Source organism: Rana temporaria, chromosome 9, assembly GCF_905171775.1.
Source record: "Rana temporaria chromosome 9, aRanTem1.1, whole genome shotgun sequence".
NCBI classification, from domain to species: Eukaryota; Metazoa; Chordata; class Amphibia; order Anura; family Ranidae; genus Rana; species Rana temporaria.
Window position 1 is genome coordinate 182,441,484 of NC_053497.1, and position 61,849 is coordinate 182,503,332.

The window sequence follows — 61,849 nt, forward strand, 5'->3', positions numbered from 1 at the left end:
TAAATATGCAACTTAGATACGACGGCGTAAGAGACTTACGCCGGTCGGATCTAAGACAAATCTATGCGTAACTGATTCTAAGAATCAGGCGCATAGATACGATGCCTCAAACTCAGAGTTACGACTGCGTATCTGGAGATACGCCGGCGTAACTCCTACGAGAATCTGGGCCAGTATGTGTATGTTGGAAGTTACATTGTATTTTTATCAAGTAGCAGAAAGATGATAAGTGATGCGAGACTGCTGGGGCGCTCTCTGCTGCTGAGACAAGGTGAGGGGGTGCTGCAGCTGCAGAGAGATCATAGGCGTGCGCAGGGGGGGTGCCAGGTGTGCCTGGGCACACCCTAATCACCCCGTGCAGTAGCACCATCCAGTGCATCATCCAGTGTACAGGGCAAATGGGACCCAAGGGAAGGGGGGCCCACTGTGCCCTGTAAGGCACTACACACCCAGAGTAATCTATATCTGCAGGTAATCCATATTACTCCTACCCCCCTCTCTCCCTTACCCCCCTCTCTTACACCCTTTATCTCTCTCTCTCTCTCTCTCTCTCTCTCATCCCTTCTCTCTCCTCTCTCTTACACCCTTTCTCTCTCTCTCTCATCCCTTCTCTCTCTCTCTCTCTGGTTCGGGGTTCCCCTTAACATTCATACCAGACCCAAAGAGCCTGGTAATGGACTTGGGGGGGGGGGGGGGGGGGGAGACCCATGTCTTTTTTTTTTCTCGATGACTTTGATCTGTATTGCCGGGACCCAACAATTCATGAATAGCCGCGAGTAGTTTTAAATGACTTTTTTTCCTTTAGAAATGTCATTTTGTGCAGGGACTGTTCTAAACACGGGAAACATGCGCCACTTTACAGGCATACTATAGACACCCCCCAGGTACAAAATTTAAAGGAATATTTCACTTTTATTGTTTCACTTTAAGCATTATTAAATCACTGCTTCCGAAAAAATGGTGTTTTTAAAACTTTTTATTTTGCATTGATACATGTCCCCTGGTGCAGGACCCGGGTCCCCAAACACTCCCCTGGTGCAGGACCCGGTTCCCCAAAGACTCCCCTGGTGCAGGACCCGGTTCCCCAAACACTCCCCTGGAGCAGGACCCGGTTCCCCAAACACTCCCCTGGAGCAGGACCCGGTTCCCCAAACACTACCCTGGGGCAGGACCCAGGTCCCCAAACACTCCCCTGGAGCAGGACCCGGTTCCCCAAACACTCCCCTGGGGCAGGACCCGGCTCCCCAAACACTCCCCTGGGGCAGGACCCGGCTCCCCAAACACTCCCCTGGAGCAGGACCCAGTTCCCCAAACACTCCCCTGGGGCAGGACCCGGCTCCCCAAACACTCCCCTGGGGCAGGACCCGGCTCCCCAAACACTCCCCTGGGGCAGGACCCGGTTCCCCAAACACTCCCCTGGGGCAGGACCCGGCTCCCCAAACACTCCCCTGGGGCAGGACCCGACTCCCCAAACACTCCCCTGGGGCAGGACCCGGCTCCCCAAACACTCCCCTGGGGCAGGACCCGGCTCCCCAAACACTCCCCTGGGGCAGGACCCGGCTCCCCAAACACTCCCCTGGGGCAGGACCCGGCTCCCCAAACACTCCCCTGGGGCAGGACCCGGCTCCCCAAACACTCCCCTGGGCCAGGACCCGGCTCCCCAAACACTCCCCTGGGCCAGGACCCGGCTCCCCAAACACTCCCCTGGGCCAGGACCCGGGTCCCCAAACACTTTTTATGACAATAAAATTAACACTTTTTATTTCTCCCATAGAATTTTAAAGGGTGTTCCGTGGCTTTTCGAAATTATCCGCCAACACCCAAAATTGTTTGCCGAACAGGCAATGTTCGAGTGGAACTCCTGTTCGACTCGAACATAAAGCCCATCCCTACTTACAAGCAACATGCAGCATCTCTACAATGTTGCCAGTTTGCATACATGTCGTCAAGATACAAATGCAACAGTTTTAAAATGTATCAGTTCTTCAAAGGCAAATGAACATTTTGTATCGCTTATCAGTAAATATTTTTGGAAAAGAACAAAGAATTTCAGGAAAATTTTACCATAGGAAATAAAGGCCCAGATTCTCAGAGGAGATACGCCATCGTATCTCTGAGTCTGAGCTGTCGTATCTATGCGCCCAGGCCCGTCGGAACAGGAGAGGCAATGTAAGCAATTGCTTGGGGCCCCGAGCTGGCCTGGGGCCCCCAAGCAGGGCCCTTGCGGTCACAGGCGTTGGTAGGCGGGTGCGGTCCGCACCCGGGTGACACCCGCTGGAGGAGTGACACCATCATGAAGCTAACAAAAGCCCAGGCTCCCTTAGGCAGTCTTTTTCAGCCAGCCCAGAACACACCTCCAGCGCCGCAGCCTGTGTCCTCCTCCTCCTCTCTTCACTCCTGCGCTGATGAGCCTGTGTAACTATCTATTCTCTGCCCGGGCGGCGCGGCTGCAAGCTCTGTGTTCTCTACAGCTGCCGCCCGGGCATTCTGTGTACCTGGTGCAGTAACGGGCGGGGGTCAGCTTGCGATGGGTGGGGACCGTGGGGTGTCCTGTTTTTCGCCGTCCGAGCCAAGGTATTGTGATGGGTGGGTTGAGCCGCTCAGAGAACTTGGTCGGATAATAAGTGCAGTGTTTGTGTCAAACTCCGGTGCCCTGCTCTTGTTTTTTTGTGTGTGTGTGGGGGGGGGGATGGGGGGGGTGCTGGTGGCTTGATGATGAGATGTTAGTTTTTGATGCTGTACAGCTATTATTTTTATTTATGCATATATAATAATATATAGCAGTCACAGATTATTTATATTATATTTTTATAATATATATAACTGTATTATATAATTTATATATTCTATATAGCTAATATAGCTGTGACTGCTATATTTTTTTATGTGCTGTGAGAGTAGTGTACATTTCTGGCGCCCTGAGCTGGTCTGATAAGGGGAGGGGGGGGTGCTAGACACAGCTATATTATCTATGCAGTACACCCCCCCCTTATCAGACCAGCTCAGGGTGCCAGAAATAGGGATAGGGGTGTAAGTGGATTGCGAGGTGACAATTATTATCAGACACAGCTATATAGCTGGTCTGATGGGGAGGTTTCTCTGTGTCCACCACCCAGGCAATGGCAGTGCACCCATTAAGGCTGCCCCCTCTCTCCAGCCACCCCCTTAATGAATAATGGATACATTTATGCATTGCATGAATCTATCCATGGACACCGTCACCACCGCCACCCCCTATTCATGCATTCGGCCCCTTTTCTGAAGCCGGGTGGCTGAATTCATAGGCTTTAATAGGCTTCAAAAGCACATTGGTGGCATTTAGTGGGCACAATGGCTGCATTTGATGGGGCACAGTGGCTGCGTTTGATGGGGCACGGTGGCTGCGTTTGATGGGGCACGGTGGCTGCGTTTGATGGGGCACAGTGGCTGCGTTTGATGGGGCACGGTGGCTGCGTTTGATGGGGCACGGTGGCTGCGTTTGATGGGGCACGGTGGCTGCGTTTGATGGGGCACAGTGGCTGCATTTGATGGGGCACAGTGGCTGATTTGATGGTACAGTGATGTTTTTTTGCAAATGTTCAATTGTTTGTATTTGGATCGCTGTGCTGTGGTTCCTGTAGGCTTTGCGGGTGTGCGGGGGGGGGGGGGCGCGGGTTGGGGTTTCTCCATGTCCATTTTGCTTGGGGCCCCCAAATTCCTTCAAACGGCCCTGTATGCGCCCGATTCTTAGAATCAGTTACGCATAGATTTCTATTAGATCCGACCGGCGTAAGTCTCTTACGCCGTCGGATCTTAACTGCATATTTACGCTGGCCGCTAGGGGCGTGTACGCTGATTTACGCCTGGAAATATGTAAATCAGCTAGACACGCGAATTCACGAACGTACGCCCGGCCGACGCAGTACAGATACGCCGTTTACGTTAGGCTTTTCCCAGCGTAAAGTTACCCCTGCTATATGAGGCGTACATGCGGCGTACCAATGTTAAGTATGGGCGTCGTTCCCGCGTCAAATTTTAAAAATTTTACGTCGTTTGCGTAAGTCGTCCGTGAATGGGGCTGGACGTAATTTACGTTCACGTCGAAACCAATACGTCCTTGCGGCGTATTTGGAGCAATGCACACTGGGATATGTCCACGGACGGCGCATGCGCTGTTCGTTAAAAACGTCAATCACGTCGGGTCATGGTTAATTTACATAACACACGCCCACCTCTTCACAATTTGAATTAGGCGGGCTTACGCCGGCCTATTTACGCTACGCCGCCGCAACTTACGGAGCAAGTGCTTTGAGAATACAGCACTTGCACGTCTAAGTTGCGGCGGCGTAACGTAAATCGGATACGTTACGCCGCCGCAAAGATACGCCGCTGTACGTGAATCTGGGCCACAATGTGTACTTGCTGACAGTTCATTATACCATAAGACAGGGAGGGGGGAGGGGGGAAGGGGGGTTGGTTCTCATACATACATTTTTGGGGATCCCCCTCCCCCCGGCTATGAACAGGACGGAGCAGTAGATAGTTCCGGTAAAGGGAGACTTATTTTGCCACCTCCTGCGGTTCCTGAAGTGCTCCGTGACGGAAAGCGCGGTGATCTGTGGGGACCGGCTCAATCCGCTATTGATCTGTGGATATGTAATTGTCTTCAAAATTTAAATGTTTGGGATTAATTAGCGCCGGCAGGAGATGGATAAATTGCCCCCCCCCCCCCATTCAGAAAACAACAAAAAATAATAAAAAATACCCGTAATTGTCTCTCAAATAGAAACAAAAAAAAACTAGGCATGGAGGACAATGTAATCAGATTCTAGTTTAATGCTTTTAGGTATAGAGTGTGTTTAATTCCTTGGCAGCGATTGTTTACCGCGGTTAATGGCCGTTACCCGGGTGTAATGTGTTATCTGATGTCTTACCGTCCAGCTGGAAACCTGCATCTGGTAATTACGCGGCATCTTACGGGCAGAAGAGAGAACGCCCACAGACATCTTTAACCGCTTGAGTCCTCCTCTGTATATATCCCTTCATTACCTTCTTTACTGGTCAGTGCTGGGCTACCGGCACATGGACTTATTCCCTTTTGGGGGATTTAACCGATTGCCGATCAGCCGCCGTCATTATATTGCGGCAAGTCGGCTCTTTCCCACGAATCGCCGTAGCTGTATGGCGGCTCCTTTAACCACTTCCTGCCCGGCCTATAGCAGAATGACGGCTGGGAAGTGACGTCATATGACGTCCAGCAGGATAACTGCCGCCGCCATGCCCATGGCGGGCGCGCATCATGGCGATCGGTGGTGTAGTGTGTCAGTCTGACACCGATCTCGGTAAAGAGCCTCCGACATAGACCAGTGATGGAGAACCTCGGCACCCCAGATGTTTTGGAACTACATTTCCCATGATGCTTGTGCACTCTGCGGTGTAGTAGAGCATTATGGGAAATGTAGTTCCAAAACATCTGGGGTAGAGCATGGGGGCCTGCGCTGATTGTTTATCAGCACAGCCCCCCCGCGGATGCCCACACAGGACTACCAGGGAAGCCCCCAACATGTGGACGGCCAGGTACGTCCCCCATGGCCACCAGGGATGCCATGCACATGCCCAATATATGCCAATCAGTGCCCTTAATTGGGCACTGACTGGCACCATTCATACATAATGCCAGATCAGTGATGCCCAGCAATGCCACCTATCAGTGCCCACCTATGAGTGCCCATCAGTGCCACCTATTAGTGTCCATCAGTCCAGCCTATGAGTGCCAATAAGTGCCACCTATTAGTGCCAATCAGTGCCACCTATTAGTGCCCATCAGTCCAGCCTATGAGTGCCAATAAGTGCTACATATGAGTGCCAATCAGTGCCACCTATTAGTGCCCATCAGTCCAGCCTATGAGTGCCAATCAGTGCCACCTATTAGTGCCAATCAGTACAGCCTATGAGTGCCAATAAGTGCCACCTATTAGTGCCCATCAGTCCAGCCTATGAGTGCCAATCAGTGCCACATATGAGTGCCAATCAGTGCAACGTGTGAGTGTCCATTAGTGCAGCATACCAGTGCCACCTATTAGTACCCATAAGTGCTGCCTATGAGTGCCAATCATTTCCGCCTATGAGCGCCCATCAGTGCTGCATGCCAGTGTCACCTATCAGTGCCGCCTATCAGTGCCCATAAGTGCTGCCTTATCAGTGCCCGTCATTGAAGGAGAAAACCTGCTTATTTTCAAAATTGTATAACAGAAACAAAGAAAAACTTTTTTTTTTTTCAAAATTTTTTTTTTTTTTTGTTGGGCAGGAAGGGGGGTTAAGTGCCCCCCGGTATTGAAGTATTTAAGAGCCATAGCAGCCTCGCGTGCATTCCGCTGCACGGCGGGGACCCGATGCATGTGCCCGCGATGTCCACCAGCTACCCGTGATCGTGGGAAAGAGAGCCGAAATGGGGAGTTAGGAGGGGGGTATAATATGATATAGTACAGGGCTCGACAAACCCCGGGCACCAGGTCGCAATTGCGACTAGAATTAGCGACCTGTCGCCTGGGGCGGCACAGCTGGGGTACCCTGTCTCCGAGCACACCCCCCCCCCCTCGCGTTGGGCCACGGTGGTCGGTAATTGAGGCCGCGGTTTTGCGGCCTTCTGCAGTCCTATGGTTCCTTCTGGAATGTGGCACCCTCTTGTGGTGGCCGTTGGTATGACGCGACAACCAGCCATGCTAATGGAGCTTCCCTGCCTGTTTCCATCTCCTTCCCTTTACTTAAAAGTTAGAACCCCCAAACATATATATATATTTTTTATTCTAACACCATACAGAATAAAATGGCGGTCGTTGCAATACTTTCTGTCACGCCGTATTTGCCTAGCGGTCTTACAAGCGCACTTTTTGGGGGAAAAAATGCACCTTTTTTAATACAATAAATAAGACAACAGTAAAGTTAGCCCAATTTATTTTATATTGTGAAAGATAATGTTACGCCGATTAAATTGATACCCAACATGTCACGCTTCAAAATTGCGTCCGCTCGTGGAATGGCGACAAACTTTTACCCTTTAAAATCTTCATAGGCGACGTTTAAAAAAAATCTACAGGTTGCATGTTTTGAGTTACAGAGGAGGACTAGGGCTAGAATTATTGCTCTCACTCTAACCCCTCCCCTTAAACCCCTCAAGTGTTGCTTTAGCAGTGTATTTGGGGTGATTGTCCTGCTGGAAGGTGAACCTCCGTCCTCGCCTCAAGTCACACACAGAGGGGTACAGGTTTTGCTCCCGAATATCCCTGTATTTATCACCGTCCATCTTTCCCTCAATGCTGACCAGTTTCCCAGTCAAACATCCCCACAGCATGATGCTGCCACCACCATGTCTCACAGTGGGGATGGTGCTCTTTGGGTGATGTGTTTGGGTTTTTGCCAGACATAGCGTTTTCTTTGATGGCCAAAAAAGTAATGTTTTAGTCTCATCAGACCAGAGCCCCTTCCTCCATACATTTTGGGAGTCTCAGACCAGAGCCCCTTCCTCCATACATCTTGGGAGTTAGGGTTAGGGCGCTGCTGAAACTAGCGGCGCTTTACTGCCAATGCCCCAGCACTGTCAGTGGGAAAGGGCTCTTGGTACATCTCATTATACATCACATCTGTAGATGGACTAGGCGCAGGAATGGGCAAGGGACTGTGTATCCTATGCAATCTATCATGCCATAAAACATCTAGAGCAGGGGCAGCCCAGAGCACGTGTAAAGGGATACTGCCATCCCTAGCACACAGAACACTGAGACTCACCTCTGTTCTCTCTCTGTGCAGCCCGAGATAGAGATGGGAGGGGGAGGCATTCCAACTGGAGTTGGATGGAGACAGTGCGGGATCCAAGACTCCCAGTGTGAGGAATTGATTCCTACACATCGGCACTCAGCAGCCACTGAAAACTAGAACCATTGTGTCAGGAAGAGGAGAGGCCCCTCCCCCGAGCACTGCCAGGCTGGACGGGCTGCCCTATTGCTCACACATCAGTTCTGGACGGACACACACCTATACTCAGAACACTAGTTCTGGATGGACACACACCTATACTCAGAACACTAGTTCTGGATGGACACACACCTATACTCAGAACACTAGTTCTGGATGGACACACACCTATACTCAGAACACTAGTTCTGGATGGACACACACCTTTACTCAGAACACTAGTTCTGGGCGGACACACACCTATACTCAGAACACTAGTTCTGGATGGACACACACCTATACTCAGAACACTAGTTCTGGACGGACACACACCTATACTCAGAACACTGGTTCTGGATGGACACACACCTATGCTCAGAACACTAGTTCTGGACGGACACACACCTATGCTCAGAACACTAGTTCTGGACGGACACACACCTATGCTCAGAACACTAGATCTGGATGGACACACACCTATGCTCAGAACACTAGATCTGGATGGACACACACCTATGCTCAGAACACTAGTTCTGGACGGACACACACCTATACTCAGAACACTAGTTCTGGATGGACACACACCTATGCTCGGAACACTAGTTCTGGATGGACACACACCTATACTCAGAACACTAGTTCTGGATGGACACACACCTATACTCAGAACACTAGTTCTGGATGGACACACACCTTTACTCAGAACACTAGTTCTGGGCGGACACACACCTATACTCAGAACACTAGTTCTGGATGGACACACACCTATACTCAGAACACTAGTTCTGGACGGACACACACCTATACTCAGAACACTGGTTCTGGATGGACACACACCTATGCTCAGAACACTAGTTCTGGACGGACACACACCTATGCTCAGAACACTAGATCTGGATGGACACACACCTATGCTCAGAACACTAGATCTGGATGGACACACACCTATGCTCAGAACACTAGTTCTGGACGGACACACACCTATACTCAGAACACTAGTTCTGGATGGACACACACCTATGCTCGGAACACTAGTTCTGGATGGACACACACCTATACTCAGAACACTAGTTCTGGATGGACACACACCTATACTCAGAACACTAGTTCTGGATGGACACACACCTTTACTCAGAACACTAGTTCTGGGCGGACACACACCTATACTCAGAACACTAGTTCTGGACGGACACACACCTATACTCAGAACACTAGTTCTGGATGGACACACACCTATGCTCACACATCAGTTCTGGACGGACACACACCTATACTCAGAACACTAGTTCTGGATGGACACACACCTATACTCAGAACACGAGTTCTGGACGGACACACACCTATACTCAGAACACTAGTTCTGGACGGACACACAACCTATGCTCAGAACACTAGTTCTGGACGGACACACACCTATGCTCAGAACACTAGTTCTGGACGGACACACACCTATACTCAGAACACTAGTTCTGGATGGACACACACCTATACTCAGAACACTAGTTCTGGACGGACGGACACACACCTATGCTCGGAACACTAGTTCTGGACGGACACACACCTATACTCAGAACACTTGTTCTGGATGGAAACACACCTTTACTCAGAACACTAGTTCTGGATGGACACACACCTATACTCAGAACACTAGTTCTGGACGGACACACACCTATGCTCAGAACACTAGTTCTGGGCGGACACACACCTATACTCAGAACACTAGTTCTGGACGGACACACACCTATACTCAGAACACTAGTTCTGGATGGACACAAACAAGGAGAGAAGGAGGGAGGGGAGAACTCTGGCACTTTGCAGGCGCCTGGGTGCAATGCACCCTGCACACCCTGCCCAGGATCGGCCCTGCTTCTGAAGACGATTGGTGGCACCAGAGCTTTTTACGAGCCTTATAACAAAGGGGGTGAATACTTACGCACGTGACAATTATCATTTTTTTTTATTCCTGAAAAATAGTTTTATGTATTTATTTTTCTAAATTTACTTCACCAACTTAGGGCCAGATTCTCAGTGGAGATACGACGGCGTATCTCCAGATACGCCGTCGTAACTCTGAGTTCTGCCGGTCGTATCTATGCGCCTGATTCTTAGAATAAGTTAAGCAAAGATATCTATTAGATCCGACAGGCGTAAGTCTCTTACGCTGTCGGATCGTAACTGCATATTTACGCTGGCCGCTAGGGGCGTGTGCGCTGATTTACGCGTCGAAATATGTAAATCTGCTAGATACGCGAATTCACGAACGTACGCCCAGCCGACACAGTACAGTTACGCCGTTTACGTTAGGCTTTTCCCAGCGTATAGTTACCCCTGCTATATGGTGGCGTAAGTGCGGCGTACCAATGTTAAGCATGGCCGTCGTTCCCGCGTTGAAATTTGAAAAAGTTACGTCGTTTGCGTAAGTCGTCCGTGAATGGGGCTGGACGTCATTTACGTTCACGTCGAAACCAATGACGTCCTTGCGGCGTACTTTGGAGCAATGCACACTGGGAAATTCCACGGACGGCGCATGCGCCGTTCAGGGGAAAAACGTCAATCACGTCGGGTCAAGCCTGATTTACATAACGCACGCCCACCTCTTCACAATTTGAATTAGGCGGGCTTACGCCGGCCTATTTACGCTACGTCACCGCAACTTTTTTTTTTGAGAACACGGCACCTGCCTGTAAAAGTTGCGGAGGCGTAACGTAAATAGGATACGTTACGCCCGCACAAAGTTGCGCCATTCTACGTGAATCTACCCCTTAGATTATTGTGTTCTGATCATCACATATAATTCAGATAAAAAAAAAAAACATTGGCCCGGATTCAAAGAACAATTGCGCCTGCGTAACCATAGTTACGCAGCGCAATTGCTTACTTGCGCCGGCGTAACGAATGCTCCTGATTCAGGAACCTTGTTACGCCGACTGCAGCCTAAGATATGCGTGGCATAAGGCTCTTATGCCCGCATATCTTAGGCTGCATTCTTGCGATGGCCGCTAGGTGGCGTTCCCGTTGTGCTCTGCGTATAGTATGCAAATTGCATACTAACGCGGATTCACAACGTTACGCGAGCCCAGTTTACGTCGTTTGCGTACGGCGGTTTTCGTGTAAGGCTGCTCCTGCTATTAGCAGGGGCAGCCAATGTTACGTATACCCGTCGTTCCCGCGTCGCGAAATTAAAAATTTACGCCATTCACGTTCACTTTGAAGCAAATGACGTCCTTGCGACATCATTTGCCGCATTGCACGTCGGGAAAGTTTCCAGACGGAGCATGCGCACTACGCTCGGCGCGGGAACGCGCCTAATTTAAATGATTCCCGCCCCCTAAGGGATCATTTAAATTGCGCGCGCTTACGCCGGGCATTTTGCCGGAGCCCCCACGCAATTTACGGAGCTACTGCTCCGTGAATCGCGGGTAGCGCAGAAAATTTGCGGGGGCGCAGGGCAAAAACGTAAAAACGTAAATGTACCTGAATCTAGCCCACTGAACTAAAGGCTGTAATGTAACAAAATAGGTAAAAAGCCCAGGGGGGGTGAATACTTTTGCAAGGCACCGTCATTCCTAACATAGGAATAGTAATACAATGTAATAAATCATAATATAATAACAATAGTAATAATTACACCTAAGCACACGGTGATATTACCGCGTCGCATTATGAACAAGACAGGTGCTAAATAAAACCATAAACAGTACATTCCATGAACGGCTACATGGCATGATTAACACACAATAACATACATCATTAAACACGACCTCGCCATTCATGCCTCAACGTCTCCACGTAATTACTTCCAATGTTATGATTCGATGCGCGGCTCCGCTTACACCTAACGAGACATTTTCACCACGCCGCTTAACAAGTATACATGGCTCCTCCGTATTGATGTTTTACCATGAAGGATAAACTACTGAAGGGCAGCCGGAGCCAAAGACGTGTAGAGGGTTTGTTTTTTTACCTGACTATAAAGTAACGCACCTAATCCCCGCCCATGCTGGGCTATGAGCATGGGTGGGGATTAGGCCACTGCCCCGCCTCCTGCCTGCACTACTACTGTACTTTTTTTATTTTAAGCCTACAGCACCTGGTGGATTCCCAGGAGGTCAACAGCCGCGGTCCGTCCCCCATCCAAGTACTACCCCCGGCGACCATGCTTAGCTTCCGTGTACAGAGCGAGAACGGGCGTATTCAGGGTGTTTTGGCCGTAGGCTACTACTGTACTTCTACGATTTCTCCTCCCCCTTTTAAGCAAACCCAAGTAGTACCACCCACTTTAACCCTCTGCGGAGTGGGCACTCCCACTGCAAGTCCCATTTTAACTTTTCAATGGGGCGTGTTGCAATGCAGTACAGAGGATTAATCGTAGGGCCGCTGATAGGAGGGTACAGACACTCAGGGGAGGGCTGGCAGGAGGGGCAGGGTGGAAATCTCCCCCCGGGCTGGAGACACTGGCCCGGATTTAGAGAGCAATTGCGCCTGCGTAACCATAGTTACGCAGCACAATTTCTGACTTGCTCCGGCGTTACGAATGCTCCTGATTCAGGAACATCGTAACGCCGACTGCAGCCTAAAATTTGCGTGGCATATGGCTCTTATGCCACGCAGATTTTAGGCTGCATTCTTGCGATGACCGCTAGGGGGCGCTCCCATTGTGCTCAGTGTATAGTATGCAAATTGCATACTAACACCGATTCACAATGTTACGCGGGTCCTGCGTACGCAAGTTACGGTGTTTCCGTACGGCGTCTTTAGCGTAAGGCTGCCCCTTCTAATAGTAGGGGCAGCCAATGCTAAAGGATACCCGCCGTTCCCGCGTCGTGAAATTTGAATTTCACGTCGTTTGCGTAAGTGATTCGTGAATGGCGCTGGACGCCATTCACGTTTACTTTGAAGCAAATGACGTCTTTGCGACATCATTTGCCGCAATGCACGTCGGGAAAGTTTCCCGACGGCGCATGCGCTTTACGACCGGCGCAGGAACGCGCCTAATTTTAAATGATTCCCGCACCCTGCGGGATCATTTAAATTGCGCGCGTTTACGCCGGGCAATTTTGCCGGCGCGCCCTCGCAATTTACGTAGCTACTTCTCCGTGAATCGAGGGCAGCGGCGCAAATTTGCGGGGGTGCAGGGCAAAATCGTTGCCCTGTGCCTCCGTAATTTATGCGCAAATCTTACTGAATCCGGGCCACTATGCACAGACACTGGCCGCCACTACCAAATGCTGTTTTTGCAGAGCAGGAATATGCCTGCTGGAGCTCTGTTAACACAGGTCACGGCCGCTGCTCACCTCCCGCTGTGCAGCCGTGCCTGCGTCAGCTCCGAGGTAGATGGCTGCAGAGCTGAGCTATGTCTCGTCTCGCACATAGCTCAGCCTCAGCGCACACCAGCGCTGACATCCCCTTCCCTCTCTGCACAGACACGAGAAGAGATAGAGCTCATCTGCTCCTCCTCCTTCTGAGTCTGCCCTGCCCACACTCCCCGGGCATGTGTGGGCACTGGACAGGAAGTTTGAACCCAAAAAAGCATCAGACAGCCTGCCTGCTCCTCCATCCTGGAAAGCTCACCCTCTCTAGTCTCTCCTGCCTCCCAGTGTATAAAAAGGGGTGCTCTGTGGACTTTGTTAAATGGGAGGGGGGCAGGCTTTGGTGAGCAGAGACCCTCTTTACACAATAGTCCACAGCATGCACCCTTAAATCAAGTTTCCCAGAACACCCCTTACATCAGATCTGATGTATATGGGGTCTGTGCGGACTCTGATGTAAGACGGGGCCTCTGTGCGGACTCTGATGTAAGGGGGCCTCTGTGTGGACTCTGATGTAAGGGGGGCCTCTGTGTGGACTCTGATGTGAGGGGGGCCTCTGTGCGGACTCTAATGTGAGGGGGGCCTCTGTGCGGACTCTGATGTAAGGGGGGCCTCTATGCGGACTCTGATGTAAGGGGGGGCCTCTGTGCGGACTCTGATGTAAGGGGGGGCCTCTGTGTGGACTCTGTAAGGGGGGGCCTCTGTGCGGACTCTAATGTAAGGGGGGCCTCTGTGTGTACTCTGATGTAAGGGGGGGCCTCTGTGCGGACTTTGATGTAAGGGGGGCCTCTGTGCGGACTCTGATGTAAGGGGGGCCTCTGTGGGGACTCTGATGTAAGGGGGGCCTCTGTGCGGACTCTGATGTAAGAGGGGGCCTCTGTGCGGACTCTGATGTAAGGGGGGCCTCTGTGCAGACTCTGATGTAAGGGGGGCCTCTGTGCAGACTCTGATGTAAGGGGGGGCCTCTGTGCGGACTCTGATGTAAGGGGGGCCTCTGTGCAGACTCTAATGTAAGGGGGGCCTCTGTGCGTACTCTGATGTAAGGGGGGGGCCTCTGTGCGGACTTTGATGTAAGGGGGGCCTCTGTGCGGACTCTGATGTAAGGGGGGCCTCTGTGCGGACTCTGATGTAAGGGGGGCCTCTGTGCGGACTCTGATGTAAGGGGGGCCTCTGTGTGGACTCTTGTGATCATGAAAAATCTTAGACTGTTTTCCTCGATCCATCACTTTTTCACGCTCTTTGGGCCACTTGACTGGACTTTCCCCCCAGGCCTAAGGCTGCCAGCCCTCCCCTGATATCACCTGTGATGCATTTAGGTTATCTTGCAAACCTGGCCTGTTAGTGGGCCCCCCGAGGACAGGGTTGATGACCACTGGTCTAGGGGGATCATCAAGATTGGCATGGCCCTAGTCTATAGTCTGTTGGGTCTTTGGAAGACATGATTCCAGCCTGGTATCTGCAAGGTCAAGGGGAGCCCAAGGATTGATATGACCCTAGTCTATAGTCTGCAAGGTCTTTGGAAGACATGACTTGAGCCCTGTTCTTTTGAGAGTCTAGGGGATTACCAAGATTGGCATGGCCCTAGTCTATAGTCTGCTGGGTTTTTGGAGGACCTGGCTCCAGCCTGTTACCGGCAGGGTCTAGAGAAGCCCAAGGATTGGCATGACCCTAGTCTATAGTCTGTTGGGTTTTTGGATGACCTGGCTCCAGCCTGTTACCTGCAGGGTCTAGGGAAGCCCAAGGATTGGCATGGCCATAGTCTATAGTCTGCTGGGTTTTTGGAGGACCTGGCTCCAGCCTGTTACCTGCAGGGTCTAGAGATGCCCAAGGATTGGCATGACCCTAGTCTATAGTCTGCTGGGTTTTTGGAGGACCTGGCTCCAGCCTGTTACCTGCAGGGTCTAGGGAAGCCCAAGGATTGGCATGGCCCTAGTCTATAGTCTGCTGGGTTTTTAGGAGGACCTGGCTCCAGCCTGTTACCTGCAGGGTCTAGGGAAGCCCAAGGATTGGCATGGCCATAGTCTGCTGGGTTTTTGAAGGACCTGGCTCAAGCCTGTTACCTGTAGGGTCTAGGAAAGCCCAAGGATTGGCATGGCCATAGTCTATAGTCTGCTGGGTTTTTAGGAGGACCTGGCTCCAGCCTGTTACCTGCAGGGTCTAGGGATGCCCAAGGATTGGCATGGCCATAGTCTATAGTCTGCTGTTTTTTTTGGAGGACCTGGCTCCAGCCTGTTACCTGCAGGGTCTAGGAAAGCCCAAGGATTGGCATGACCCTAGTCTATAGTCTGCTGGGTTTTTGGAGGACCTGGCTCCAGCCTGTTACCTGCAGGGTCTAGGGAAGCCCAAGGATTGGCATGGCCATAGTCTATAGTCTGCTGGGTTTTTGGAGGACCTGGCTCCAGCCTGTTACCTGCAGGGTCTAGGGAAGCCCAAGGATTGGCATGGCCCTAGTCTATAGTCTGCTGGGTTTTTGGAGGACCTGGCTCCAGCCTGTTACCTGCAGGGTCTAGGGAAGACCAAGGATTGGCATGGCCATAGTCTATAGTCTGCTGGGTTTTTGGAGGACCTGGCTCCAGCCTGTTACCTGCAGGGTCTAGGGAAGCCCAAGGATTGGCATGACCCTAGTCTATAGTCTGTTGGGTTTTTGGATGACCTGGCTCCAGCCTGTTACCTGCAGGGTCTAGGGAAGCCCAAGGATTGGCATGGCCATAGTCTATAGTCTGCTGGGTTTTTGGAGGACCTGGCTCCAGCCTGTTACCTGCAGGGTCTAGAGATGCCCAAGGATTGGCATGACCCTAGTCTATAGTCTGCTGGGTTTTTGGAGGACCTGGCTCCAGCCTGTTACCTGCAGGGTCTAGGGAAGCCCAAGGATTGGCATGGCCCTAGTCTATAGTCTGCTGGGTTTTTAGGAGGACCTGGCTCCAGCCTGTTACCTGCAGGGTCTAGGGAAGCCCAAGGATTGGCATGGCCATAGTCTGCTGGGTTTTTGAAGGACCTGGCTCAAGCCTGTTACCTGTAGGGTCTAGGAAAGCCCAAGGATTGGCATGGCCATAGTCTATAGTCTGCTGGGTTTTTAGGAGGACCTGGCTCCAGCCTGTTACCTGCAGGGTCTAGGGATGCCCAAGGATTGGCATGGCCATAGTCTATAGTCTGCTGTTTTTTTTGGAGGACCTGGCTCCAGCCTGTTACCTGCAGGGTCTAGGAAAGCCCAAGGATTGGCATGACCCTAGTCTATAGTCTGCTGGGTTTTTGGAGGACCTGGCTCCAGCCTGTTACCTGCAGGGTCTAGGGAAGCCCAAGGATTGGCATGGCCATAGTCTATAGTCTGCTGGGTTTTTGGAGGACCTGGCTCCAGCCTGTTACCTGCAGGGTCTAGGTAAGCCCAATGATTGGCATGGCCCTAGTCTATAGTCTGCTGGGTTTTTGGAGGACCTGGCTCCAGCCTGTTACCTGCAGGGTCTAGGGAAGACCAAGGATTGGCATGGCCATAGTCTATAGTCTGCTGGGTTTTTGGAGGACCTGGCTCCAGCCTGTTACCTGCAGGGTCTAGGGAAGCCCAAGGATTGGCATGACCCTAGTCTATAGTCTGCTGGGTTTTTGGAGGACCTGGCTCCAGCCTGTTACCTGTAGGGTCTAGGGAAGCCCAAGGATTGGCATGGCCCTAGTCTATAGTCTGCTGGGTTTTTGAAGGACCTGGCTCCAGCCTGATACCTGCAGGGTCTAGGGAAGCCCAAGGATTGGCATGGCCCTAGTCTATAGTCTGCTGGGTTTTTGGAGGACCTGGCTCCAGCCTGTTACCTGCAGGGTCTAGGGAAGCCCAAGGATTGGCATGGCCCTAGTCTATAGTCTGCTGGGTTTTTGGAGGACTTGGCTCCAGCCTGTTACCTGCAGGGTCTAGGGAAGCCCAAGGATTGACATGACCCTATTCTATAGCATGCTGGGTCTTGGGAAGGCATGAACCCAACCTGGCTCACCAATAGGGGGGTACAGCCAGTACCCCTGTACTGAACCAAGGCCCCCCTGCTGACGCGAAGGAGCCCGGGCCCGGAGTAGGAGTGTCTGCAGGGGAGGGCTGGCAGACTTAGGCCTGGGGGGCAAGTCCAGTCAAGTGGCCCACTGAACCGCCGATCGGTGCAGCCAATTCCAGTGCCCATCAATGCAGTCTGATCACTGGGGCAGGCTACATGGGGTGTATGGGGGGTCAGCTAGGTGTGTCAGGGTCTCTCACCTCAATGATCTCAGCTCAGCAGGTCCTTGCACGACACGGCCTCCTGGGGGGGGGGGGGTAATGCTCCTGGTCCTGGGGTAAAGTTGCATCCAGCGCCCAGCCCTGCGTCCCGACTCCCTGGCACACACCGCCTCTGCCTGCTTCCAAGAATCCGGTCCCAGGGAGTTGTAGTTTCCTCTGCGCTTCTCTGTTTTCCATCCACCGGGAGCTTGAGCGTGGACTACAACTCCCAGGAATACAACAGCAAGTGGTCAGCCACATGCCCCCGGCCTGACTTCCTAGAGCAGAATAAAAAATAAAATGGTAGAGGGCAGCGACTGCTGGCCATTTTGCACATAAGCCTGGGAGGCAATTGCCACCCTGCCCCCCCGGCCCAGCCCTCCCCTGCTCACAACTGTTTTTTTTTAGGCCTGACCCCTCAAACCTCGGAGGACCAGCACAACCTGAAATCTCCCCTTTTATGTTCTCGGTGCCTCTGACCTTGTTTTGTGTCCTCTGAAGTATAGAATGTCGTAGATTGAAAGTACACAAAAGCGTAAACTTCCCGCTCCCTTGGATGTGCTCGCCGCTCGTCTTCAAGAACAAAAGCCCGACGCCAATTAACTTGGAGAAAAAAGTCCAACGAAGCGAATGTCAGAGCGATACGATTCCAATATGTATCTTTTTTTTTACTTTATTTGAAGCATATTTCCTGAGTGAATCATCGGCACAGAAACACGCGGCCTCCTCCAGGACGACTCGCGTGCAATTACGGCTCACCGGCGTTGGAGAGAGAGAGCAAAGCTTGCAGCAATGTCCTTGAGTTGCTTAATGGAATATGAAGAATGCTCGAGAGGTCTCCAAGCTAAAGACTCCGATAAATTCCGAGAAAGCTGGAAAGGGTTCTGTCGGGGTTCACAAACCTCAATGCCTCAATCGACCCGGGAAAGACAATGGCCCGGATTCAGCTAGATTTGCGCATTTATTACGGAGGCGCAGGGCAACGATTTTGCCCTGCGCCCCCGAAATGTTTTTGCGCTGCCCTCGATTCACGGAGCAGAAGCTTCGTAAATTGCGCGGGCGCGCCGGCAAAATGCCTGGCGCAAGCACGCGCAATTTAAATGATCCCGTAGGGGGCGAGAATCATTTAAATTAGGTGCGTTCCCGCGCCGATCGTAGAGCGCATGCTCCGTCGGGAAACTTTTCCCGACGTGCATTGCGGCAAATGACGTCGCAAGGACGTCATTTGCTTCAAAGTGAACGTGAATGGCGTCCAGCGCCATTCACGAATCACTTACGCAAACTACGTAAAGTCCAAATTTCGCGACGCGGGAACGACGGGAATACGTAACATTACGTAACGCTAAAACAGCATTACGCAAACGACGTAAACTGCGTACGCAGGGCTCGCGTAACGTTGTGAATCGGCATTAGTATGCAATTTGCATACTATACGCCAGGGATATGCAATTAGCGGACCTCCAGCTGTTGCAGAACTACAAGTCCCATGAGGCATAGCAAGACTCTGACAGCCACAAGCATGACACCAGAGTCAGAGGCATGATGGGACTTGTAGTTTTGCAACAGCTGGAGGTCCGCTAATTGCATATCCCTGCTATACGCTGACCACTACGGGAACGCCACCTAGCGGCCTGCGTAAGAATGCAGCCTAAGATATGCGGGCATAAGAGCCTTATGCCGCGCATATCTTAGGCTGCAGTCGGCGTAACGAGGTTCCTGAATCAGGAGCATTCGTTACGCCGGCGCAAGTAAGCAATTGCGCTGCGTAACTATGGTTACGCAGGCACAATTGCTCTCTGAATCCAGGCCACTGTAATTGGCTTTCTTCCGCATTACTCTGCGCTGTGTATGGACGGTGCTCACCTCCGCACTTGGCCTCGGTTCACACTGTGAACTGCATGGGAATCGCACAGGAACATCCACCGCGTTCCTGCTTCGATTCACATGCGATTCAGTGCGGCGCAAAATCACACCGAGTCGCACCGAAGTCGTAAATGCAGCAATTTTGGAGATCGCTCTGCAACCGGATCACATGGTCGTGGTTTTGTACCGTGCAATCCGAAATGGGCTTGGGGCGTCGTTAAGAATGCATAGACACTCCCCCACTGCAGGTCGCAAGGGCTCACTCACGGCTCGCACAATCTATACATAGAAAGGTTTTCTGATTTTGTTTAATTTGCCCAACAACCCTTTTTGGAAGTAGACAGTCCAAGGTGTTTAGTAGGAGGCCCGCGAAGTTTTATGAAGTTGTAAATTTTCTGTCACAAATATTTGGAGAATGAAGAAATGAAAAGGAAAACATTTCTGATTATTTTTTTTTCTTTTATTTTTTTATGATTTCTTTTTTTTAACCGGGGGGGGGATGGGGGGGGCAAAGGGCCAGATTCACGTAGAAGTGCGGCGGCGTAACGTATCATAGATACGTTACACCGCAGCAAGTTTTAATCGCAAGTGCCTGATTCACAAAGCACTTGCGATGAAAACCACGCCGGCGGCCTCTGGCGCAAGGCGGGCCAATTTAAATCGGTGTGTGCCATTTAAATTAGGCGCGCTCCTGCGCCGGACCTACTGCGCATGCTCCGTTTCTTAACTCCCGCCGTGCTTTGCGCGCCGTGACGTCATTTTTTCGAATGACGACGCGCGTAGCGTAATCCCGGATGGCTTACGCAAACGACGTTATTTTTTAAATTTCAACGCGGGAACGACGGCCATACTTTATACAGCAATACGATTGCTGACTAAAGTTAGGGCACCAAAAAAACCGACTAACTTTGCGACGGGAAACTAGACTAGCTGCGACGTAGCGAACGCGAAAATCCGTCGTAACTCCTAATTTGCATACCCGACGCTGGTTTACGACGCAAACTCCCCCCAGCGGCGGCCGCGGTACTGCATCCTAAGATCCGACAGTGTAAAACAATTACACCTGTCGGATCTTCTGGATATCTATGCGTAACTGATTCTATGAATCAGTCGCATAGATAGAAACAGAGATACGACGGCGTATCAGAAGGGTCATTTTCACAAACGCAGTTGCGTGGCTGTGACGTGGTGCGTCGTCTCTATGCGTGCGCCGACGCGTTGCGTCCTTCGTTGCACGCTTCCCCAGAACCCTGCGTTTGATTGGCGCACGTCGCAGCGATTTTTTTTTTTTGCGGGGGGAGCCATTATTTAGCATTCCTCTGTACGCAGGCAGTAATGACTTTAGCGCTGATCTGTGAGGCTAAAAAGGCGATGGAGGGGGCCGCGCCTGTCGGACAGCTAAAGGTCCCTCTGAAGCCTCAGAGAAACGATCGTTCCTTTCTTCTGGTCGGGACAATTAAGAGAAGCGGCTTTTTCAGACAGGATGCAGAATTATGGGCATTTTTATAACCACAGTTTCCTTTCATTATTCCGGTCACCTCCTCTGCTGGAGCGTCGCTAAGAATCACCAGCGGGCCGCCACCGGCTCAAGGGAAAGAGCAACACCGCCATCTACAGGCAGCTGTCTGCTACTGCTGGAGAAAGCCGAATGCAGAAGATTCATCCGGAATTCTTACCGTTATCACAGGGGGGATCATTAATAATAAAGACAAAAAAACGGGCAATAGCGCGCCCAACCGCTGCCGCTAATCAGTTTAACCACTTCAGCCCCTGAAGGGTTTACCCCTCCCCCTCTTCCTGACCGGAGCACTTTTAGCGATTCGGCGCTGCGTCGATTTAACTGACAATTGCGCGGTCGTGCGACGTGGCTCCCAAACAAAATTGCGTCCTTTTTTTCCCCAAAAATAGAGATTTCTTTTGGCGGTATTTGAAAACCTCTGCGGTTTTTATTTTTTGCGCTATAAACAAAAAAAGCGACAATTTTGAAAGAAAAAAAAAACCAATATTTTAAACTTTTTGCTATAATAAATATCCCCCAAAAATGTAAAAAATATATGTTTTTCCTCGGTTTAGGCCGATAAGTATTCTTCTACCTATTTTTGGTAAAAAAAAAAAAATCGCAATAAGCGTTTATTGATTGGTTTAAGTCTACAAACTAAGATTTATGGCATTCTTATTATTTATTTATTTGTTACTAGTAATGGCGGCGATCTGCAAAATAGGGGATAGATTTATGGCTTTTTTATTATTATTTTTATATTTTTTTAATCAAAAACAACTTTTATTGAGCATAAAAAATTAATGAACAGTCGGGTGATTATTATTTTTATATTTTATTATTATTTTATTTTTTTACTAGTAATGGCGGCGATCTGCAAAATAGGATTTAGATTTATGGCATTTTTATTATTATTTTTATATTTTATTATTATTTTATTTTTTTACTAGCTATGGCGGAGATCTGCAAAATAGGGGATAGATGTATGACATTTTTATTATTATTTTTATATTGAATTATTATTTTATTTTTTTACTAATAATTGCGGCGATCTGCAAAATAGGGGATAGATTTTATGTCTTTTTTATTATTATTTTTATATTTTATTATTTTATTTTTTTACTAGTAATGGCGGCGATCTGCAAAATAGGGGATAGATTTATGCATTTTTATTATTATTTTTATATTTTATTATTTTATTTTTTTTACTAGTAATGGCGGCGATCTGCAAAATAGGGGATAGATTTATGCATTTTTATTATTATTTTTATATTGTATTATTATTTTTATTTTTTACTAGTAATGGCGGCGATCTGCAAAATAGGGCATAGATTTATGGCATTTTTATTATTATTTTTATATTTTTTTAATCAAAAACAACTTTTATTGAGCATAAAAAATAAATGAACAGTCGGGTGATATTATTTTTATTATTATTATTATTATTTTATTTTTTTACTAGTAATGGCGGCGATCTGCAAAATAGGGGATAGATTTATGGCATTTTTATTATTATTTTTATATTTTATTATTATTATTTTTTTTACTAGTAATGGCGGCGATCTGCAAAATAGGGGATAGATTTATGGCATTTTTATTATTATTTTTATATTTTATTATTATTTTATTTTTTTACTAGCTATGGCGGCGATCTGCAAAATAGGGGATAGATTTATGGCATTTTTATTATTATTTTTATATTTTATTATTATTATTTTTTTTACTAGTAATGGCGGCGATCTGCAAAATAGGGGATAGATTTATGGCATTTTTAATATTATTTTTATATTTTACTATTATTTTATTTTTTACTAGTAATGGCGGCGATCTGCAAAATAGGGGATAGATTTATGGCATTTTTATTATTATTTTTATATTTTATTATTATTTTATTTTTTTACTAGTAATGGCGGCGATCTGCAAAATAGGGGATAGATTTATGGCATTTTTATATTTTATTATTTTTAAATTTTTTTTAATAGTAATGGCGGCGATCTGCAAAATAGGGGATAGATTTATGGCATTTTTATTATTATTTTTATATTTTATTATTATTTTATTTTTTACTAGTAATGGCGGCGATCTGCAAAATAGGGAATAGATTTATGGTATTTTTATTATTATTTTTTTTTTTTTTTTTTAATCAAAAACAACTTTTATTGAGAATAAAAAATAAATGAACAGTCGAGTGATTGAACAGGCGGGTGATATTATTTTTATATTTTATTATTATTTTATTTTTTACTAGTAATGGCGGTGATCTGCAAAATAGGGGATAGATTTATGGCATTTTTATTATTTTCATATTTTTATTATTATTTTATTTTTTACTAGTAATGGCGGCGATCTGCAAAATAGGGGATAGATTTATGGCATTTTTATTATTATTTTTATATTTTATTATTATTACATTAGATTTATGGCATTTTTATTATTATTTTTATATTTTATTATTATTACATTAGATTTATGGCATTTTTATATTTTATTTTTTTACTAGTAATGGCAGCGATCTGCGATCTGATTTTTATCAGGACTGCGACATTGCGGCGGACAGATCGGAGACTTTTGACACCTCTTTTGGGACCATTGGCATTTATACAGCGATCAGAGCTGTAAAAATGCCCTGATTACTGTGTAAATGTCACTGGCAGGGAAGGGGGGTTAACCACTAGGGGGCGATCAAGGGGTTAAATGTGTGTTCCCTCATGTGTGTTCTAACTGTGGGGGGGGGGGGGGGAATAGGATTGATTAGGAGAGGAGACAGACCGTTTTTCCTACTTAGGAATGCGCGATATGGCTCCTCTTCCCTGACAGCACAGGGATTCCCATACCATGCTGGCGCTCGTGCACGGGATCGCGCCCGCCGGCCACGGGCTTCCCACTGGGCACGCACCCTCTTGTGGCCGCTAAAGAGAAGGACGTACCCATACAGGATTTGGCGGCATTTGATGGGGGCAAACTGGCGGCTATTGATGGGGGCAAACTGGCGGCATTTGATGGGGGCAAACTGGCGGCTATTGATGGGGCAAACTGGAGGCTATTGATGGGGCAAACTGGCGGCTATTGATGGGCCAAACTGGCAGCATTTGATGGGGCAAACTGGCGGCATTTGATGGGGGCAAACTGGCGGCTATTGATGGGGCAAACTGGAGGCTATTGATGGGGCAAACTGGCGGCTATTGATGGGCCAAACTGGCAGCATTTGATGGGGCAAACTGGCGGCATTTGATGGGGGCAAACTGGCGGCATTTGATGGGGCAAACTGGCGGCTATTGATGGGGCAAACTGGCGGCTACTGATGGGGAAAACTGTCATTTTTTGATGGGGCAAACTAGCGGCTATTGATGGGGCAAACTGGCGGCTATTGATGGGGCAAACTAGCGGCTATTGATGGGGCAAACTGGCGGCTACTGATGGGGCAAACTGGCGGCTACTGATGGGGCAAACTGGCGGCTACTGATGGGGCAAACTGGCGGCTACTGATGGGGCAAACTGGCATTTTTTGATGGGGCAAACTGGCATTTTTTGATGGGGCAAACTGGCATTTTTTGATGGGGCAAACTGGCGGCTATTGAGGGGGCAAACTGGCGGCTATTGAGGGGCAAACTGGTGGCTATTTGAGGGGGCAAACTGCGGCTACTGATGGGGCAAACTGGCATTATTTGATGGGGCAAACTGGCGGCATTTGATGGGGCAAACTGGCATTATTTGATGGGGGAAACTGGCAGCATTTGGGCAAACTGGTGGCATTTGAGGGGGCAAACCTGAAGGCTATTGATGGGGCAAACTGGCATTATTTGGGGCAAACTGGCGGCTATTGATGGGGCCAACTGGCAGCTATTGATGGGGCGAACTGGCAGCATTTGAGGGGGCGAATTGGCGGCTATTGATGGGGGCAAACTGGCGGCATTTGAGGGGGCAAACTGGCTGCTACTGATGGGGGCAAACTGGCGGCTATTGATGGGGCAAACTGGCATTATTTGATGGGGGCAAACTGGCGGCATTTGATGGGGCAAACTGGCGGCATTTGATGGAGGCAAACTGGCAGCATTTGATGGGGGCAAACTGGCAGCATTTGATGGGGGCAAACTGGCGGCTTTTGATGGGGGCAAACTGGCGGCATTTGATGGGGGCAAACTGGCGGCATTTGATGGAGCAAACTGGCATTATTTAGGGCAAACTGGCGGCTATTGATGGGGAAAACTGGCGGCTATTGATGGGGCAAACTGGCGGCATTTGATGGGGGCAAACTGGTGGCTACTGATGGGGCAAACTGGCGGCTACTGATGGGGCAAACTGGCATTATTTGATGGGCCAAACTGGCGGCTATTGATGGGCCAAACTGGCGGCTACTGATGGGGCAAACTGGCATTATTTAATGGGGCAAACTGGCGGCTATTGATGGGGCAAACTGGCATTATTTAATGGGGCAAACTGGCATTATTTGATGGGGGCAAACTGGCATTATTTGATGGGGAAAACTGGCGGCTATTGATGGGGGCAAACGCTATTGATGGGGGAAAACTGGCGGCTATTGATGGGGCAAACTGGCGGCTATTGATGGGGCAAACTGGCGGCTATTGATGGGGCAAACTGGCGGCTATTGATGGGGCAAACTGGCGGCATTTGATGGGGGCAAACTGGCGGCTACTGATGGGGCAAACTGGCATTATTTGATGGGCCAAACTGGCGGCTATTGATGGGCCAAACTGGCGGCTACTGATGGGGCAAACTGGCATTATTTGATGGGGGCAAACTGGCATTATTTGATGGGGGCAAACTGGCGGCTATTGATGGGGGCAAACGCTATTGATGGGGGCAAACTGGCGGCTATTGATGGGGCAAACTGGCATTATTTAATGGGGCAAACTGGCGGCTATCGAGGGGGCAAACTGGCATTATTTGATGGGGGCAAACTGGCGGCATTTGATGGGGCAAACTGGCGGCATTTGATGGGGGCAAACTGGCAGCATTTGATGGGGGCAAACTGGCAGCATTTGATGGGGGCAAACTGGCGGCTTTTGATGGGGGCAAACTGGCGGCTACTGATGGGGCAAACTGGCATTATTTGATGGGCCAAACTGGCGGCTATTGATGGGCCAAACTGGCGGCTACTGATGGGGCAAACTGGCATTATTTGATGGGGGCAAACTGGCGGCTATTGATGGGGGCAAACGCTATTGATGGGGGCAAACTGGCGGCTATTGATGGGGCAAACTGGCATTATTTAATGGGGCAAACTGGCGGCTATTGATGGGGCAAACTGGCATTATTTAATGGGGCAAACTGGCGGCTATCGAGGGGGCAAACTGGCATTATTTGATGGGGGCAAACTGGCGGCATTTGATGGGGCAAACTGGCGGCATTTGATGGGGGCAAACTGGCGGCATTTGATGGAGCAAACTGGCATTATTTAGGGCAAACTGGCGGCTATTGATGGGGAAAACTGGTATATATATATTCCAAATACCTTATATTTAGTTTGTTAGGATCCATTACATTGTAATCCGCAGTCTCTAGAGCGCCACCTATAGACATATCTGAAATATTCATATTTATGTTTTCTCAATAAGACAGCTAAAAAAAGGAAATAAATGAATTTTTTAAACTTTAGCTATGAACATAATAAAGACATAAAACATGTGCCAACGCTTTACCCTCCCTTTTAGGTTGATGAGTCCGCCGCCTTTTTATCGTAATCCAATACGCGGGCATTCTTCATCTCCCGGCCCTCGGAAATGTATAATAATGCAGAACAGCCTAAATAATGATACAATGGAAGGCAATCAAACACAGCCCTACGTAATGCAACCATTGTTAGAACGGCGCAATAAAAAAAAAAGAGCGTGCAAGCCATTGCCACGCGGTAGAACCCGCGTATCGAATATGATCTCGGCATAATAAATGGCGCGTATTATGTATTTATCACGCCGTGCCGACTGGAGCGCCAGCCATTAGCCTGAAGAATGATTTCTCACTGATTTTTTTTGTTTTTTCGGTTTAAGTCCCGCGCCCGAGCGTAGCGAACGCCCCAGCGATAGCATCATCTCGCCCGGCGTTTAGGAGTCGGCGCTTGCGGCTGACATCCGGAGCTTTGTAATACAGAAAAAAAAAAAGCGCAGATCCGCCGTAATAAATGCCTGCAATAAACTACCCCCGTCGCTTATCGTTACGACCCTTTTAAAATCGGAAACATTTACATAAACGCGTTCCTCCATCGCGGCGCGCTTTATTCCCGGGAGACGGCGAGCCGTGGGAGGTGAATGATGAGACTACGGAACTTTGCATGACAACTCTTCAATTGGATGAAAGGGGGGGGAGGGGGGGGAATAAATCAGGAAATTTTCAATATTGATGATAACGGATGATCTGGAAAAAAAAAAAAGCGGCGGCGTGCGTTTACCGTAACCGCCGAAACATGAAACTGGATTGTAGGAGGTTTCCGCACAACGGCATGGAAAATTATTTGTTAGGACTCACGTTGAGGCGTCTTTATTTGATTTTTTTAGTTTATTATTATTTTGTGTTTACAGTGATGGAGAAAAGTACAGCAAAACCTTGGATTGAGAGTAACATGCCTTGATATACAAGCGATGCCTTGATATACAAGCGATGCCTTGATATACAAGCGATGCCTTGATATACAAGCGATGCCTTGATATACAAGCGATGCCTTGATATACAAGCGATGCCTTGATATACAAGCGATGCCTTGATATACAAGCGATGCCTTGATATACAAGCGATGTCTTGGTATACAAGCGATGTCTTGATATACAAGCGATGCCTTGATATACAAGCGATGTCTTGATATACAAGCGATGTCTCGATATACAAGCGATGTCTCGATATACAAGCGATGCCTTGATATACAAGCGATGCCTTGATATACAAGCGATGTCTTGGTATACAAGCGATGCCTTGATATACAAGCGATGCCTTGATATACAAGCGATGCCTTGATATACAAGCGATGCCTTGATATACAAGCGATGCCTTGATATACAAGCGATGTCTTGGTATACAAGCGATGTCTTGATATACAAGCGATGCCTTGATATACAAGCGATGCCTTGATATACAAGCGATGTCTTGGTATACAAGCGATGTCTTGATATACAAGCGATGCCTTGATATACAAGCGATGCCTTGATATACAAGCCATGTCTTGATATACAAGCGATGTCTTGATATACAAGGGATGTCTTGATATACAAGCGATGCCTTGATATACAAGCGATGTCTTGGTATACAAGCGATGCCTCGATATACAAGCGATGCCTTGATATACAAGCGATGTCTTGATATACAAGCGATGCCTTGATATACAAGCGATGTCTTGATATACAAGCGATGCCTTGATATACAAGCGATGCCTTGATATACAAGCGATGCCTCGATATACAAGCGATGCCTCGATATACAAGCGATGTCTTGATATACAAGCGATGTCTTGATATACAAGCGATGCCTTGATATACAAGCGATGCCTTGATATACAAGCGATGTCTTCATATACAAGCGATGCCTTGATATACAAGCGATGTCTTGATATACAAGCGATGCCTTGATATAGAAGCGATGTCTTGATATACAAGCGATGCCTTGATATACAAGCGATGCCTTGATATACAAGCGATGTCTTGATATACAAGCGATGCCTTGATATACAAGCGATGCCTTGATATACAAGCGATGTCTTTATATACAAGCGATGCCTTGATATACAAGCGATGCCTTGATATACAAGCGATGTCTTGATATACAAGCGATGTCTTCATATACAAGCGATGCCTTGATATACAAGCGATGTCTTGATATACAAGCGATGTCTTGATATACAAGCGATGTCTTGATATACAAGCGATGCCTTGATATACAAGCGATGCCTTGATATACAAGCGATGTCTTGATATACAAGCGATGCCTTGATATACAAGCGATGCCTTGATATACAAGCGATGTCTTTATATACAAGCGATGCCTTGATATACAAGCGATGCCTTGATATACAAGCGATGCCTTGATATACAAGCGATGTCTTCATATACAAGCGATGCCTTGATATACAAGCGATGTCTTGATATACAAGCGATGTCTTGATATACAAGCGATGCCTTGATATACAAGCGATGTCTTGATATACAAGCGATGCCTTGATATACAAGCAATGCCTTGATATACAAGCGATGTCTTGATATACAAGCGATGCCTTGATATACAAGCGATGCCTTGATATACAAGCGATGTCTTGATATACAAGCGATGTCTTGATATACAAGCGATGCCTTGATATACAAGCGATGCCTTGATATACAAGCGATGCCTTGATATACAAGCGATGTCTTGATATACAAGCGATGTCTTGATATACAAGCGATGTCTTGATATACAAGCGATGTCTTGATATACAAGCGATGCCTTGATATACAAGCGATGCCTTGATATACAAGCGATGTCTTGATATACAAGCGATGCCTTGATATACAAGCGATGTCTTGATATACAAGTGATGCCTTGATATACAAGCGATGTCTTGATATACAAGCGATGCCTTGATATACAAGCGATGTCTTGATATACAAGCGATGTCTTGATATACAAGCGATGCCTTGATATACAAGCGATGTCTTCATATACAAGCGATGCCTTGATATACAAGCGATGTCTTGATATACAAGCGATGTCTTGATATACAAGCGATGCCTTGATATACAAGCGATGCCTTGATATACAAGCGATGTCTTTATATACAAGCGATGCCTTGATATACAAGCGATGTCTTGATATACAAGCGATGCCTTGATATACAAGCGATGCCTTGATATACAAGCGATGTCTTGATATACAAGCGATGTCTTTATATACAAGCGATGCCTTGATATACAAGCGATGTCTTGATATACAAGCGATGCCTTGATATACAAGCGATGTCTTGATATACAAGCGATGTCTTGATATACAAGCGATGCCTTGATATACAAGCGATGTCTTGATATACAAGCGATGCCTTGATATACAAGCGATGTCTTGATATAAGAGCAGTGTCATGTCACACCTGAGTAATAAAAAAAAAAAAGGAGAGAGGAGCCTCTAAGTGTAGCAATCTGGTTACATTTAACCACTTAAGACCCGGACCTTTTAGGCAGCTAAAGGACCCGGCCAGTTTTTGCGATTCGGCGCTGCGTCGCTTTAACTGACAATTGCGCGGTCGTGCGACGTGGCTCCCAAACAAAATTGGCGTCCTTTTTTCCCCACAAATAGAGCTTTCTTTTGGTGGTATTTGATCACCTCCGCGTTTTTTATTTTTTGCGCTATAAACAAAAATAGAGTGACAATTTTGAAAAAAAAAAAGCAATATTTTTTCCTTTTTGCTATAATAAATATCCTCAAAAATATAAAAAAAAAAATATTTTTTTCCTCAGTTTAGGCCGATACGTATTCTTCTACCTATTTTTGGTAAAAAAATAAAAATCGCAATGAGCGTTTATCGATTGGTTTGCGCAAAATGTATAGCGTTTACAAAATAGGGGATAGTTTTATTGCATTTTAATAAATTTTTTTTTTTTTTTACTACTAATGGCGGCGATCGGCGATCTTTTTTTTTTTTTTGTGACTGCGTCATTGCGGCGGACACTTCGGACAATTTTGACACATTTTTGGGACCGTTGTCATTTTCACAGCAAAAAATGCTATAAAAATGCACTGATTACTGTGAAAATGACAATTGCAGTTTAGGAGTTAACCACTAGGGGGCGCTGAAGGGGTTAAGTGTGACCTCATCTGTGTTTCTAACTGTAGGGGGGCGGGGCTGGACGTGTGACATCATTGATCGTGTTTCCCTATATCAGGGAACAGACGATCGATGACGGCGCCACAGTGAAGAACGGGGAAGCCGTGTTTACACTCACCTCTCCCCGTTCTCCAGCTCCGGGGACCGATCGCGGGACTCCAGCGGCGATCGGGTCTGCGGGTCCCGCGGAGCTTCGGACCCACGGCTGGGCACTTAAAGAGGACCTACCTGTACGTGCTTGTGCCCAGCCGTGCCATTCTGCCGACGTATATGTGCAGGAGGCGGTCCTTAAGCGGTTAATGAAGGGACAACTTATTGCTACACTTGGAGGCGGAGCCTCTCTTCTCTTTTATACTATGTAAAAAAAAATGCTTTGATATACAAGCGCTTTGGATTACAAGCGTGTTTCTGGAACGAATTATCCTCGCAATCCGAGGTTTTACTGTATTTGATCGGCTGCTGATTTTGTACGTTTGCCCCACTGACAAGAAACGATCGGTCTGTAATTTTAATTGGTCGGTTTATTATAACGGCGAGAGACGGAATAACGAAAATATCCAGAAAACTCGTTTCAAAAAAAGTTATACATGGATTTGCATCTTGATGAGTGGAATAAGTATTCGACCCCCCCCCCCCTCCCGATCAATCAGCGAGATTTCTGGCTCCCGGGTGTCTTCTCTATAGGTAACAAGCTGAGATTAGGAGCACTCTTCTTAACCACTAGCTGACGGCCGTACGACCGCAGCGCGGCTCTCAATCTCTAACAGGCCGTCTTTTTTACGGCCGCCCCTTTGCTCGTCTCCCGAGCGCGCAGCGGGGAACTGCTGTGCTGGCCGTGTCCCTTGGACACAGCCAAACGCAGATCGCGGTAAATAGCCAATCGCAGCGGCTATTTACAGCGCGATCTGTGCGGCCAATGAGAGATGATCTCATATGTAAACATATGAGATCATCTCTCATTGCCGGCTCTCCCCTCCTCACACAGACACCGCGTGTGAGGAGGGGAGAGAAATCAAGCAAGTTACCAGCGATAAAAAAAAAAAGACTAACCAGTGCCACCACCTGTGCCCCCCACAGTACTACAGTGCCCCCCACAGTACTACAGTGCCCCCCACAGTACTACAGTGCCCCCCACAGTACTACAGTGCCCCCCACAGTACTACAGTGCCCCCCAGTACCACCGTGTGCCCACCTGTGCCACCAGTACCACCTGTGTCCAGTGCCCACCTGCCACCTCAGTGCACATCTGCAATCAGTGCCCACCTGTGCCACCTCATCAGTACCCATCTCAGTGCCATCTGTGCCGCCTCATTAGTGCCATCTGTACCGCCTCATTAGTGCCATCTGTGCTGCCTCATCAGTGCCCACCTGTGTCCACCAGTACACAGGCCTCATCAGTGCACATCAGTACCCATCTCATCAGTGCCCATCTCAGTGCCATCTGTGCCGCCTCAGTGCCATCTGTGCCACCTCATCAGTGCCATCTGTGCCGCCTCATCAGTGCCCACCAGTACACAGGCCTCATCGGTGCACATCAGTACCCATCTCATCAGTACCTATCTCAGTGCCATCTGTGGGCATTCCTGGCTTGTTGGGGTCCCAAGAAATGAGATAGGCCTTCAGTACATCAGGTGTGATCATATGTGATAATTTATTATGATTTGCACTATAGCTTGTAGACTCTAAAACTTTCACACAGACCAAATAATTTCCAAAAAATTGGGGTTATTTTTTATCAAAGACATGTAGCAGTATAAATTGTGGCCAAAATTTATGAAGAAAAATTAATAATTTGCAAAATTTTATCACAGACACTAAGAAAAAATCATTTTTTCCCCCAAAATTTTCGGTCTTTTTTCATTAATAGCGCAAAAAATCAAAACCGCAGAGGTGATCAAATACCACCAAAAGAAAGCTCTATTTGTGGGGAAAAAAAGGACACAAAAATAATTTGGGTACAGTGTTGCATGACTGAGTAATTGTCATTCAAAGTGTGAGAGCGCCGAAAGCTGAAAATTGGTCTGGTCAGGAGGGTGCTTCAGTGCCCGGTATGGAAGTGGTTAAAGGGAGTTCTCCTGATCTCAGCTTGTTACCTGTATAAAAGAGCCAAACACAAACCATGAGTGGAAGAAAAGGTTTTTTTTTGTTTTATCATTCATATTCTCTTAACCACTTGCTTACCGGGCACTTAACCCTCCCCCTCCCCCCTTTTTAAAAAGTCCAAATTTTAAAATAAATAAATACAAAACAGTTTTATATTTTGTTATAAAATTTTGCAAAAAAAACAAAAGGTAATTTTTCTCCTTCAATGATGTACGCTGATGAGGTGGCACTGATAGATGGCATTGTGGGCACAGATTAGGCGGCACTGAAGGGGACAGATAAGGTGGCACTGATAGGTGACAATGATGGGCGGCACTGTTTTAGGCTTGTTTAGATGTTGCATTGTGGGCAATGATAGGTGGCACTGATTAGATGTTGCATTGTGGGCACTGATAGATGGCATTAGGCGGCACTGAAGGGGACAGATAAGGTGGCACTGATAGGCTTTACTGGTAGGTGACAATGGTGGGCAGCACTGTTTTAGGCTTGTTTAGATGATGCATTGTGGGCAATGATAGGTGGCACTGATTAGATGTTGCATTGTGGGCACTGATGGCATTAGGCGGCACTGAAGGGGACAGATTAGGCAGCACTGAAGGGGACAGATAAGGTGGCACCGATAGGTGACAATGATGGGCAGCACTGTTTTAGGCTTGTTTAGATGATGCATTGTGGGTACTGATAGATGGCATTAGGCGGCACTGAAGGGGACAGATTAGGCGGCACTGGTAGGCGACAATGACAGGCACAGATAAGGCAGCACTGATGGGGACAATGACGGGCACTGGTAGGTGACAATGTTGGGCAGCACTGTTTGAGACACTGATAGATGTGGCATTGTGGGCACTGATAGTGCCTCAAACAGTGCTGCCCATCATTGTCACCTATCAGTGCCCACAGTGCAACATCTAAATAGTGCCTCAAACAGTGCTGCCCAACATTGTCACCTATTTAGATGTTGCACTGATAGGCGGCGCTGGTGGGCAATATTAGGTGACAATGACGGGCAGCACTGTTTGAGGCACTGGTAGGTGGCACACATTATCACAGATGAGCTGTCTGCAGCTCTCCCTGATCGATGTCCTGCTGTCTTCCGCCGGTGATCGGCTTTCTTTCCCCTCCTCACGCTATCAGTGGCCGATCACTGGCTCTTTTTACATCACATGATCATCTATCATTTATTAACCACTTGTCTACCGGGCACTTTCACCCCCTTCCCTCCCTGGCCAATTTTCAGCGCTGTCACCCTTTGAGTGACAATTGTGCGGTCGTACTACGCTGTACACATGTGACATTTTTATAATAAGTAAATCTTTCTTTTGGTGGTATTTACACACCACTGTTTTTTTATTTTTTGGTAAACGAAAAAAAAAATGACGGGGAATATATAAAAATTCAGTTCGTTATAAAATTTTGCAAACGGGTAATTTTTCCTCCTTCACTGATGTGCGTTGATCAGGGCAACATGGGCACTTGCCTTACGGTGCCAGCACCGCTCCCTGCTCGGAAAAAATGCCAACCCGGGCTGTCCTCTTACGGCTGCGGTCCGCCTCCCGCACTATAGCCCCGGCACAGCACGGCACTTGGGCTCCTGCGCCGTTATCCGTTTTTTTTTCAGCCCTTCCGCCTGGTTGGCTGGTGGAACTGTCTGTCTCCCTCGATGTGGGGGTGGCGGGGAACACCAGCCAACCAGACGGAAGGGCTGAAAAAAAACAGATAACGGCGCAGGAGCCCAAGTGAAGTGGGACATTTTTTTTTCCTAGGCTCGTTTGCGCGATTGGCGGGCGGCGGAGTGGGAGGCGCTGTGCCGCGCTAATTGGCCGTATGGGATATGATGCCCATGATGTGTACACAACGTGTTTACAGCGCGGTGCCAAGTTTGGTTTTCTCCATCTGGAGAATCCTGTGTAATGTAAAGGGGTCCAGAGGTGCTGGGGGCTGTGTAATGTAAAGGGGTCCAGAGGTGCTGGGGGCTGTGTAATGTAAAGGGGTCCAGAGGTGCTGGGGGCTGTGTAATGTAAAGGGGCCCAGAGGTGCAGGGGACTGTGTAATGTAAAGGGGCCCAGAGGTGCAGGGGGCTGTGTAATGTAAAGGGGCCCAGAGGTGCAGGGGACTGTGTAATGTAAAGGGGTCCAGAGGTGCTGGGGGCTGTGTAATGTAAAGGGGTCCAGAGGTGCTGGGGGCTGTTTAATGTAAAGGGGTCCAGAGGTGCTGTGTAATGTAAAGGGGTCCAGAGGGCTGTGTAGTGTAAAGGGGCTCAGAGGTGCAGGGTGCTGTGTAGTGTAAAGGGGCCCAGAGGTGCAGGGTGCTGTGTAATGTAAAGGGGTCCAGAGGTGCTGTGTAGTGTAAAGGGGCTCAGAGGTGCAGGGTGCTGTGTAATGTAAAGGGGCCCAGAGGTGCAGGGTGCTGTGTAATGTAAAGGGGTCCAGAGATGCTGTGTAGTGTAAAGGGGCTCAGAGGTGCAGGGTGCTGTGTAATGTAAAGGGGTCCAGAGATGCTGTGTAGTGTAAAGGGGCTCAGAGGTGCAGGGTGCTGTGTAATGTAAAGGGGTGCAGGGTGCTGTGTAATGTAAAAGGATGCATCTGTTTGGTCATGTGCCTGGCTACTTTCACACTGGGGTGTTGCGCCTGTCGGCAGTAAAACGCTGCTAATTTAGCAGCACTTTACTGTCGTTTTTGCGGCACTATGCGTGCGTGCTGTGGGGGGGGCGGCCGCGGCAAAATGCACCGTCGCCTGAGTTGGCAAAAAATCCTTGCACCGGCGTTGATTAGACAGCACTGATGGGCACTGGTAGACAATAGGCCTCGGGGACCACCCCCCAGAGACAAGCCCAGCCCTGGGGAGCCCTCGGGGGTGACCCCCAGCCCTAGGAGGCCTCAGGGACTACACCCAGCCAGTGTGCCCTCTTGTTTTTTATAGAGGCCTCAGGGACAAGCCCAGTCCTGGGGAGCCCTCGGGGGTGAACCCGAGCCCTAGGAGGCCTTATGGGACCACCCCCCCAGCCCTAGGAGGCCTCACGGACCACCCCCCCCCCAGCCCTAAGAGGCCTCACGGACCACCCCCCCCCAGCCCTAAGAGGCCTCACGGACCACCCCCCCCAGCCCTCAGGGACCACCCCCCAGCTCTAGGAGGCCTCAGGGACTACACCCAGCCAGTGTGCCCTTTTGTTTTTTTTTATAGAGGCCTCAGGGACAAGCCCAGCCCTCGGGGGTGACCCCCCAGCCCTAGGAGGCAGCAAGGCTTGAAGCGATTACCCCTGTGACACAAAGTACCATTCTATACCTTACAGGGCTATCTCACACTCATGCAAACACCGTAAATAAAGAAGCAGCCGACGGATGAGCTTATTTCTCTCACTCTGCACTCTCCTCCTATTAGCAGACTCCTGGGACTGCAGCACAGCCGAATGGCTCTTTTTGCTGCTTCTCCCTTCCCCCAGACTGAGCTCTGCCGTACAGGGACTGCACAAGAGCATTTCCAATTCAAGTTCAGGTACTTACACTGCATATTAATCTATAAAAACTCATTTTAAAAAGGAAGCAATACAAAAGGTTCAGCAATTTTATGTATTTTATATCATTCTGGGGTTGGGCTGTAAATACTCGAGATCATCCCAAGTTCTAAATCTGTATTGACTGTCCGACTTGAAGGATTAACACCAGGCGGGATCCCGATGGACTGTTTAGGACAACAGGACTGCCAGTCCAAGTTCAAGAAAACCCCCGTTGGCCACCATAGACAGTCTGGGAGATATTCCTCAGTCTGCAGAGATGCCGGCGCTCCCTGACTTTGCATTCAGTTCTGGCGCGGCACCATCCTTGGCCTTCGCTTTACGAGGAGGAGGAGCACGGCTTTGGGACCTCAGACCTTCCTCAGTTTCACGGGGGGCCGGGACTTCCTCTTCCTGGAACCTTTCGGTTCCGGTCTCTGGTTGGGTTTGTTGAGTTCCAGGTCCGTCTTTTTGGTCTGGGCGTGCTTCTGGAAGACGTCTTCTGTGATCGGCTCGATGATGTGCCCCTTCTTGGTGATCACCTTCGGGCTGGTCATTTTATGAACGGCCTGCTCCGTGTTCCACGTTTTCCCCACCGGAGTGCGAATGCTGCTCTCGAAATGTTTCCGGTTGTTGAACGGATAAGGAAGTTCGTTTATCTGCAAGAGATTAAAAAAAATTAAATAAATAATGATGATAAACGCCCGGCCTTTACAGAGCCACCTTCTTCACTCTATGGATTGTTTTGGCTGCCCAGGGGGTTCTCACATGGGCCTCCTGGGGGGTCACCCCCGAGAGCTCCCCAGGGCTGGGCTTGTCCCTGAGGCCTCGATAAAAAAACAAGAGGGCACACTGGCTGGGGGGTGGTCCCTGAGGCCTCCTAGGGCTGGGGTGTGGTCCCTGAGGCCTCCTAGGGCTTGGGGGTGGTCCCTGAGGCCTCCTAGGGCTGGGGGTCACCCCATGAGGCCTCCTAGGGCTGGGGGTCACCCCCGAGGGCTCCCCAAGGCTGGGCTTGTCCCTGAGGCCTCTATAAAAAAACAAGAGGGCACACTGGCTGGGTGTAGACCCTGAGGCCTCTTAAGGCTGGGGGGTGGTCCCTGAGGGGTTCTCACATGGGATCTTGCAGGTTGCTTTGGAGCTCTTCCTTACACCCAACCATCACATCTCTGACGACGCCATAAGGCGAAACATGTCCATAATAAATCCCCCTTGGGGTGGGAATGAATAGGAGCCTCAGCAACTGCTGCCCCCCATACCCCCACTCTCTTTAGTTTTCCTCTATCAATTTGGATGACGGTACTCTTATAGTTGATTATACTGAGGCTATACTCAAATTTTGCCTCTCGTAGTCATTGGTTGATTCGTAAATCCCCCTGATGAAGCCATAAAGGCGAAACATGTTGGACTAGCATACGAATATCAAATCTCTGGTCAACTAGAACCCTTCTTAGACCCTATTGTAGGTTTTATAGGCACTAAACACTATTTTTTATTATACTACGTTTGTTTGTGTATCAGTACCAAGATAGTCCATAATAAATCCCCCTTGGGGTGGGAATATGTGCATGGTCAGCCTCGGCAACTGCCCCTCTACCCCCACTATTTTTAGTTTTCCTATATCAATTTGGATGACAGTACTCTCATAGTATTGTATAATCAACTATAAAACTATCTGAGGCTATACACAAATTTTTGCCTCTCGTAGTCATTGGTCGATTTGTAAATCCCCCTGATGAAGCCACGAAGGCGGAACAGAGGAAGCCTTCCCGTGGTCCACTAGCGACCATGTGACCAAACCTCACACCCACCTGATGTGCGGCGGCCATAATGTTCCTCTTCTCGTTAAGAATGACGTTGGGCAGACGTTGGTCCTTCCTTGGAGGAGCGGGGGGAGCTTTAATAATGAATCTACAAGGTGAATAAAAAATAAAATAAAATAAAAATAAATACGATTTACTCTTCCCAAACCCCCCTGGATCAAAAAATAAATAAAAATTCAACATGTTATTGTTCGGTTCCCGGCGGGCCCCACCATGTATGCACAGTTCCCGGCGGGCCCCCACCATGTATGCACAGTTCCCCGGCGGGCCCCACCATGTATGCACAGTTCCCCGGCGGGCCCCCACCATGTATGCACAGTCCCCGGCGGGCCCCCACCATGTATGCACAGTTCCCGGCGGGCCCTTACCATGTATGCACAGTTCCCCGGCGAGCCCCACCACGTGTGCACAGTTCCCGGCGGGCCCCCACCACGTATGCACAGTTCCCGGCGGGCCCCCACCACGTATGCACAGTTCCCGGCGGGCCCCCACCACGTATGCACAGTTCCCGGCGGGCCCCCACCACGTATGCACAGTTCCCCCGGCGGGCCCCCACCACGTATGCACAGTTCCCGGCGGGCCCCCACCACGTATGCACAGTTCCCCCGGCGGGCCCCCACCATGTATGCACAGTTCCCCCGGCGGGCTCACACCATGTATGCACAGTTCCCCGGCGGGCCCCCACCACGTGTGCACAGTTCCCCGGCGGATTGTGTCACCATGAACTCACCTCGACTCAATTAATAAATAGAAAAAATAAATACAATTTTTACCGGCAGGATCTCCCCAGCCGCCGCGGGACGCGCGTCTCTCCCCCTCCGCTGGGCGCCGCATTGCTAACTGGAGCACAGAAAGCGCCCAGCTAAGCGATCCGCACCGGGGGACTCTCTGTCTCAATTACACTGAAGTTTCAATTTTCAAAGCAAAAAAAAAACAAAAAACACGAACGTTCCGCAGCTTTGATGGTCCCAGAAGTCTTCCCAAGAACAAGCAATATTCATAGGAATGTCTTCTCCCCACCCCCGCAGCTAGATGCACTTCGGAGACGGAAAACAAACCTTTAACAAAAAAGGTAAAAAATGTTCCCGTCTGTTACACCGAGAGACTCCTCCAGAGAGAAGAGAAAACAGATAAACGGTTTCCTGTATTCCGCTTCAATAAGATGTCTGACCAATCAGGAACAGCGACTTCTCTCCATGAGACAAAGCCAAAGTATCTATTGAATTGAATAAATTTCCCGTCACTTCCTGTCTTATTTTCTGCCAATTGCGTCCTGTTGGGTAAATTTCCTCTCACTTCCTGTCTCCTCTTGGATACATTTTCCCTTCACTTCCTGTCTTCTGTTTTGCAGCCTGCATCATGCGGAAGTAAATTTCTCACTTCCTGTCTTCTCTTCTGCTGCTTATGTCCCGTTTGATACATTTCCCCTCACTTCCATTCCTCTCTTCTGCCGCTTGTATCCTGTTGGCTAAAATTTCCCCTCACTTTCTGTCCTATTGGGTACGTTTCCCCCCCCCACTTCCCGTCTTCTCTTCTGCTGCTTTCAACCTTTTGGGTATGTTTCTCACTTCCTGTCTTCTCTTTTGCCCCTAGCATCCTGTTGGGTAAATTTCCCCCGACATCCTGCCTTTTCTTCTGCCACTTGTACCCTATTGGGCAAGTTTCCCTCACTTCCTGTCTTTTTTCTACCTGCATCCTGTTGGGTAAATTTCCCCTCACTTCCTGTTTTCTCTCCTGTGGTCTGCATCCTGTCGTGTAAATTTCCCTTCACTTCCTGTCTTTTCTTCGGCCACTTGTGTTCTATTGGCAAGTTTCCCCTCACTTCCTGTCTTCTCTTCTGCTGCTTGCATCCTGTTGGCTAAGTTTCCCCTCACTTCCTGTCTTCTCTTCTGCTGCTTGCATCCTGTTGGCTAAGTTTCTCCTCACTTCCTGTCTTCTCTTCTGCTGCTTGCATCCTGTTGGCTAAGTTTCCCCTCACTTCCTGTCTTCTCTTCTGCTGCTTGCATCCTGTTGGCTAAGTTTCCCCTCACTTCCTGTCTTCTCTTCTGCTGCTTGCATCCTGTTGGCTAAGTTTCCCCTCACTTCCTGTCTTCTCTTCTGCTGCTTGCATCCTGTTGGCCAAGTCTCCCCTCACTTCCTGTCTCTTTTGCCATTTGCATCCTTTTGGTTAAAATTTCTTCTTGCTTCCCGTCTTCTCTTCTGCCAATTGCGTCCTGTCGGCGAAATTTCCCCTTGCTTCCTGTCTCTTCTTTTGCCACCTGTCTCCTCTTGGGTAAGTTTTCTTCTCATTTCCTGTCTTCTCTTTTGCAGACAACAACAACAACAACAACCGACAACAACAACAGACGACAACAACAGACGACAACAACAACAACCACCGACAACAACAACAACAACCGACACCAACAACCGACACCAACAACAACAACCGACAACAACCGACACCAACAACCACCGACAACCACAACAACAACCGACAACAACAACCACCGACAACAACAACAAGAATCATGCGGAGTAAATTTCTCACTTCCTGTCTTCTCTTCTGCTGCTTTCATCCTGTTGGGTAAGTTCCTCCTCACTTCCTGTCTCCCCCCCCCCCCCCCACCACCAACAGGGCTGATTGAAAATAAATATTTAAAAAGGTAAAAATAAAATAAAAAGATAAACACGGACACCATCCACTGCTTGTAAAAGCAATCCAGTGGCTAGTTAGTCGCTAGGATTGCTTTTGCTAGAGAGCCGACCACCAGGCAAGGCGATGCCTGCAGCTGTGGGCATCATCCCAGTATAACTGTTTGGAGTCCGGCGACATGCTGGTACGTCGCTGATCAGAACGTGGCTATACAAAGCGTAGGAAAGGAAGTGTTGGATGGACGTACACTTTAAGTGTCTCGGCTCCGCCCACCGCGGGGTTTCTTACCGTCTGCGTTTTTTATGGCTGACTTTGAGGTTGGTGCCACCCCATTCCCCCCATCCGGGCAACACCAAGTTGATGTCTTTGGGTTTCCCGGCCTGCTCAGCCTTCTTCTTCTCATTGAGGAAGTCCTTGATGACATCATCACCCGCGAACGCCTCTTGAATGATCATTTTCTGTGCGGTCTCCACGTCTTCCTCCTCCTCCTCCTAGGCAAGAAAAGATTTTATTTTTTTAATTAGGGCCAAATTCACTCAGGTTTATTGCAAAGATTTTAACGCCTTCAATACCGGACACTTGCACCCCCCCCCCCCTCCTGCCCAGGCCAATTTTCAGCGCCGTCACACTTTGAATGACAGTTACGCGGTCATGTAACACTGTAACCATAAAAGGCATTTTTATCATTTTGTTCACACAAATAGAGCTTTATTTTGGTGTTATTTAATCACCGCCGGGGTTTTAATTTTTTTCTAAACAAAAATTGAAAAAAAAAAAGCAAACGCAGCATATAAATAAAACACACACACACACACACACACACACACACACAAGAAAAACAAACAAGAACCACCAACAACCAACCAAAACCAACCACCAACAACAACCAACCACAACCCAACAACCAACCACAACCAAACAACCAACAAAAAATAACAACCAACCACAACCAACCACAACAACAACAACAACCAAAACCAACAACAACCAACCACAACAACAACAACCAAAACCAACCACAACCAAACAACCAACAAAAAACAACAACCAACCACAACAACCAACCAACCACAACAACCAACCAACCACAACAAAAAACAACAACCAACAAAAAACAACAACCAACCACAACAAGGGTCAAAGGGTCACTGTGATTGGCCCTTTACCTTGATCACAGAGCGGGCACGTGGTCCAGGGAAGGACGTCAATAGACACCCTCCCAGAATTACTGTGCCTTCAAAAAGTATTCATACCCCTTAAAATTCCCCACTTTTTCTCATGTTACACCCAAAAAACAAATATATTTTATTGGGATTTTATGTGAGAGACACAAAGTGTCACATAATTGTGAAGTGGAAGGAAAATGATACAAATAAATCTGTGAAAAGTGTGGGGGGGAGGGGCATTTGTATGGCGCCCCCCGGAGTCAATACTTTGTAGAACCCCCTTTCTCTACAAGTCTTTTTGGGGGTGTCTCTACCAGCTTTGCACATCTAGAGAGGAACATTTCTGCCCATTCTTCTTCTCTGTAAAATATCTCTGTCTCTGTCAGATTGGATGGAGAGCGTCTGTGATCAGCAATTTTCATGTCTCACCACAGATTCTCAATGGGATTTAGGTCTGGACTGTGACTGGGCCATTCTAACACATGAATAGGCTTTGATCTAAACCATCCCATTGTAGCTCTGGCTGTACTTTAGGGTCGTTGTCCTGCTGGAAGGTGAACCCCCCCCCCGGTCTCAAGTCTTTTGCAGACTTTAACAGGTTTTCTTCTAAGATTGCCCTGTATTTGTTTCCATCCATCTTCCCATCAACTCTGACCAGCTTCCCTGTCCCTGCTGAAGAAAAGCATCCCCACCACATGATGCTGCCACCACCATGTTTCACAGTGGGGATGGTGTGTTCAGGGTGATGTGCAGTGTTAGTTTTCCCCCACACATAGCGGCCAAAAAGTTGAATTTTGGTGTCATGTGACCAGAGCACCTTCTCCCACATGTTTGCTGTGTCCCCTCCCCCACATGTTTGCTGTGTCCCCTCCCCCACGTGGCTTCCCACAAACTACAAACAGGACGTCTTCTGTCTTTCTTTCTCCAATGTCTTTCTTCTTGTCACTCTTCCATAAAGGGCAGATTTGTGGAGAGACCACTAATAGTTGTCCTGTGGACAGATTCTCCCCCCTGAGCTGTGCAGCTCCTCCAGAGTTACCATGGGACCTCTTGGCTGCTCCTCTGATGAATGCTCTCCTTGCCCGGCCCGGTCAGTTTAGGTGGACGGCCATGTCTTGGTAGGTTTGCGGTTGTGCCATACTCTTTCCATTTTCCGATGATGGATTGAACAGAAGCTCCGTGAGATCTTCAAAGCTTGGGAGATTTTTTTTATAACCTAACCCTGCTTTATACTTCTCCACAACTTTATCCCTGACCTGTCTGGTGTGTTCCTCGGCCTTCGTGATGCTGTTTTGTTCACTAAGGTTCTCCAACAAAACTCTGAGGGCTTCACAGAACAGCTGTATTTATACTGAGATGAAATGACACACAGGTGGGACTCCATTTACTAAATTAGGCGACTTCTGGAGGCAAATGGATCCTCTAGATTTTAGTTATCAGAGTAAAGGGGGCTGAATACAAATGCCCCTCCCCCCACACTTTTCACATATTTATTTGTATCATTTTCCTTCCACTTCACAATTATGTGACACTTTGTGTCTCTCACATAAAATCCCAATAAAATACATTTACGTTTTTGGGTGTAACATGAGAAGATGTGGGGGAATTTCAAAGGGTGTGAACACTTTTTCAAGGCACTGTAAACGACCGCGCTGTACCCGTCATTTGGCTACGGCGCGGTTAGCAAGTGGTTACTTTACCGATTGGTTGCACACACACACACTAAAGGTAAAAATCTATTGCAGATCCTCACCTCGTCCTCCACGGTGGTGGGCAGCAGAGGGGTCTGGACCTTCGGCGCCTTCACAGGAAGGATGTCATTGCGGTCGATCAGCTTCGATTTTTTCGCCCGTTTGTCGCCAGTTCGATGGACCGTCTGCTCTCCCGATTCGTTCTTTCGAGGAGCCTTCAGCTGGATCGTCGGCTCATCGACCTCCTCCTCCTGCGCCAGAGCCTCTACAGACTCCAGACTCTGCTTCCTCTCGGTGCTCTCCATCAGTAGTGGGCCCTCCTCCGCTGCCTTCTCCAGCACCTCCTCGCCGTCCTCTTCCAATGGCTCCTCGGGTTCAGCCACTGGATGGCGCTTTTGCCGCCGTCGTTCTTCTCCGCGGTTCTGTTCTATCAACTTCTGGAAGAGCGTGTTGAATTGGGACACTTGCTTCTCCTCGGCTTCGTTCATCGCGTCGGTTGGCGGCTCCTGTGCTTTACCTGGAGACGGGACAGAAGAAGACATTGGGGGTCAATGGGGATACACTAAGAAATGTAGGGGGCAAAATCGCAGCATCGATGCGTCGCAATTCGAACAATCGAGTCAGCCGAACCGATTATTGACGTCATCCGACGCACCGCGCAAGTGCAGTGCTCTGCCTCTCAGGGAGAAACACAGAGGGAGAGCCTGCATGGTGGATAAAGCCCCTCCCCTTCACTGAAAAAGAAAGTCAGCTGATGAGCCAGTACGGTGCAGGGGGAGGAGTTTGAGGAGACCCGACATGAGGCAAGGCTTCACTGGAGGCACCGGAAGGGGGAAAACACACCGAGCAGCATGGAGGAGGGGAAATCGACTAACACTGAGGGCAGGTAAGTGCCAAAGTCACTGATCACACCCGTCCCTCTGTCTCCGATCCCACCCGTCCCTCTGACTCCAATCCCCCACCCGACACTCTGCCTCCGATCCCCCCCACTCGACACTCTGCCTCCGATCCCCCCCACTCGACACTCTGCCTCCGATCCCCCCCACTCGACACGCTGCCTCCGATTCCCCCCCACCCGACACGCTGCCTCCGATTCACCCCCACCCGACACTCTGCCTCCGATTCCCCCCCACCCGACACTCTGCCTCCGATTCCCCCCCCACCCGACACTCTGCCTCCGATTCCCCCCCACCCGACACTCTGCCTCCGATTCCCCCCCACCCGACACTCTGCCTCCGATTCCCCCCCACCCGACACTCTGCCTCCGATTCCCCCCCCACCCGACACTCTGCCTCCGATTCCCCCCCCACCCGACACCCTGCCTCCGATTTCCCCCCACCCGACACTCTGCCTCCGATTCCCCCCCCACCCGACACTCTGCCTCCGATTCCCCCCCCACCCGACACCCTGCCTCCGATTTCCCCCCACCCGACACCCTGCCTCCGATTCCCCCCACCCGACACCCTGCCTCCGATTCCCCCCCACCCGACACTCTGCCTCCGATCCCCCCCCACCCGACACGCTGCCTCCGATCCCCCCCCCACCCGACACTCTGCCTCCGATTCACCCCCACCCGACACTCTGCCTCCGATCCCCCCCACCCGACACTCTGCCTCCGATCCCCCCCACCCGACACTCTGCCTCCGAGAGAGAAAAAGATGGGGGTATGGAGAGACATATGTGTGTTATTTTAGAGGTGGCAATCAAAGTTCAGGTTCATCAATACAGAAGAAAGGAGGGAGAGAAAATGGCAGGGGAGGAGAGGAGAGCAGACAAGAAAGGGAAAGAGAGGAGAGCCGACAAGAAACGGGAGGGAGGAGAGCCGACAAGAAACGGGAGGGAGGAGAGCCGTCAAGAAAGGGGAGGGAGGAGAGCCGACAAGAAAGGGGAGGGTGGAGAGCCGACAAGAAAGGGGAGGGAGGAGAGCCGACAAGAAAGGGGAGGGAGGAGAGCCGACAAGAAAGGGGAGGGAGGAGAGCCGACAAGAAAGGGGAGGGAGGAGAGCCGACAAGAAACGGGAGGGAGGAGAGCCGACAAGAAACGGGAGGGAGGAGAGCCGACAAGAAACGGGAGGGAGGAGAGCCGACAAGAAACGGGAGGGAGGAGAGCCGACAAGAAACGGGAGGGAGGAGAGCCGACAAGAAACGGGAGGGAGGAGAGCCGACAAGAAAGGGGAGGGAGGAGAGCCGACAAGAAAGGGGAGGGAGGAGAGCCGACAAGAAAGGGGAGGGAGGAGAGCCGACAAGAAAGGGGAGGGAGGAGAGCCGACAAGAAAGGGAAGGGAGGAGAGCCGACAAGAAAGGGAAGGGAGGAGAGCCGACAAGAAAGGGGAGAGAGGAGAGCCTCCTCAATCTCCAGATCATCACACATTAGTGTCCCCCCCGGACCAGCACCACTCACCAGGTTCTCCGCCAGAAGACTCCTCCTCTCCTTGCTGCTTCCTCAAGAGCCGCCTTTCCTCAAATTCTTTAAGTAGAACCTCTTCTTCAGAGTCCCGATCTTCCTCCTCCTCGTCATCTCGATCCTCACCCTTCGTGTTCAATTCTGCTTCTACCTGCATCGTTCCCTCCTCCTCCTCCTGACTCCCAGAATCCTTCGCATCTCTGCGCAGTTTTCCCGTCATCCAGGGGTTGGGGCCCTCAGGGGTCATCTGAGCGTCATTGACAAAGTCCGGGACGATCTCCTCCTCCTCCTCTTCCTCGCTCTCTTCGCTCTCAGACCCAGCTTTGACTTTCTGGGTTAATTCTTTATTCTTCTGGAGCTGCTCCTGCATGGCCTTCCGGGCCTAAAGAGGAGGAAAAGTCCCATAAGAAGAGCCAAATACTCTGCTGGAGGACTCTGCTCCTTCCTCCAGAACTCTCCTGATATACTCTGCTGGAGGACTCTGCTCCTTCCTCTATAACCCTCCTCTCCTGATATACTCTGCTGGAGGAATCTGCTCCTTCCTCCAGAACTCTCCTCCCCTGATATACTCTGCTGGAGGACTCTGCTCCTTCCTCCAGAACTCTCCTCTCCTGAAATACTCTGCTGGAGGACTCTGCTCCTTCCTCCAGAACTCTCTACTCCTGATATACTCTGCTGGAGGACTCTGCTCCTTCCTCCAGAACTCTCCTCTCCTGAAATACTCTGCTGGAGGACTCTGCTCCTTCCTCCGGAACTCTCTACTCCTGATATACTCTGCACTGCTGGGGAACTCTGCTCCTTCCTCTATGACTCTCCTCTCCTGATATACTCTGCTCCTTCCTCTATAACTCTCCTCTCCTGATATACTCTGCTGGAGGACTCTGCTCCTTCCTCTATAACTCTCCTCTCCTGATATACTCTGCTGGAGGACTCTGCTCCTTCCTCTATAACTCTCCTCTCCTGATATACTCTGCTCCTTCCTCTATAACTCTCCTCTCCTGATATACTCTGCTGGAGGACTCTGCTCCTTCCTCTATAACTCTCCTCTCCTGATATACTCTGCCCCGTTGGACAATACTTACCTCCTCATCATATTTTGCCATAAAGAGTTTAGATTTTGCCCATTTTCCGCTGTTTTGATGCTTCAGTGACATTCGCTCCTGTGGAGAGAAAACAGAGACGTTTTGTGATACAATTAGGAGATAAGAGATTACTTTTTTTTTTTTCTTAATACAAACAAAGCTTTATTGCCAGCAGGGCATCCTCCTCACATCCCCCCCCCCCCATCCTCCTCGCATACCTCTATCCTGGCTCTCTGGAGTTTCTCCAGTTCCTCCAAAGCTGCCTCTGGATTGGTCTTTCGGAGTTCCTCAAACTCTTTTAATTCCTGCTTTTGCCTTCCCTTCTTCAGCAGCTTGTGATACCTGAAAAGAGATAAAAAGATCAATAATTATTCCAATATGTGCGACCTCTCCCTCCCCCAATAATCCTCCACCCTCCTCCTCCTGACCTCGTCCCCATCAACCCTCCATCCTTCTCCTCCCGACCTAGTCCCCATCAACCCTCCATCCTCCTCCTCCCGACCTCGTCCCCATCAACCCTCCATCCTCCTCCTCCCGACCTCGTCCCCATCAACCCTCCATCCTCCTCCTCCCGACCTCGTCCCCATCAACCCTCCTCCTCCCGACCTCGTCCCCATCAACCCTCCATCCTTCTCCTCCCGACCTCGTCCCCATCAACCCTCCATCCTTCTCCTCCCGACCTCGTCCCCATCAACCCTCCATCCTCCTCCTCCCGACCTCGTCCCCATCAACCCTCCATCCTCCTCCTCCCGACCTCGTCCCCATCAACCCTCCTCCTCCCGACCTCGTCCCCATCAACCCTCCATCCTCCTCCTCCCGACCTCGTCCCCATCAACCCTCCATCCTCCTCCTCCCGACCTCGTCCCCATCAACCCTCCATCCTCCTCCTCCCGACCTCGTCCCCATCAACCCTCCTTCCTCCTCCTCCTGACCCCGCCCCATCAACCCTCCTCCTCCCGACCTCGTCCCCATCAACCCTCCATCCTTCTCCTCCCGACCTCGTCCCCATCAACCCTCCATCCTTCTCCTCCCGACCTCGTCCCCATCAACCCTCCATCCTCCTCCTCCCGACCTCGTCCCCATCAACCCTCCATCCTCCTCCTCCCGACCTCGTCCCCATCAACCCTCCATCCTCCTCCTCCCGACCTCGTCCCCATCAACCCTCCATCCTCCTCCTCCCGACCTCGTCCCCATCAACCCTCCTCCTCCCGACCTCGTCCCCATCAACCCTCCATCCTTCTCCTCCCGACCTCGTCCCCATCAACCCTCCATCCTTCTCCTCCCGACCTCGTCCCCATCAACCCTCCATCCTCCTCCTCCCGACCTCGTCCCCATCAACCCTCCATCCTCCTCCTCCCGACCTCGTCCCCATCAACCCTCCTCCTCCCGACCTCGTCCCCATCAACCCTCCATCCTCCTCCTCCCGACCTCGTCCCCATCAACCCTCCATCCTTCTCCTCCCGACCTCGTCCCCATCAACCCTCCATCCTTCTCCTCCCGACCTCGTCCCCATCAACCCTCCTTCCTCCTCCTCCCGACCTCGTCCCCATCAACCCTCCATCCGTCTCCCTTGCTCGTCACCATCAACCCTCCATCCGTCTCCCTTGCTCGTCACCATCAACCCTCCTCCCGCCGCCTTCTCCTTCAACCCTCCAACCACCGCCTCCTTCCCATCAACCCCCTCCCGCCCGGCTCCTCCTCCATCAACACCTCCATCTTCCTCCTGCCTTCTCCATCAACACCTCCATCCTCCTCCTGCCTTCTCCATCAACACCTCCATCCTCCTGCCTTCTTCTCCATCAACCCTCCATCCACCTCCCTTCCTCGTCTCCATCAACCCTCCTCCCACCGTTGCTGCCTTCTCCATTAACCCTCCATCATTCTCCTGTCGCCTCCTCCATCACCCCTCCATCCTCCTCCCCCTGACCTCATCTCCATCAACATTCCATCCTCCTCCTGCCTTCTTCTCCAGCAACCCTCCAGTCTCCTCCCTCTCCATCAACCCTCCTTCTCCATCAACCCTCCAGTCTCCTCCTTCTCCATCAACCCTCCAGTCTCCCTCCTTCTCCATCAACCCTCCAGTCTCCCTCCTTCTCCATCAACCCTCCAGTCTCCCTCCTTCATCAACCCTCCAGTCTCCCTCCTTCTCCATCAACCCTCCAGTCTCCCTCCTTCTCCATCAACCCTCCAGTCTCCCTCCTTCTCCATCAACCCTCCAGTCTCCCTCCTTCTCCATCAACCCTCCAGTCTCCCTCCTTCTCCATCAACCCTCCAGTCTCCCTCCTTCTCCATCAACCCTCCAGTCTCCCTCCTTCTCCATCAACCCTCCAGTCTCCCTCCCTCCTCCATTAACCCTCCAGTCTCCCTCCCTCCTCCATTAACCCTCCAGTCTCCCTCCCTCCTCCATTAACCCTCCAGTCTCCTCCTTTTCCATCAACCCTCCAGTCTCCTCCTTCTCCATCAACCCTCCAGTCTCCTCCTTCTCCATCAACCCTCCAGTCTCCCTCCCTCCTCCATTAACCCTCCATCCTCCTGCCTTCTCCTCATTCGATTATCTTCTCCATTAACTCTTATACCACCTCCTGCCCTCTTCCTAATCAACCCACCACTTCTTCCCCCTCAACTCTCCATCCTCCTCCTGCCTGCAACATGGGGACAGAAGGAGAGTATGTCAGAGGGGAGGAATCTTCCAATAGGGGGGATTTCCCTCATTTTTGAGTGAAATCCTCTAACTTCCTGTTTTTACCAGGCAGGAAGTTTAGGAAAGTCTCCCATATTAGTACATTTGCTGCAAAATAAAAAAAATTTGTCACAAGATTAGCCAAAAGGTAAACAGACATGGAAGACCTTACAAGCTGGTAGGCGTAATAAGTGATGATGCAAAAAAAAAAAAAAAAGTTAAAAAATAAAATTACTTTTTGCTTTTAATTTTCCTCTCCCTTCGAGCTTTTGCCTCGTAGAAGGACTGCAGGGCGCGGGCTTTCTGGAGCTCAGCTCGCCGAAGCTTGGCCTAAAGAAACGACAAAGAACAAAGTTTGAACAGCGATCCAAATCCACGCAACGATTTCAGAAAACTGCAAAGATGTGAGTACACAGTGGTTGGAGGAGAAGGCGGGGGAATGTCCACCAATGAGCACACAGTGGTTGGAGGAGAAGGCGGGGAATGACCTCCAATGAGCACACAGTGGTTGGAGGAGAAGGCGGGGAATGACCTCCAATGAGCACACAGTGGTTGGAGGAGAAGGCGGGGAATGTCCACCAATGAGCACACAGTGGTTGGAGGAGAAGGCGGGGGAATGTTTACCAATGAGCACACAGTGGTTGGAGGAGAAGGTGGGAATGTCCACCAATGAGCACACAGTGGTTGGAGGAGAAGGCAGGGAATGTCCACCAATGAGCACACAGTGGTTGGAGGAGAAGGCGGGGAATGTCCACCAATGAGCACACAGTGGTTGGAGGAGAAGGTGGGAATGTCCACCAATGAGCACACAGTGGTTGGGAGGAGAAGGCGGGGAATGTCCACCAATGAGCACACAGTGGTTGGAGGAGAAGGCGGGGAATGTCCACCAATGAGCACACAGTGGTTGGAGGAGAAGGCGGGGAATGTCCACCAATGAGCACACAGTGGTTGGGAGGAGAAGGCGGGGAATGTCCACCAATGAGCACACAGTGGTTGGGAGGAGAAGGCGGGGAATGTCCACCAATGAGCACACAGTGGTTGGGAGGAGAAGGCGGGGAATGTCCACCAATGAGCACACAGTGGTTGGAGGAGAAAGCGGGAAATGTCCACCAATGAGCACACAGTGGCTGGAGAAGAAGGGGGGGAATGTCCACCAATGAGCACAGAGTGGTTGGAGGAGAAGGCGGGGAATGTCCACCAATGAGCACACAGTGGTTGGAGGAGAAGGCGGGGAATGTCCACCAATGAGCACACAGTGGTTGGGAGGAGAAGGCGGGGAATGTCCACCAATGAGCACACAGTGGTTGGAGGAGAAAGCGGGAAATGTCCACCAATGAGCACACAGTGGCTGGAGAAGAAGGCGGGGAATGTCCACCAATGAGCACAGAGTGGTTGGAGGAGAAGGCGGGGAATGTCCACCAATGAGCACACAGTGGTTGGAGGAGAAGGCGGGGAATGTCCACCAATGAGCACACAGTGGTTGGGAGGAGAAGGCGGGGAATGTCCACCAATGAGCACACAGTGGTTGGAGGAGAAAGCGGGAAATGTCCACCAATGAGCACACAGTGGTTGGAGGAGAAGGCGGGGAATGTCCACACAGTGGTTGGAGGAGAAGGCGGGGAATGTCCACCAATGAGCACACAGTGGCTGGAGAAGAAGGGGGGGAATGTCCACCAATGAGCACAGAGTGGTTGGAGGAGAAGGCGGGGAATGTCCACCAATGAGCACACAGTGGTTGGAGGAGAAGGCGGGGAATGTCCACCAATGAGCACACAGTGGTTGGAGGAGAAGGCGGGGGAATGTCCACCAATGAGCACACAGTGGTTGGAGCAGAAGGTGGGGAATGTCAACCAATGAGCACACAGCGGTTGGTGGAGAAGGCGGGGAATGTCCACCAATGAGCACACAGCGGTTGGAGGAGAAGGCGGGGAATGTCCACCAATGAGCACACAGTGGTTGGAGGAGAAGGGGGGAATGTCCACCAATGAGCACACAGTGGTTGGGAGGAGAAGGCGGGGAATGTCCACCAATGAGCACACAGTGGTTGGGAGGAGAAGGCGGGGAATGTCCACCAATGAACACACAGTGGTTGGGAGGAGAAGGCGGGGAATGTCCACCAATGAGCACACAGTGGTTGGAGGAGAAGGCGAGGAATGTCCACCAATGAGCACACAGTGGTTGGAGGAGAAGGCGGGGAATGTCCACCAATGAGCACACAGTGGTTGAAGGGGAAGGCGGGAATGTCCACCAATGAGCACACAGTGGTTGGAGGAGAAGGCGGGGAATGTCCACCAATGAGCACACAGTGGTTGGAGGAGAAGGCGGGGAATGTCCACCAATGAGCACACAGTGGTTGGAGGAGAAGGTGGGAATGTCCACCAATGAGCACACAGTGGTTGGAGGAGAAGGCGGGGAATGTCCACCAATGAGCACACAGTGGTTGGAGGAGAAGGCGGGGAATGTCCACCAATGAGCACACAGTGGTTGGAGGAGAAGGCGGGGAATGTCCACCAATGAGCACACAGTGGTTGGAGGAGAAGGCGGGGAATGTCCACCAATGAGCACACAGTGGTTGGAGGAGAAGGCGGGGAATGTCCACCAATGAGCACACAGTGGTTGGAGGAGAAGGCGGGGAATGTCCACCAATGAGCACACAGCCTTATAGCTGCATAATTGCTTTTACAGTGTGGAATGTGCGGGTCCCCCCCTTCCACGGCAGCCATCTTTCTCGAAGTTCCACAGCTCCTCCTCTCTTCTCCGGAGACCAGAACCACATAGATGAGCTTCCGAATGTCAACCGGGAAGGAGATTGAGGAACGTCTGTTCCCTGATCTCCCCCTCTGCTGTGAATGAAGCCAGCCAGTGGTCAGCTCATTCCTTGGCCGATCGTTAGTGACATCACCACGGATCATTACAGGAGTCAGCGTCACATCGGGGGACTCTTTATACCAAAAGTATCATTCAACCATAAAGCCATGATCCCGGCACAGCCGCACTCACCTCTTCCAGACTCATCGCCTTCAATGAGGCCTCTTCCAGCGGGGTCAGCAGGGGGTCAGTGATTGGCTGCTTGTTGCTGTGAAGGATGTTGAATATCTCCATCTCCAGAGGTGTGCGCGCCTGGAAAGAAGAAGAAGGGAGAGCGTCAGCCTGAGGACAACGGGTATCACCCCACCCAAAAACATTGATCAGACAGGAGATATAACGTAATATTGCATCTACCTTTTGTCTGAACAATGTTTATAAACAAAGTAACATTGATCAGACAGGAGAGAGATACAAAATAACATTGTTTATAAACATTGATCAGACGGGAGAGAGAGAGATACAAAGTAACATTGTTTATAAACATTGATCAGACGGGAGATAGAGAGATACAAAGTAACATTGTTTATAAACATTGATCAGACAGGAGATAGAGATACAAAGTAACATTGTTTATAAACATTGATCAGACGGGAGAGAGAGACACAAAGTAACATTGTTTATAAACATTGATCAGACAGGAGATAGAGAGATACAAAGTAACATTGTTTATAAACATTGATCAGACGGGAGAGAGAGAGATACAAAGTAACATTGTTTATAAACATTGATCAGACAAGAGATAGAGAGATACAAAGTAACATTGTTTATAAACATTGATCAGACGGGAGAGAGAGAGATACAAAGTAACATTGTTTATAAACATTGATCAGACAGGAGATAGAGAGACACAAAGTAACATTGTTTATAAACATTGATCAGACGGGAGAGAGAGAGATACAAAGTAACATTGTTTATAAACATTGATCAGACAGGAGATAGAGAGATACAAAGTAACATTGTTTATAAACATTGATCAGACAGGAGATAGAGAGATACAAAGTAACATTGTTTATAAACATTGATCAGAAAGGAGATAGAGAGATACAAAGTAACATTGTTTATAAACATTGATCAGACAGGAGATAGAGAGATACAAAGTAACATTGTTTATAAACATTGATCAGACAGGAGATAGAGAGATACAAAGTAACATTGTTTATAAACATTGATCAGACAGGAGATAGAGAGATACAAAGTAACATTGTTTATAAACATTGATCAGACGGGAGATAGAGAGATACAAAGTAACATTGTTTATAAACATTGATCAGACAGGAGATAGAGAGATACAAAGTAACATTGTTTATAAACATTGATCAGACGGGAGATAGAGAGATACAAAGTAACATTGTTTATAAACATTGATCAGACGGGAGATAGAGATACAAAGTAACATTGTTTATAAACATTGATCAGACGGGAGATAGAGATACAAAGTAACATTGTTTATAAACATTGATCAGACGGGAGAGAGAGATACAAAGTAACATTGTTTATAAACATTGATCAGACGGGAGATGCAGAGATACAAAGTAACATTGTTTATAAACATTGATCAGACGGGAGATAGAGATACAAAGTAACATTGTTTATAAACATTGATCAGACAGGAGATAGAGATACAAAGTAACATTGTTTATAAACATCGATCAGACGGGAGATAGAGAGATACAAAGTAACATTGTTTATAAACATTGATCAGACGGGAGATAGAGAGATACAAAGTAACATTGTTTATAAACATTGATCAGACAGGAGATAGAGAGATACAAAGTAACATTGTTTATAAACATTGATCAGACGGGAGAGAGATACAAAGTAACATTGTTTATAAACATTGATCAGACGGGAGATAGAGAGATACAAAGTAACATTGTTTATAAACATTGATCAGACAGGAAATGAAGGGGAGGAGCCTGTACACCTGTGCAAGACTGAAGGGGAGGAGCCTGTACACCTGTGCAAGACTGAAGGGGAGGAGCCTGTACACCTGTGCAAGACTGAAGGGGAGGAGCCTGTACACCTGTGCAAGACTGAAGGGGAGGAGCCTGTACACCTGTGCAAGACCAAAGGGGAGGATTTTAAACAGACAAAACAACATGTAGAACTCTACGGAGGGAAGTAGCCCTGACCTTCCACCCGGAGAGCTTGTCCTCGATGGGCGTCGGCTTTAACGTCTCATCGGCGAGCGGGAAGATCAGTTGCTCGGCCTTACGGTTCTGCCTCACAACGGGATCCCATTTGGCCACTTCCACCGATGTGCTTTGATATGAAATCACCCTCTGTATCTGTTAATTGAAAAAAAAAAAAAAAAACATTTAAAAAAAGGACACACTAGATAAAAAGAAGAAATGGGAGAAAACAGAAAGAAAAGGGGAGAAAACGGAAAGAAAAGAAAAAAGCAAAGAAAAGAAAAAAAGGGAGAAAAAGCAAAGAAAAGAAAAAAAAGGGAGAAAAAGCAAAGAAAAGAAAAAAAAGGGAGCAAAAGCAAAGAAAAGAAAAAAAAGGGAGCAAAAGCAAAGAAAAGAAAAAAAAGGGAGCAAAAGCAAAGAAAAGAAAAAAAAGGGAGCAAAAGCAAAGAAAAGAAAAAAAAGGGAGCAAAAGCAAAGAAAAGAAAAAAAAGGGAGAAAAAGCAAAGAAAAGAAAAAGGGAGAAAAAGCAAAGAAAAGAAAAAGGGAGAAAAAGCAAAGAAAAGAAAAAGGGAGAAAAAGCAAAGAAAAGAAAAAGAGAGAAAAAGCAAAGAAAAGAAAAAGGGAGAAAAAGCAAAGAAAAGAAAAAGTGAGAAAAAGCAAAGAAAAGAAAAAGTGAGAAAAAGCAAAGAAAAGAAAAAAGGGAGAAAAAGCAAAGAAAAGAGAAAGAAAAAGAAAGGACACAGTAGATAAAAAGAAAAGTGAGAAAAAAAGCAGGAGAGTAAAGAAAAGATAAGAAAAAGAAAAGAAGAAAAGGAAAAAAGCAGAGAAAAAAAGAAAAGAGATGCAAAAAAGTTGGAGAAAAGAGAAGGGAAAAAAGTAGAGAAGCAAAAATATAAAAAGAAAGGACACAGTAGATAAAGAGAAAAGTGAGAAAAACGAAAAAGGAGAGAAAAGAGAAGAAAAAGGAGAGAAGAGAAGAGAAAAAAAAAGAAAAAGTCGAAAAGAGAGAGAAAAAAAAAGGGGAGGGGTAAGAAGCTGAGAGAAGTGGAGGGGCGTGTCTTCTCACCTTCTGGGTCTCCTCGTTGCTCAGGGGAAGCTCCACACTCTTCTTGTCCTTCAGCTTATTGAGTTGCTTCTTCACCTTGGTGAGGTTGGAGGCCTTCTTGATCGGTTCGATGAGATCGGACAGAGTGATCTTCTCCCCGACTCCTGAAAACAGCGGACAGTGCGATCAGCGGAAAGGCCGGACACTCAGCTCATCACATAAAGGAGGTCATAGGACAGTTTGGCTTTTCCCAGAATGCCCTGTGCCCGGTACATGGCTGAATGATTGTGTCACCCCCCCTCCCCCCCCCCGCTTGGATTCTATCATGTGACACCGGCTGATCTCTCCCCGCTGTGCTGCAAATAGAACTATCGGAGTCTCCAAGAGACATAAAAATCCAGCAGAAGCTTGTCATCGCCGGTGACAATGTCGTTGGCCACACCCCCTGAAACAGAACCCGTACAAGCAGGCGCATTTCCCCAGCCAATCAGGAGCGAGCCTCAGAAAAGGGGGATCCGGGGACACCTCCTCTGAACTTGGCCTTTCTATATCAATGGACAGCACCGAGCAACGTAAAACACATCAGAATTATACAAAACATGTAAAAATGAATATAAAAACCATAAGGGTCCCACCTTCCGCGGTGATGCCGAATTCGGAGACATGCACGCTGGCCTCTGTGCGCTCCGCCAACTTCCGCCTGTTTTTGAGAGGGTGGAAAAAGAAGATCACTATATCATGATTTTACCCACACTTGATTACAAATTCTTAACGACGGAGCGTACGCCTACAATCTCAGAAAGTGTGACTCGGCTCCCACCGACGCGATTCGTCACGAAGGACGTCATCAAGGGAATGCAGCGATTTTGTCATTACTTTCGGGACAAGTTCAGTTTAAGAGCCTGAATCTTAAAGACTTTGTACAGCAGGGACTGGGGGAGGGAGAAGACGCCCAGGGATCCAATCAGGTGTACTGTAGCGTTTACGAGAGGGAGGAGCTCTTTATTCTGCTATTCCTCCTTTCACTGTCCAGTCACAGGTTGGGGGGGAGGGACAAGACCTGCAAGTGGTACTGAACAACAGCAGGCCCCTTCCCTGCAAGACAGGGCTGTGCTCTTTCGCAGAGCTGTGTACATCTCAGGACTGGATGGACAGGAATACAAATCATTGTAAAGCAGCTCCCATATATATATATATACTTCTTCCAATCAGAGATTCTTCTACAGACCTTTTCTTTCCATCCAGGGAGGAGATCGCTTCCAGCAGCTTCCGGTGTTTGCGCTCCGCGTCGATTTCCTCCTGCTAAAAAAAAATAGCCGAGTCATTCCAGGATCACAATGCAAGTGCCCCATTATGAGGGGTTCCCACCATCCCTGTGCTGAGTTCCTGGGTCTGTACACCCGCTGTGCCCATTATGAGGGGTTCCCACCATCCCTGTGCCGAGTTCCCGGGTCTGTGCACCCGCTGTGCCCATTATGAGGGGTTCCCACCATCCCTGTGCCGAGTTCCCGGGTCTGTACACCCGCTGTGCCCCATTATGAGGGGTTCCTACCATCCGTGTGCTGAGTTCCCGGGTCTGTGCACCCGCTGTGCCCATTATGAGGGGTTCCCACCATCCCTGTGCCGAGTTCCCGGGTCTGTACACCCGCTGTGCCCCATTATGAGGGGTTCCTACCATCCGTGTGCTGAGTTCCCGGGTCTGTGCACCCGCTGTGCCCATTATGAGGGGTTCCCACCATCCCTGTGCTGAGTTCCCGGGTCTGTACCCCCGCTGTGCCCATTATGAGGGGTTCCCACCATCCCTGTGCTGAGTTCCCGGGTCTGTACACCCGCTGTGCCCATTATGAGGGGTTCCCACCATCCCTGTGCCGAGTTCCCGGGTCTGTACTCCTGCTGTGCCCATTATGAGGGGTTCCCACCATCCCTGTGCTGAGTTCCCGGGTCTGTACACCCGCTGTGCCCATTATGAGGGGTTCCCACCATCCCTGTGCTGAGTTCCCGGGTCTGTACACCCGCTGTGCCCATTATGAGGAGTTCCCACCATCCCTGTGCTGAGTTCCCGGGTCTGTACACCCGCTGTGCCCATTATGAGGGGTTCCCACCATCCCTGTGCCGAGTTCCCGGGTCTGTACACCCGCTGTGCCCATTATGAGGGGTTCCCACCATCCCTGTGCCGAGTTCCCGGGTCTGTACACCCGCTGTGCCCATTATGAGGGGTTCCCACCATCCCTGTGCTGAGTTCCTGGGTCTGTACACCCGCTGTGCCCATTATGAGAGGTTCCCACCATCCCTGTGCTGAGTTCCCGGGTCTGTACACCCGCTGTGCCCATTATGAGGGGCTGGTTACCAGTTTTGAGTTACAGAGGAGGTCTGGCGCTAGAATTATCGCTCTCGCTCTACCGATCGCGGCGACACCTCACATGCGTGGTGTGAACGCCGCTTACACACGTGGGCGTGACTTACGTATACAGTCGCTTCTGCGCACGAGCGAAGAGGGGCGGGGCTTTAAAAAAAATATTATATTTATTTTACTTTTTATTTTTTTGTGGTCCCTTTCATTTTTTTGAGGGGGCGTGAACCTTTGAAGGTGCCAATGACTTTACGTTCGCTCACCTCATCCTCGCTGGCGCTCACGTCACATTCGTTCGCAAAGAGATCTTCCTCGTCCTCCATGGCGCTTCGTATGAAAATGTCACCTCTGCAAAATACAAGTGGGAAGAAGGGTTAAGCGGGATGCAGACTGCGCTGGCTATGATAAATCCCCCTCCCCCGCCCATTATTTAGTACACCCGCCCTGCAGCTCCCGATACACGAAACGTTCTGACGTCACAACGCCGCATCCATACCAGACGTTCGCCATTACTTTCCTTGGGAATTCAAATTCACACAATTTTTTGTCTGTGAACCCCCGCCCTGCACACGCCCCCTCCATCTGCGAACCCCCGCCCTGTGCACGCCCCCTCCATCTGCGAACCCCCGCCCTGTGCACGCCCCCTCCATCTGCGAACCCCCGCCCTGTGCACGCCCCCTCCATCTGCGAACCCCCGCCCTGTGCACGCCCCCTCCATCTGCGAACCCCCGCCCTGCACACGCCCCCTCCATCTGTGAACCCCCGCCCTCTCCATCTGTGAACCCCGCCCCCTCCATCTGTGAACCCCCGCCCTGCACACGCCCCCTTCATCTGTGAACCCCCGCCCTGCATACGCCCCCTCCATCTGCGAACCCCGCCCTGCACACGCCCCCTCCATCTGCGAACCCCCGCCCTGTGCACGCCCCCTCCATCTGCGAACCCCCGCCCTGTGCACGCCCCCTCCATCTGCGAACCCCCGCCCTGTGCACGCCCCCTCCATCTGCGAACCCCCGCCCTGTGCACGCCCCCTCCATCTGCGAACCCCCGCCCTGTGCACGCCCCCTCCATCTGCGAACCCCCGCCCTGGACACGCCCCCTCCATCTGCGAACCCCCGCCCTGCACACGCCCCCTCCATCTGTGAACCCCCGCCCTCTCCATCTGTGAACCCCGCCCTGCACACGCCCCCTCCATCTGCGAACCCCCGCCCTGCACACGCCCCCTCCATCTGTGAACCCCCGCCCTCTCCATCTGTGAACCCCGCCCTGCACACGCCCCCTCCATCTGTGAACCCCCGCCCTGCACACGCCCCCTCCATCTGTGAACCCCCGCCCTCTCCATCTGTGAACCCCCGCCCTGCACACGCCCCCTCCATCTGTGAACCCCCGCCCCCTCCATCTGTGAACCCCCGCCCTGCGCACGCCCCCTCCATCTGTGAACCCCCGCCCTGCGCACGCCCCCTCCATCTGTGAACCCCCGCCCTGCACACGCCCCCTTCCTCTGTGAACCCCCGCCCTGCACACGCCCCCTCCATCTGTGAACCCCCCGCCCAGCACCCTCCATCCTTGAACCCCCGCCCTGCACACGCCCCCTCCATCTGTGAACCCCCCCGCCCTGTGTGCACCCTCCATGGGATGCCATTTGTGAATCCCACCATCTCCCAGAATGTCTGGCGCCCCCCAGTGGAGGGGTCAGGGGGTGTCTCTCATGGTGTCACACATACTGAACAGGAACAATACAAACACATTATCTAATGCCGGGGGCCACAGCTGGGTGAGTATTTGGCCCCCGGAGCACAACTACAACCCCCAGCCTGCACTCTGCTAAGACTTGTAGTTCCCCCAAATATTGCATACCGGAATCTCTTCCTCCACTCACCCTCTACACGTGGGAACCTGGAGCCGTACAGCAATCACTTCCGGTCTCCGCCAGGACTGTCGCGCTCTCACCCGTCCGCCCCAGCGACTTCCCGCACAGCGCAGAGCCGTAAAGCACTTCCGCCTCTTGCCAGCACTGTCGTGCGGCGCGGAAGTGACGTTCAGCCGCGGCCATCTTGGTGCACCCGCTCAGTAAGCCCACAGTCTGAAGGCGGCAAGCGGCCATCTTGTTACACCCACCGAAATCTCGCATTTCACACTTATTTTTAACAATAAACGGCGCTTATATCATGAAATACCATGTTTAGAAGTCGGTGACACGGTTTTGATGTTACATTTTAAAAGCAGTCATATCAGCAGGCTTTCCCGCTGCTTTTAACCACTTCACCCCCGGAGGATTTGGCTGCCAAATGACCAGAGCACTTTTTTTGCTATTCGGCACTGCGTCGCTTTAACTGAAATTTGCGCGACGTGGCTCTCAAACAAAATTGACGTCCTTTTTTCTCCCACAAATATCACCTCTGCGTTTTTTATTTATTATTTTAGTCAGGAGGACCCCCATCTTCTCTAGGAGTCAGGAGGACCCCCATCTTCTCTAGGAGTCAGGAGTGGCCCCATCTCTCTAGGAGTCAGGAGGGCCCCCATCTTCTCTAGGAGTCAGGAGGACTCCCATCTTCTCTAGGAGTCAGGTGGACCCCCATCTTCTCTAGGAGTCAGGAGGACCCCCATCTTCTCTAGGAGTCAGGAGGGCCCCCATCTTCTCTAGGAGTCAGGAGGGCCCCCATCTTCTCTAGGAGTCAGGAGGACTCCCATCTTCTCTAGGAGTCAGGAGGACCCCCATCTTCTCTAGGAGTCAGGAGGACCCCCATCTTCTCTAGGAGTCAGGAGGGCCCCCATCTTCTCTAGGAGTCAGGAGGACCCCCATCTTCTCTAGGAGTCAGGAGGACCCCCATCTTCTCTAGGAGTCAGGAGGACTCCCATCCTCTCTAGGAGTCAGGAGGACCCCCATCTTCTCTAGGAGTCAGGAGGACCCCCATCTTCTCTAGGAGTCAGGAGGACCCCCATCTTCTCCAGGAGTCAGGAGGACCCCCATCTTCTCTAGGAGTCAGGAGGACCCCCATCTTCTCTAGGAGTCAGGAGGACTCCCATCTTCTCTAGGAGTCAGGAGGACCCCCATCTTCTCTAGGAGTCAGGAGGACCCCCATCTTCTCTAGGAGTCAGGAGGACCCCCATCTTCTTCAGGAGTCAGGAGGACCCCCATCTTCTCTAGGAGTCAGGAGGGCCCCATCTTCTTCAGGAGTCAGGAGGACCCCCATCTTCTCTAGGAGTCAGGAGGACCCCATCTTCTCTAGGAGTCAGGAGGACCCCCATCTTCTCTAGGAGTCAGGAGGACCCCCATCTTATCTAGGAGTCAGGAGGACCCCCATCTTCTCTAGGAGTCAGGAGAACTCCCATCCTCTCTAGGAGTCAGGAGGACCCCCATCTTCTCTAGGAGTCAGGAGGACCCCCATATTCTCCAGGAGTCAGGAGGCCCCCATCTTCTCTAGGAGTCAGGAGGACCCCCATCTTCTCTAGGAGTCAGGAGGCCCCCATCTTCTCTAGGAGTCAGGAGGACCCCCATCTTCTCTAGGAGTCAGGAGGACCCCATCTTCTCTAGGAGTCAGGAGGACCCCCATCTTCTCTAGGAGTCAGGAGGACCCCCATCTTCTCTAGAGTCAGGAGGCTCCATCTTCTCTAGGAGTCAGGAGGACCCCCATCTTTTCTACGATTCAGGAGGACCCCATCTTCTCTAGGAGTCAGGAGGACTCCCATCTTCTCTAGGAGTCAGGAGGACCCCCATCTTCTCTAGGAGTCAGGAGGACCCCCATCTTCTCTAGGAGTCAGGA

At 49.9% G+C, this 61,849-nt stretch overlaps 1 protein-coding gene across 3 annotated transcripts; it reads right to left on the bottom strand.

The window, feature by feature from the left end:
• Positions 1–36,273: 36,273 nt before the first annotated feature.
• UTP14A (UTP14A small subunit processome component) lies at positions 36,274–60,097 on the bottom strand. Of its 3 annotated transcripts, none has more exons than XM_040325054.1 (15): positions 59,965–60,097; positions 58,352–58,436; positions 56,967–57,037; positions 56,374–56,438; positions 55,760–55,902; positions 54,694–54,849; positions 52,694–52,813; positions 49,929–50,023; positions 47,232–47,355; positions 47,014–47,091; positions 45,929–46,313; positions 43,591–44,045; positions 40,960–41,162; positions 38,025–38,124; positions 36,274–36,875 (listed from the first exon to the last, which is right to left on the bottom strand). In XM_040325054.1, exons 2-15 carry the CDS (start codon positions 58,409–58,411, stop codon positions 36,588–36,590), a joined length of 2,343 nt encoding a protein of 780 aa, XP_040180988.1. In that variant the 5' UTR covers positions 58,412–58,436; positions 59,965–60,097; the 3' UTR covers positions 36,274–36,587. The 3 variants fall into 3 exon arrangements, with proteins under 3 accessions (XP_040180988.1, XP_040180985.1, XP_040180987.1); XM_040325051.1 differs by having other exon boundaries at positions 56,967–57,040; XM_040325053.1 differs by having other exon boundaries at positions 56,967–57,040; positions 59,943–60,029.
• Positions 60,098–61,849: the final 1,752 nt, after the last annotated feature.

Coding starts and splice junctions, on each gene's coding strand:
- UTP14A (XM_040325051.1), bottom strand. CDS start 58,411: ATGGAGGACGAGGAAGATCTCTTTGCGAACGAATGTGACGTGAGCGCC. Junction 54,850..55,759: donor GCAACGAGGAGACCCAGAAG/GTGAGAAGACAC, acceptor TTCAATTAACAG/ATACAGAGGGTGATTTCATA. Junction 50,024..52,693: donor AGGCGATGAGTCTGGAAGAG/GTGAGTGCGGCT, acceptor TCGTTTCTTTAG/GCCAAGCTTCGGCGAGCTGA.